This window comes from Nilaparvata lugens, chromosome 3, assembly GCF_014356525.2.
Source record: "Nilaparvata lugens isolate BPH chromosome 3, ASM1435652v1, whole genome shotgun sequence".
NCBI classification, from domain to species: domain Eukaryota; kingdom Metazoa; phylum Arthropoda; class Insecta; order Hemiptera; family Delphacidae; genus Nilaparvata; species Nilaparvata lugens.
In genome coordinates, this window is record NC_052506.1 from 55695938 (window position 1) to 55768026 (window position 72089).

Consider the following 72089-nt stretch of genomic DNA (forward strand, 5'->3'; position numbering starts at 1 on the left):
GATAACCAACCAGAAAATGAAATTTACGCTCTTCAAGGCGTCTATCGTTGAGAGTTGAATAAAAAATAATCAACCTATCAAGAGTTAACCTATGAGACAGTAGCGATTTCGTCATCATGATATCAGCCAATGGACTGTTTAAGAAGAGAGATAATTCGACCAATCACAAACTGAACACTAGCAGCAATATTTATGCCATAGCTACTCGCCATAGCACCATCAACAATGACAGTTTAGTAACAGACAATTCGAAAAATTCAATCACGAACAAACCAATAGAAGAGTAGTAACAGAACATCCAACCTATCGCAAACCTACCAATGAGCGTTAATTTCGGTGTCATTTCGACAGTCAACGGGATTAGAGAAACAGAAAATTCAACCACAAATTAAAGCAAGGAGAGAGTATAGATTTTTTTGTAATGACAACAGCTGTTTAGAGTTAGTAGGATAAATTTCAATTAATCTCAAGTTAACAAATGAGAGAGTAGTAGTATTATACCTCGCATTATAAAATCAATATGCTTTTTCCCTGAGCTACCAGAATTTAAAAAATCCCGAAAATAGTAAAATAAGCCATCTCAAGCAAATAGTCAACAAATGGATACTTAGTGTGAATTGTGAGGAAATGGAGAATTATATAGTATCAATTTATTCTGATCGATAGAGCTCGAGTGGTATGATAAGAACGCAAGTATACAATAATATCAAAAATTAATAGAATATGAATAGAAATGAAAATCAAACATAGAAATAGGGAAGTTCAAATGGATTTATACGGAATTTAATGTGCCTCCTTTCTGCTCTTCTTGATACTTACTCCATCATCTCATCATATCACCTCATATCACCATCATATCTCATCATATCACCATCATATCTCATCATATCACCATATCACTTTTCTTATTTCTTTCCATTTTTTCTTTTCCTCCTCTTCTGCTCTTCTTGATACTTACTCCATCATCTCATCATATCACCTCCTCACTTACTCCATCATCTCATCATATCACCTCCTCACTTACTCCATCATCTCATCATATCACCTCCTCATCATATCATAACTTCCTCGTATATTCTCCTCTCTGATTTTTCTTCGCCTTTCGATCCATCCCTTACCAGGCGAGACCTAACTAAATAGTATTACAGAAGTGCAGACCGAAGAAAACAATACGATACTGCTTCTCCAAACGGAATCAAATTACCTCTGCCACAAATCACAGCTCGTATGATCTCTACTCTTCTTCACCGCCTCCTTCTCCTCTTGACTATCACCAGCTCCTTTTCCTACTCCTCCTCATCATCATCATCATCATCATAATTCTTCAACCCCTTCACTTTCTTCTCCTTTCGTTTATTTATTCACTCGAGACACTGAGTACCACTCAATCTCATTTTGTTGTATTAATCCACCAAGTTGGAACCAATTCTGGAGCAGAGCTGCAGAGCTAATGAATGTTTCTCATTTAGGTTTTCAGTGGCGCAACACCATTCAGTCACAATAAGAAGTATTTCCTAGGAACATTATATTCAGTTTGAATATATTCAACGTAAACGTTATGAGTTTCAATTATTCTGGAATCGGCGGATTACCTAGGTCTGAGTAGTTTCATGGATGTTACAGCCTCCATTATAATGAAGAGTGAAGTCATCGGTAAACATAGTCAAAATGGGTATTTTCAAGTGAACTAGGATCATATACATTTACAACTAGAAAGTTAAAGTAAACTTATAAAGTTTATAGAAACAGCACAGTACCATGGAGTATATGAAGTATATGAAAAAAGTACGTTCAAATCAAGAACTCTATACTCTATGATTCAACTACATACTACAAGCGTAAGAATACTGAAACGAGTATTCAATCACTCATGATAACCAACCAGAAAATGAAATTTACGCTCTTCAAGGCGTCTATCGTTGAGAGTTGAATAAAAAATAATCAACCTATCAAGAGTTAACCTATGAGACAGTAGCGATTTCGTCATCATGATATCAGCCAATGGACTGTTTAAGAAGAGAGATAATTCGACCAATCACAAACTGAACACTAGCAGCAATATTTATGCCATAGCTACTCGCCATAGCACCATCAACAATGACAGTTTAGTAACAGACAATTCGAAAAATTCAATCACGAACAAACCAATAGAAGAGTAGTAACAGAACATCCAACCTATCGCAAACCTACCAATGAGCGTTAATTTCGGTGTCATTTCGACAGTCAACGGGATTAGAGAAACAGAAAATTCAACCACAAATTAAAGCAAGGAGAGAGTATAGATTTTTTTGTAATGACAACAGCTGTTTAGAGTTAGTAGGATAAATTTCAATTAATCTCAAGTTAACAAATGAGAGAGTAGTAGTATTATACCTCGCATTATAAAATCAATATGCTTTTCCCTGAGCTACCAGAATTTATAAAAAATCCCGAAAATAGTAAAATAAGCCATCTCAAGCAAATAGTCAACAAATGGATACTTAGTGTGAATTGTGAGGAAATGGAGAATTATATAGTATCAATTTATTCTGATCGATAGAGCTCGAGTGGTATGATAAGAACGCAAGTATACAATAATATCAAAAATTAATATAGAATATGAATAGAAATGAAAATCAAACATAGAAATAGGGAAGTTCAAATGGATTTATACGGAATTTAATGTGTACGGTGTGTTGAGGGATTTTGAGCGTGTCTGGGATGTCTCTTTTAGGATTAATTTCTTGTAGTATCCTAATACCATTAATTATCATTTCACGTCTTTAAGTAATATATCTTGTAATTAATAATTATTATTGCTCTGTTTCTTTTGTTTTGATAATATGTTATTGTTTAATGCTTATTATTGTTTGAAATTGTTTTGTTTTTAAATTGTATTGTATCATTGCTATCTATCATTGTATATTTAAGTATATGTAAATGTAGAGAACTCGTTCCTCGCACACAGGCTTTGCCCATGTGAGGAAACTTCTTCAAGTTTTGTATATGTATATTCTGTATTGTTAGTATTTCCTACGAAGAAGAATAAAGATAATTTAAATTTCAATTTCAATTATGTTATTATGGCAACAGTCACAGAACTAAACCATTCACAAGATAATCATTGAGACAGTAGCAATTTCTTCGTTATAGTGGTAGCCAACTTTCATGTGGGAGAGAACTCGCTCAACAACAATCTAACCAATAGAGTAAACTACCTAAAAGACTAGCAATACCATCATCATCATCATGGCAGCAGCAAAGGAGAGTTGAGAAGAGAGCATTCAACCAATCTCTAACCACAAACTAACCAATAAGATTCAGTAGGAGTTGAGTGGAAGAAACAATTTTATTTAACCAATCACAAACCAGCCAATGAGAGAGTAGCAATTTCATCGAAATAAAAAAAGTAAATTCGTATGGCTTTTGTTGGTGGGGAGTCCCTTGCAGGTAGGTCCCACCGCCTGAATATATAATTTAAGCCGTCAATGGGCCCTACGACTGTCATAATTCAGCCGGGACCTACAGTTTAACGTGCCCATCCGATAACACGGGAGTGATCTGGTTAAAAAACTTGTGGTTGTGAGAGGGTTCTAACCCGGGATCTCTATGCTGCTACGCAAGCTCTCTATCCACTAGACCACGGATCGAAATGGTAACAGCCAACGGAGATGAGTGAGAGAACGTTACTATTGATCCCATCACAATCTAGCGAATGAGAGAGATAAGAATCAATTTAGTTGCCATTGTGGCAGCCAGTGAGAAAACAGACATTTAACCAATCACAAGCTAACCAAGAGGAGATATAATAACAGTCAAGTAAGAGCTCATCTACTGATGAGATTGGGCAGATATCCATCAGATGCTGGCAAGATTAATACGCGAAATTTTCATTCTTGAATAAGAGATTCGTGGAGAGCTCTCGGTTTATTCCAATGATCCTAACCTATATTATAAATTCATGAGTCCATTGTTTATTATGAAGAGGAAGGGAAGTGATTTAGTTTCTTGGTCGCGCTTATGAGTTATCGATACGATATGTTAAAAGCTCCATGCGCGGGCTACTCCCTTTTCTAAGAGCCAAACTCCCGAACTCCTTCAAATAACATTTATGATTTTAAAAGTGGCTTCCCGGTGGTTCAGAACCCACCTAAAGCTGTAGGTCCACTCATCTCTCATCATCATCCGCCCCATTAACCACGCACAAGCCTAGAGCTCATGTGAACATCATCCTCAGAAAAAATATTATGATGATGAGATTGAGAAAATATAAATTCAATTATAAAAACTTACTTGTTTTTATGCGGTTGAGATTGATGCAGGTAGCGTAGGGGCTAATTGCGAACTACTAGTGACTAGTCAATAACCTTTGAACCGAACACATACGACTGATACGGATTTCATCAAATATGAGCCGATTAGAGAATGAACGCCATTGCTCTTGCCGATGATCTTCTATCAATCCGATTAATTACTGCGCGGATGACGCATAGACATTGGATCTCCCTTGTACTTCAATCTACGCCAGATTACACGAGCTCAGAATACACGTCGTATTCATAGTTCGGCGGAAGATACACAAATCATGCTCCTCGTCATATCAAGCTGAATAATGGACACATTGCCAACATTCTGGAATAGTCGGAATGAAGGATGGTGGAAGTTCATTACTGAAATAGTCTTGTTACAGTTACAGATCCCCTATTTCTCTCATGATATGAATAGCACATGAAATATATTGCACTTGACCTCAATTTAAAAAATAAATTGGAGGTGTAAAAATCAAGATTAAACTAAAAACGTTCACTCCTCGTTTAGAATAATATTCATCAGTAAATAAATAATTTGATGTGTTAGTGAGTGTTTATTAAGTATAGTGGGATAGAAAGTTAACAACTGTTAGTAATAGATAATATTAATATTAACAGTGATTAAGAACATTATTTACATTTGTTGCAGATCGATTCCACAATATGAATTCTTGATCAACAATAATTATTAGTGATGAAGAACATTAAAAACAAAATACCAGAATAATTTGATTATGACTGTAAATGAAGAGCTACTATCTTGTTATGATGAAATTGTCGAATTGTATTATGAAATAGCCTACAGATTTCATAAACATGAACTGGTTATTGTATAGAAATATGTGCAGAATTGTATTGAAGATTACCTAATAGTTTCTGAACAGTTCAGGCGTAAACTTTTACAATGCGCTAAACTAACTCGTCCCATATAGGTCAACTCTTCTCAAATTGAGTTTTCCAACTCTAATTAGAATCGATTGATACCTAGTAAATATTATTATTATCATCATCATACTATAGAATGCAAGGAACAGATATAGATTTCATTGTTATCTACTTATGCAATATCAAATCAACTTGAAGTTTGTATGGAGATGTTTTGTTGCCAGAACTCCTGAACTTCGAACACACAATAGGCAGACACACAACAGTCGCAGAACGCAAACAAACAGATCCCAAGTCATCGAGTAGCTATACTGAGAGTCAATTCGAACTGTCAGCATTGGATGACTATGAATCATTGATTTTATTTATCAGGGATGCTGACAGTTCATTGTGAATCCCACTGTAGCTATTTGTAAGTTAATTATTGAGAACGTTTGCTTATATGAACAATGCCAACTTGTTAGTGTAGTATATTGCTAGTTATGGGGAGTTCCATGAAGGGAAGGCTGCTCCACCAAAAGCAACAACTTCAACGGGAACTGAATGACGTGAGTTCGATGTCATTACACTGAAACATACATTGAAGGAGGGCGTTCTATTCAAATCAATTCCAACCGTGAAATTCAACAGTATGAAGTTTCAGAAGTTACACATCAGCAAATTGAAAGCAACATAGAATAGCAAATAAATGTTTTTTGACTGGAATACCTCTTGAATAACTCACCAGAGATAGAACTATCAGGTAGTCTAATTAGATCAGGTAGTCTAGGTAGTATAATAGTGGTAGGCTATCACTCACCATTCACTCAAGTAAATGGAAATATTGCAACCTCGGAATGAAGGTAGGCCTACTGTGGAAGGAAGAGAATACATTTATATCTTACGAGGAGTTCAATAAGGAATTCAAGCGCTATTCTATTATTTCATCTCTTTTGTAATCGATAAAGATTCATCAAATGAAATACTTATCGAGAATATACTTGAAAGCCTTTTTAAATTTCTTTGAATAGTTTCAAATAATATTCAATATCTGGAGAAACTTTAATATTCGAAATATAAAAATTCAGGGCTACTATCTTGTATTTATAAAATAGAATTATAGTACCATTTAAAATTAATAAAATAATAAAACAATAATACAAATTGTAACGTAACTACTAGTGTTGGTGATCACACCATCGTCAGGTTATGAATGTTTACTAATTATAAATGTTTTTTATAACCTGACGATGGTGTGATCACCAAAACTAGTAGTTACATTACAATTTGTATTATTGTTTTATTATTTTATTAATTTTAAATGGTACTATAATTCTATTTTATAAATACAAGATTTTATAGAAATAATTTGATGGAAATTAATTTTGAGAATTCATGATCTCAAGCATTAAATCGGGCTAAAAAATAAGAGGTGTATTTTGCATCATTCCTAGGGTACATAATGGTACATCGGTAAATGGTACATTTGTTTGCATGACTTGTGTTCTTTCAGGCTTAAATAAATATTACTTTAATAGCTTGCAAAACATTATACTTCCTCTACTTTGGCCCATTGAAGACTCAACAAACTAATAAAAACTTCCCTCATTTTCACTTTTCTCGCTCATCTCCATGGCAACCAAATCTCGCTTGCTACCCTCACTGATTAAAAAAAATATCAGATGCACGTCGCAGGCATTAAATTTCTTCTATCTCAGGAAAGATAATAATTTTTTGTCATGCTAGTGACACCTCAATATTGATAAAAGCCGGGTCAGTCAAAGTAGACTGCTATGAATGATTCCATTGTCACCTGCAGACAATTCGAATGTAATTTCGAAGAAGAATATGAGTACCATTCCAATCCATAATTCACCACATTATCATTTTCTCTCATCATCAAATCCACGATAGAATCTTCTCAATTCAATTCTTATTAATACCTTGTTCTATATAGGCTACTGTGGACAAACCCATGAGCTCAATACACTCTTGGGCTTAGGCCTATTAGTGCCAATAAGGATTATAACTGTCTTCATAATAATATCATTTGCAGCTTATAACAGAGCAGTACCATAACGTTTTAAATTCATGGAGAGGAATCTTCGGACTGAACGTGATCTATGGGTAGGTAATTCAAGATCAAATTAGATCGTTGAGTTTATCAATGAAATTTTTAAAAAAATAATCATAATAATGTGCGGCACGCACTGTCATTTCAATCAAGAATTTGAAAAAAACAAGAATTTTTCAAATTGCGATTGGCTTTAGTCAAAGCTATTCGAAAAAATGATTACGTGGTGATTGAGGTTTCCAACATAAAATATTTGACTAATCAAAATGACAAGATAAGCTGGTGTTATTATACTCATGTAAAAATACTTATAGAAATAGAATTCTTTCGATAACGTTTTGCATAGATTTCTTAGAAATGTCTCTGTTTTTCATAGACAAATAATGAAGATATCTTGCCATGCCTTGCTGCTTCTATTTTCCATAGACAAATAATGAAGATATCTCTTGCCATGCCTTGCTTCTTTCCATCTTTTCTCTATGCTTGTACTGAGCTCGTGGGCTGCCATGCAGTTGAAACAAGACTAACAATAGATAGATAATCATTAGGTCTGATGATGATGTATGTTATAATAGGTGGAATTCGACGGCAGACGGTCATGATTATGAAGTTATAATATTCATTATGGAAAAAAAGAGGACGATTGTTTTGAAGGATGGTTAGCTACTAAAAGCTGGATGTTGGCGCACTGATAGCGAGTGAATTGTGAGTGTCCTTCGGGCCAATTGTGTTCCAACAGTACTATAGAGCTATATTGCAACGCTGATATATTTATATAGCTGCTTTACTTGAACGCCAATCGACCCAGGCGCGCTTCGTTTCACGCTCTTCCAAGTCGTGCCAAACTACTTTGAAAGATTCAAGTATCATCGTTACTTGAAGCGCCACAACACGTTTTCTCTGCTCGAAAATAAAGGAGAAATAGCATTGGTCATAGGATTGCTTCCTGAAAGAAGTTGGACAATATTATGGCATGCCTTAAATGTTTTTGATCATTGGTGATGCATAGAGAATCAAGTCACAAGAGTCTATGTTTATTGTCTCTCTGACAAACTCTTGAACGTTGGATATTCACAAAAAGAATATTATGTACCTTTCCAGTATAGCAAGGAAGTAAAATCCATATCAATCTGTTTCTCTGAAATAAAAAGCTGTCAAATGGAATAATGAAAAGAGATGTAGAGCAAGACTTCGAGAGAAAAGCATAAAAAAATGAAAAGTAAGTTAGAAGTGTTGACAGAATAAAATATGGTGGAAAAAGTGAATTGCAAATTGGTGACATTATTGTTTGAGTGCCCGAACCTCCAAGATATTTCAGAATTCCATTTCATATCGGAAAGGTAACACATTTCAAATGTACCTAAATGTGCCTATGGAAATCGGTTTCACCCCAGCAGATTAAGTTCATATGGGAACAATAAATTTGATTAATGAATTATATCCGCTTGATTCTTGGACGATACAACTTAAACTTGTCCCCCGAAGGAGAAACAGAACTAGGTAATTTCTGCTCATTTTCTAGGTTAAAAAATGGCAGATAGGTTGCTGCTGAGATTATGATAAATAACGGATAGACCGAATAGTTGTCAGAATTAGAGCTGAAATATCACACAGTAGTAGAAAAAACGTATAAAACTAAGCACGAAGTAATCATTTTCTACAGAGCGAGAGGGTTACTTTTTCTTCACTAGTCAACATTTAGCAGCCATAAAATAGTATCATCTATAAATAAGTGATTTCTATAAAAGTAATGAATATTTGGCGGAAAAGGTTTCAATGTCACCACGAATTGTCAAGGATCCTTCGATTTTCCTCGCTTAGATGAAGAAAAATAATGATAAGTGAAATGTGTGTAAAATTATATGTAAGGGAGAGACAGATATTGAAGCTGTTGTTCCATCTCAAACAACTAAGTTGGGCTTGTTCATCCTTCATACAGTATTAATTTAAAGCGGAAAAAAGCTTGATGCAAGATACACATCATCATGGATTAAGCTATTCACGCCTGTCACTAAAACCATATAACTGAATAACTCAAAATCTGTTCCAGCAAAATGATAGAGCGTAAACTTGTATAACTAGTGGCTTATATAGAAGACAAATAATACTATAAACGATTATCGGAAATATCTGAAGTTTGAAGGAGAAGCAAAGTGAATGAGAAGCAAGTAGTAGCTGTGCTTAAAAACAAAGCCTAGAATAGTTTGTTGAGGCTGCAATTGAATAAGTTGAGGTTGAGACTGATTTATTCAGCCCGACTCGGAGGTGAAGCATGGAGATGATAATTAATTCATTATTTGCGAGGATCACGCTCACACCATAAACGAGAAGTCTATTTATTTTTCCTGGTAGGAGAGAAATTTTCATGGCGTTTTATCAGCGAAATCGCAAGGGATCAGTAAAATGGAAACGTGCAGGATAACGTTAACATTTTAGTGGTGCCGGTGTATATAACGAAAGCTATTGATTATTCATAACAGGATCCGAGCCGTTTTAGCAAGGCCGTCGACCACAATGATAAATTGAACCGGCACAATTCATCTGCAAATCGCATTGTAAGCGTTTGTCTAGCGCTGATGGCTGACACGATGATCCCACCTCAAACAATAAACTCAAACAATCAATCATTCATATCAAAGCGTGGACTGAGTAAATAACGCAGTGAATCTATTTCTATGTGATCAAAATAGTTGTTTATTATGTGTAGCCGATCAATTTTACCTGATCATCTCTAAACTTCTAATTCAACTAATGATGAATAAATAGGTTTGCATACCTACATATTCCTTTTTTTTTAATTTCAACAGTAGTGATAATAAATTAACGTTTACTAATTGGAATAGATAAATAATAAAAAATAGCTGATTCTTTGATAATTTAAGCAATGCTTTTCATTATCTCTTCATTTTTAAAGAATATTCGACCTAATCATTAGTGATGATTGAGCTTTTACAGAATGCATAATAGTGAGTACGTATGTGGATCGAATCCTTCTCTTCTCGTATTTATTCATTAATTTGAATTCCAGCAATATCTACTGATGTAGAAGATAAATGGAAATTTGAATTTACGTTCGGATGTCGAGAAAAACCACTTGTGCCTGTACACTGACGAACAAAAAAACTGGAAAGTCATTTTCTCAAAGCCATAAGTCACAAACCACTCCAATGCTGGAGGAAGTCACACAGATAATTTCAATTTTAAAGCACAATGATAATTGTCCATTCTTCCTTCACTCTTCCAACAAGAAACTTCTTGAAGCGCGTGTTCCCAAAGGTCATAAACTATATTGCTTTTTCAAATAGGGAAGTTAGAAAATGTTTCAGGATTTTATACAAAATGACCTTTCAACAAGTTGATAGCGATATCTATGAAAAATTGTGACAGTGGATCAAGAATAATTAAGTACGAGAGATTCAAGTCCAGTTATTATATAGGTGTTTTCAGTAATTAACTCAATAGATTCATTCTTTTGATTGCAGAGTATTCCATTAATTTCCAATTTGGAGATTATTTAAAATCAGCAAAGGTTATTGAATAGAATATCTGAAGTAAGAAAACCTAATTTGCTTTACACAATTGCTGATCACACTTGGCACTTAGCATGTGTCTAGTATTGAAATTCCATAAAATCAACAAGAAATTATTTTTTCCATTAAAAATTTCATTACGAATTGTATTAAATTATTTCACAACCGTAACGAATAGCTTCTTCTGTAGCCACCCTGATATCTATATCTCTTATACTTGTCTTGTCAGACAGTCAATAGCAATTTTCATTCACGAGCTAGGTACTCAATATAGAGGGTGGGTGAATAGTCCGAGAACGGCTTAATATCTCATACACAAAGGTAATTTGACGGTGGGTGTGATTGGGGATCCTCCTCAAATTGAAAATACTATAGTATGACTTTAAAAATCTGGTCCGCCATCTTTGATCCGCCATATTGAATGCAACTTTATTTTTTAAAATAGGAAGGTGGTCATGCGATACGTGATTTCGATACGGAATTTCAAGAATTTCACATCGGTATCTCAAACCGTTTAGAAGTTATTCACATTATTAATCATTACCACTTATGTATTTCATTTCTGTCTTGCATGGTATTGATTAATAATATGAATATCTTCTGAACGGTTTGAGATATCAATGTGCGGTTTTCGCCATTCATTTATTTTTTTTGAAATTCTGTTTCGAAATCATGTATCGCATGAGCACCTTCCTATTTAAAAAAAAAAGTTGCATTCAAAATGGCGGATCCAAGATGGGAGACCAGATTTTCCAAGTCATAGTAAAATAGCATTTTCAATTTGAGTAGGATCCCCAATCACACCCACCTTGGAATCACATCTTATAATGAGATACTAAGCCGTTCTCATACTTTTTTCTCTCCTTTCTGCTTTTGAACAGTATTGATCGACCGAGCGAAGTGAGGTCTAAAATTCAAGTCGACGGTTTGGCATTTCTCTTAATGTTTAATGTTTGAATGTTTATATGTTGCGCATTTACGGCGAAACGCGGTAATAGATTTTCATGAAATTTGACATGTATGTTCCTTTTTTAATTGCGTGTCGACGTATATACAAGGTTTTTGTAAATTTTGCATTTCAAGGATAATATAAAAGGAAAAAGAAGCCTCCTTCATACGCCAACATTAGAGTAAAAATCTGGTGTGGCGCACTCACACAACTTTCCTTGCCGTTATGAAAATTGATCACCTGACGCTAGTGTTCCCGCGCATCTCCAGTCTACTATTCAAAGATTTGAGCAGCTGGTGACAGGGCAATAACACTGAAAACACACGAGGTGTGCTATCTCTTCATAGTGAATCATTTAATAGAATCAACAGTTGCCAACATCTTGCAATTGGATAATCACATTTTCTCGAATTTCGAGCTTATTTTCAATTTTGGTGGAAATGTTACAGAATTGTAGAGATTTTCATGCTCAATCTTTTCCACTCGAAATTTTTTGTTCAAATTGTATCTGAAGCCTGATAATTGAGAATCTAAAATCAAACTTTGCATAGATGGAGCGGAGCTCCTGAAATTTTTACAGATATGGGACTTGTGGCAGTTGATAGAGCTTATCGATGACTATTGCAGGTATATATAACTTTAATCGAAATCGTTGGAGCCGTTTTTGAGAAAATCGCAAAATAACCTGTTTTTGACAACATTTTCGCCATTTTAGCCGCCATCTTGAAGCGCATTTGATCGAAATTGTTCGTGTCGGATCCTTATATTGTAAGGACCTTACGTTTCAAATTTCAAGTCATTCCGTTAATTGGGAGATGAGATATCTTGTACACAGACACACATACACTCATACACACACACACACACACACACACACACACACACACACACACACACACACACACACACACATACAGACCAATACCCAAAAACCACTTTTTGGACTCAGGGGACCTTGAAACGTATAGAAATTTAGAAATTGGGGTACCTTAATTTTTTTCGGAAAGCAATACTTTCCTCACCTATGGTAATAGGGCAAGGAAAGTAAAAATCAGACTATAGAATTAATTATTCATCATAAATCAGCTGACAAGTGATTACACAGATGTGTGGAGAAGCCAGTCTATTGCTGTATTTCCATAAAGTCCAGTCAATATAGACATAAAAAAGTGGGTGTGCTTGCAATTTATATTGTAGTTCTGATTTTTTAATATATTATTTGGGTACATGAGAGAAGTCCAGAACCAATTTCTTCATGCAAAATTTCCTTGTGCTAGATACAGAGTGGCCCAAAAACCTCGTATTTTCGGCTCATTTTCCAGTTTTCAGCTATTTCTGCCAAATCTCGTGATTTGGGACAGAAAAATCTGCTCTCGCCTTTTTTTTAGATTATAAAATTTTGAATAAAATGAGATCATTCGGATCTATCTCGCATAAGTACTGAGTTATGATTTTTCAAAAATGAGTGAAATTTGAAGAAAAAAATCAATTTTGATGAATTTTAGTTTTTGATCAACAATATCGATTGTTACCATTTAGATGTATAATTCAAAATCTCTCTGGGCGTATTTGTGTGCTCTACAATTTGAGATCAGGTAGAACGCTCTATCTCATATAGATTTCCAGGTACACCTGACAACAATGCTCCTTGTATTGTGAAAAACACCTCATTTTCAGCTTCAACCATCATCACCAACTACGTTGTCCTCACATTGATATTTCGCACAATAAAATAAGTTCATGAGAAAACAAGCACATTTTCTATGAGAATCGCCCGTTAGATGCACTTCATTTCAGTATTTCCTAGTGGAGAGGCGCGCTTAAGGACACCTCAAGGATCAAAATTTCAAACAGTTATAACTTTTGACACAATGCTCAGATCTCATCGTATCATAAGATTTCTTCTTGGCTCGTCAAGGCAGTATAAAATCATGCATCATAAGTCAAATTCGGTCAAAAAATGGAAAATTTGAGTGTACTTAAGCCCATATTCCAATACACAAAAAATGACCAATTTCAATTGCATGAAGAAATTGGTTCTGGACTTCTCTTATGTACCTAATAATATATTAAAAAATCAGAACTACAATATAAATTGCATGCACTAATATATATAGTGACTGGACTACTATAGTTTCAATCAGGTACTTGTGGATGAGAATACTGCGTGAGGTCTACTGTTCACAGAACTACTAGTTAATAATGTGAATAACTTCTAAACGGTTTGAGATATCGATGTGCGGTTTCCGCCATTCATTTTATCTTGAAATTCCGTATTGAAATCATGTGTCGCATGACCACCTTCCTATTTGAAAAAATGAAGTTGCATTCAAAATGGTGGATCCAAGATTGCGGATCAGATTTTTAAAGTCATAGTAAAGTAGTATTTCAAATTCAAGTGGGATCCCCAATCACACCCACCGTCAAATTACTTTTGTGTATGAGATATTAAGCCGTTCTCGGACTTTTCACCCACTCTGTATACATCCCGGGTAGTAACAGTCTGAGTTTTCTCAAAATTAATGTGCCATGGTCACTAATTTTTTTTTCATTTAAACTCAATAACTTTCTAATTAATTGAATATTCTTATAAAGCTTTGCGGCTGTAAAAGAGATTTATAATAATTATTGATGACAATAGACAAAAAATGAGGACACCTCCAAACCACTTTCAAAGTTCATTTTTTATTAACCCTGAAATGAATGAAATAGTTCCATTGGATAATCATTGATAATTCTATTTCAATTCAATGGATTAGCTTAATTATTTATTGTACTAATAATATCTCATTTATACTTAATTCTAGCTGCGATCAGTGAATTTAAAATGAATTAGTTTCAAGGTTGACTAATGATAGCTTGGAGCGAGTGAATCTGTTTCAAGAGAATGGCAATAAAACGAGTGTTTGCGAACAGAGCAGAACACAGACTCAGCACTCAGATCAACGTTCCAACTCCAACTCCATTCTCAAACCTCCCCTCCCTGACCTTGATACTCGCCGCCGCCTGCATCTCTACTTGCTACAAAAAATAAACAATTGCTTCTTAGATGCTTCAAACAATAACACACACACACAAACCACACCACAGTAGGCTAGTGTTGCACTGCTGAGTTCAAGCAATTAAAACAAGTGATTAAATCTCAATATACAAGTTGAGATTTGTAATTTGAAATTTGAGATAGTGAAGATTGCAGAATTTTGGGTCTACAGCACTACAGCATTGATGATGAATCATTTTTCCAGGCTTTAACAGTAATCGTTTCTAGAATTATGTAAAAATCAAATGTTTAGATTAGACTTCTTGACATTATTTTGCCTCCCTTTTTTGTTCTCAGTCTGTCATCATATTATATACAATATATTGTTGAAAAATCGTTTCAACCCTCAAGGGAGTTGCATAGTGTAACTAATAGTGATAAACCTTCTGAACGAATCTATTTCAATGTCTTTAAGAATGAAAATTCTATTGGTAAATTTCCAGATTTTCCATTAGTAAATTCCTATAGTTCCAACGCACATTAGCTGGCTTTCAATTGGCTGAAGCTCTATGCCTCCTATTGGCTTGAAGTTCAAGCCCCATTTGGCTGGTTTCTGTCAGATGAAGATGATCCATAAAGCCTCCTCAACACCTAATCATTTGCTATTATTAGCATAAGCTCCTATTGGTTAGTTTTGATTGGCTGAAACACCAGCCAATAGGATGGCTGTATTCTTTCGGAAGACCTATAAGCCTCCTATTGGCTGAAAACTCAAGCCTTCTATTGATTGGATTCTTAGGGCTGATATTATAGATATTTTATTGGCTTTCCACTTTTTGAATACGGTATGAAAATACAATATCAATATTCTTCTTGTTCTTTAGGAAAATGGAAGATGATCGATACGATACAATCTACGACAATACTAACCATTTAAACACTTTACAATCAATAATGCTACTGAAAGACAGAGCTAAAGAGATGAATAAAATCAACGTAAAATTACAAACACATTAGTTTGAAATATAAACTGTAAGTATACAGTAGGCCAAACTAAGGAAATGACTACCATATGAGAGAGCCATTATTATCAAAGGTGGACAACTTCTGTCTGTTCAACAATGAAGATGAGGTTTTATGGAGAGAGAATTCAATATAAATGAATTAAAAAATAAAAGGACATAAGAAAAGAAGTAAGGGGACCTGAGAGAAATGAAAAGAAAAAATGATTGAAAGTTACGTGGGCGGCAGAATAATTTAGATATCCAGAGTGTTTCAGAGTAACGAATAACCTATAAGCAACAAATTATACAGGTTTTTGGTTTTATTTCAAAGATACAAGGACAGACGTAATGATTTTCAAGCTACCAATGGGACACAAAACTGCTCCACCCACTATATTGTTGACGAGAAAAATATAACTAAACTACTAGCAATATAGTAATTAATTCACTAGAACAATTCAATTGAACAATGTCCAGCTGATGGTCAACAATGAACATATTTTTATTCCACTTGTTGAATACGGTACCTATTATTGAAGAAAAATGATAATAATTATTGTTCATTTCTGATATTCTAAACACCAAAATTGTCTAGTGCTGTACTCGTTTTATATTCTGGGACAATACTCACTATTATAATCTAGCTTCAACATACAAAAGATACCTGTTGAATAGGCTACCTGTGTCTGATGTGTTGTTCATCATGATAAACTTTCTACTCAAACACATCATAACTCACGAGGAACTTAACTTCATCAGTTCATAGACAACGAGCATAATACACGAGATAAAAATGGAAACGTGACAGCTCAATGATATTTATGTATCAATTACGAAACGGTACGATTAGGAAATGATCTAACCCCACTGTTTAAGTACAGTGTCACTGTCACGGTCGATTGTATAACAACACTGTCACTGTCATTTTGAATAAATGTTAACATGTCTAAACACAATTTGTGAGCTAATATGAATAATAATCATATAATGTAAGGCCCATTGACGGCTTAAATTATATATTCAGGCGGTGGGACCTTCCCGCAAGGTACTCCCCACCAACAAAAGCCATACGAATTTACTTTTACTTAATAATCATATAAATACTAATATGTGAATATATAATACTAATTACTAAAATGTGAATAATAATTATATAAATACTAAAAATTATGTGAATAAAGATAGTTTTAAACAAAACTCACCATAAGTTAGGACGTGTGTCACAGTTTCCATCGCTACAATGACAGGAGTTTGATGAGATAGAACAACGACAGGCTCGGCTAGCACGACGTGTTGTCTTGAAGTTCCTGGCTGAGCCGGTGTATCCATTTTAAATCACTCACACACTCACAGCAATCAAATTCCGTTCACAATCACATTTTGCCGGCTAGATAGGATAGCATGCGGAAACAGATTACAGCTGACACACGCACTGCGGTGAACTTGTACAGAGCAGAGACCGTGATGCAAGCTCCTATACACCGCCTGCGCCTACCGCCTCATGTGGATGTGATAGTGTAGTAGAGATGATAGAAATACTTTGAAAGCCGCGAGGCCAAGGCTGCGCTAGCGACACCTAGCGGTATCTCTCACAACTAGCGGTTTGAGATGCGCACTAGGCCAAATTCACAGGCACAACTCCAATAAATTTGTACATCACAGTTTGTAAACAAACAATCGACTTGTGCTTGGTTCTGAGACCGTGCTCGACTGCTCGTGCTGGTGAGTGAGCACGGATGTTGACAGAGATAATAGAGCTTGAAATAAAGAGACGTTACCGCAAATTGTGTTGACCGGCTCGTTTGGCTTTTAGCTGATTTGACAGGCACATTGCATCGTCTGGCAGTAGAGATGTACAGTGTACTGAGACCCACAAAGGAACTACCTAAGGGAAGAAATTATTAATAATTATGACCCCATGAAAATCACAGCCCAATATAAAAAAAGTATGGCAAACAAATTATCGTCTGCGTCTGGACATGCTCTTCTCCATCTGTCTGTATTAAAACTCAAAAAGGAATCAAGGGAGGGATTTATGGAGAGGTTTATCATGAAATCATGATACCCTAATATAACAGGAAAATAGTGTAACAACATGCATGTTGAAGGAAAATCATTGGAAGGCTTCTGAAGTGTCTGACATAACTTTTGAAATGACACAGATTTAGCTTTTTGTCAATTTTCTTTTTAGAGGCAAGGGAATTGAAACCCTATAAACTAAACTGTCAATTTATAAAATGATCACTTTTCCTTATGATCCTAAAATCTATAATATGATAGCCACAGCATGAGTTTTACATTTTTCAAGTTACATTTTTCAAAGAGCTTCAGTAATAATAGTATGTATAGAATCTCCAAAGACAGACATCAGAAATCCTCAAATATGCAACATAGTAGGAAAAAATCAATCTTTTAAGAGGCAACTATAAAACAACATTTTCAACGAGAACTTTAGTCTGTTATAAGAATAAAACACTCTACTATTATAATTATACATTGAGATGAAATTTAATGGTTTTAGTCAGCCAGGAGAGGAGACAATCTCCGTTCTCCACTTCACACACATCAAAGCAATAAGCAAAACTTGGATGTAAGTTTCAACTTCTCATTTTTTACTCAATTTTCCCACTTTTTTCAAATACTTCGTACAACTTTAACAGCTGTTACAAGGAGGAAAACGACAGGCAATTCTCTACAAGGAAAACAGTGGGCGAGAATGGCCTATCACTATTCTGAAAATCGTGGGGGCAGAACTTGTCTTGTCTTTTTTGCTCAGACCACTCAGTCTGTTCAACGTTACTTGTTCCAGATAACTTTCGCTGAATAAGTCTCAGCTTGCAGGAAAGAGACAGAGGATGTCCTTGCACATCACCCTATCACTCTCTCTCTCATCTCTCCTACCAACTTCAGCCGATCCTCTCAAGTTCACTCAGTTCCCTTACATTTATCTCCCAAAAGCTCTTGAATAACAAAATACATGAAATATGCCGTATGCAATTTCATATCAGAACTCATAACATCCGTCATTGTGGGACGGAAAATATTGGAAAAATGGTAAACTCATTTTGTTTGAAAGCAGGTAAGATGGGGAATCCCGGAGAAAATGCCAGAAACTCAATTTCTCCTTCAGTCGGTACACGTGTTTCGTATAGAATCAACAATTTTCATCGTGGAGGTTGAATTAAATTTTATAAATTAAGTGTTTGAGAGTATTTCCTCCAACAGTCTTCACATTCATTCTGTATAGATTAAAAGGAAGAATTATGAAGAAGAGGTAGGATACAGGCTGCTAAAATGTTATTTTTCTAATCAACGCTGTGTTTTTGAGCTCTATCACAACTCTTTCTTTATACAAGAATCCAGAATCACGGTTTGTCCTCGATTAATCAAATAAAAAAGATTGTATAGCTTTCAATTGTTTCGACTGAATAATCAAAAAGATTTTTTTATAATTTTAGTGGAATTTTTCTGGAAAATTTATCTAATTTTAGTGAAAAATGTTTGCGAAAAAAATGTTCCAAGGGAAGAAAGATTTTTCAACGATAATTTCACCAATCATGCCAATCATCATGTGCGGCAGTAACGCAATCTTCATAAGGAGCTTTAAAAAACAATTTTTTGTATATTCTGAGTACTATATGAAAAAGCACCCAGAATTTTTCTACTCTTCGGGCAATTAAAGAGGAAATGTCGATATGCCAAAATGTAATGATAGAAGTGGTGGAACAAACCAATTGCCTCGATTACAGAGAAAGGCATGTAACCGAAAATAGAAGGAAAGGGCGATGTCACTAGGAAATGGTAGTTTGCGCATGTTGTTGCATCAATTATTCAACGACTAAAAATCCACTCAATATCAGTTCGGTTGCACTGAACTCAGTTTGAGTGAGGAGAAAGTTGAGAACAGTCGTCGGCAAGTTGGATCAAGGCTGCTCAGTCCCCATCACCACACAAAGTGCGAGCCGCTGACTCCTGTTTAGGGTCAAAGTGTTCCCCCCCCCCCCCACAACAACTTAGGCTAAACTTTTTCGCCAGCTCTACCTCAACAGCAAATCAGTACGGCACATTGCGATTCGCAGCCGTCTCAGGCAAACAACATGCTTCTTCTACAAGGTGTGGCTCTATTCTAAATTTTTATATCAGTTATTTCAAAGATCATTTGAATATTTCATAAAAACCAAAATACCACTTTCAAAGCACTCAATAAGGTAAGAATAATTAATGATACAGAATGCAGCTTCACCTCATAACTTGCAACCTAATTGTATTTGCTGTCTGGGAATTTGGCTCGTTTCTAATATACTACTAAATTTAAAAGAATATTCGGAATACGATACAAAATAATTAAGATTTTCCTCTTATAAAAAGTCCTTAAATAACTGGTCAATGATTGTTCAATTAACTATTGTAGTTGGTTGTTAAATAAGCATTATAAAAACACTAATGGCAATTCAATAATTATAATATTTGATCATTTCTTTATTATTTACTGCAATGTTGACTGAATGGTTCATTGTTAAAGAAATTATTGTTTAGTTAAATGAGAGTTTCAATACGTTATCCTAGTAATATCTCGCATAACAGTATTCATAGTTTCGTTAGACAACCGTTCAAGATGTTCAGTGTACTTCTATTAAAATTTACTCTGAAAGTACCTGCTACTTTACTTTTTTTCAAGGAACTTGGAATTTAAAAAAAAATATTTCTCTTAGACTTGTTCCTGTAAAAATTTTTCATAGTTTCACATGAACTTTCCAAGACAACATATTGAGTCTATTGATTTGCATGCAATTTAAAATACTCGACGTCGAAATTCCAAATTTTTCAATTTCACTGGATGCAAACATATCTATCTATCTACCTCTACAACATTCAAAGTTTGGATAAGTGTTTGTTCTCTAATCCATTCCAGTGTATTAAGCTAATCTTTCTAAATAGAAAATTTTGTTTTCTGAAAACTAAAAGAATTAAACATTCTGAGCTTTGGAGCTTTAAACAAGCCTTTCTCCTCGATTTCTAGAATCGATAATGATCTCTAGAGACCAAAATACTAAATTAAACATAAAAATTGATTAATAAAAAATTCAACTCATAACTTTAGTTTGTATAAAATGAGTTGAGACTTGGCCCTCCATTCGAAGAAATTACAGCGTTGTCAAATTGTGTAGAATTGCAATTTTCTCAAATTTTCAATTTAACCACAGAGTTGTATGTAGAATATCATCTCCGATATTGTAGTAGTGCTAAAAAGTTTCAAAAATAGCATACTGATTGTTAGTCAAAATATAACTATAGATCGAATTAAAATAATCCAGACCCCGATATAAAGGGCATATTCTTCCCGTTATGTTGATATAAAATTCTCACTTATTACGCCCTCATAGTTCTAAGATAAGTGATATTCAAAAGGTAAGCAAATTTTGACGATGTGTCCAATTTCATTAAAAAAATTATTTAATCTTTCAACCCTGAAGGTTTTTCAGCACTACCGTACTGGAATTTCGGAGATATTCTATTCAGGTACAATTCAGTGGTTGAATTCGAAATGTGAGAAAGTTGCAATTTTACACAATTGGCAACGCTGTAATTTTTCCGATGGATGGCCAACTCTAAACTCATTTTATACAAGCTATAACATTGCAGTCAACTTAGAAGAGTAAAAATGAAACAATTTTCCCTATAAGTCCAATGGAGTCTTTCAATTTTCCTATTTATCCTTTTACCTATGAATACTACTGTTGATATCTGAATTCTATAATCTATTGTTAAATATTAATTATCTGATTTTCAAGTAAGGAAACGTTCAAATACAGCACGAAACTCTTCTATCATAACTTTATCGGTACAGAATGGCCAAAGCCTCCACAGAAAAATATTATCCTATGGATATGATGCTTAGTGGTGAACAGACAGCCAATTAATTTTCTTTATGGATAAATAAACAACAAATCTTGTTTGTGGTTGTACAACATATTAACAACAGTTCTAAAACACTTCACTTCATCATCGCAATGATGTTGAATCGTGGAAGTGGGCTCAGCTAGAAAACGATGTTGTGATATTACGGAAGACAAATGGGAGAATGGAAAGAAATTGGCTTGGATTCAAATTTCCTGCTGCCGAAAGCATTCCAATCGTTGTAACGTTGTAGAAGCGCACGAAGGCTAATTCCAATTTCAAAATTCCACACCGAATTCACTTCCAAACGCATTTTGTTGTAATTATTTCACTTCAAGATGAGCCCATTAGCTCAATAATCTCCTTACAAATGGATTCAGATATCATTCAATTGAATGATAAGATAAACCTATGATAAACAATAATGATAAACCTATCAGATTCCTAAAAGTATATTTTGAAAATAAAATATTATTGTTGAAGAATTGAAATAATAATGTATTTTCAATTCAATAATATTTCAAGATTAATAATTGAAATTGATAATTTTAATTCAAATCGGGATGGGGTATGGCTTACGACGCTTATTATTTATTACATCAATATTTTTCAATCAATTATTGAAAGTACTTCTACGTGGTTCTGGACCTACCTAATACTAAATGTGTAATTTTCATAGCTCATTTAAACTCCACAGATTGGGCACATTCATCATGGCTTATTGAAACAACAAAACTGTTTTTGATTTTATAATACATCAAATTAACATCCCAGACACATTCATTCAGACACATATTTATTCTGTTCATATTTCTCACGAATAAAAAAACTCGGGCCTAAAAAACTAACAATAATGTAACAATAACAAAGAGTCTGATGTTATATAGTAATCCTTATACTTTGTGTAATAAAGCAGGCTTTTGTAGATAGCATGAGTCAAGAATTATATCGTAGGGTAGCACGGTACCGTAGCTAGTATTAAAGAGTGATTCTCTCCTTCGTAAAGTGGGGTCTCAGCTGTAGCCTACTACCCCTGAACTTTCATCATGGAAACAACAAATAACATCTCCTACGTATTTTTCATTGTCTTCATTTATTGGTGTAATACTGTAATTGGACTGCGGCGGTGGTATAATTGGGTTTGGGTCTCTCTAGCACTCAGTCAGTACAAATGCTGAAAGAAAAGTGTGCTGCAATATTCTTGACAGGGGAAAAGAGTAAAACTGTTTACCTCCTGAGCTTGGAGAGCATGAGTCTATCTTGATAAAATAATGAAGCCGAATTTATCGAGAAGGTTGCAGCTGGATCTAAAGTGCAGCGAAAGGAAATTTTCACAACTCTAATGAACTAATGAAAAACTGGTAGGACTGCGATACTCAGTTATTCAATGTTATGAGTATTTACACGAATCATGATCCAATATTAGATTTCTACTTGCTTATTATTATCGATTGAGTGATAAATGTCATTAATAGTATATTATTGATTAAGCATCATCAATTTATCAATCAATATTACAATTTCATGAACTTCTAAAATAACAGTTATAATCTTTGAACAATTTCGAATGAAGAGCATGTTACGCTATATTGTTAGAGTACCAGTAGTGGTAATATTGAACCGGTATTTGATTTTATTTTTACAACACTGCTGTCCAATATTATGTTTTCTTTCGTTGTAACTTTTATCCATATTATGGGTTATGACTTTATCAATATACCTAATTCGAACCGATAGAAACAAAACATTATGTACAGGAAAAATTCAATTTGCAAAATAGAAAAAGACGACACCATAACAGTAAAAGTAGAGAAATCAAATAATAGAAGTAGAGGTTCCACAATATTTGAACATGTTTCATTTATATGAAAGATAAGGATAAAATTCATTAAAAACAACGAACAAAAATTATCATATTCCTGTACTACATTGTACACTGAAATTCGGATTAGTGTTGAGCCAGTTGTTTTTATCTCGAACATAAATACAATAGATGACTTGTAGCCTACTTGTATAGATAACATACATAATCACTGTTACATTACGAGTGCTTGCTCAAGGGAAACAAAGATTTGATAACTAGTAAAGCATCTAGCATTCATTAGCAGTACCTATTCAAGACAATTTTTGGAAGCATCAAGTACCGTACAATTCTACAAGCAAGCTTGAACTGATATCGGTACGGTTATTCATTCAACACTCTTAAGCACAAAGTGGTCAATGCTGTTATAAGATAAAATTTCTTTGCTGATAAATTTCTGAATTATTTTGATGGGCAGGTGTTTTCCGAGAGGAGCTAGAGGAGGAGTTCAGACACACGATGCAGGAATACATTCCGTTCATCAGCAAGTACTGGCCATTCATCATCACGGGGCTGGTCTGCTACCTGGCAACCCGGTTCTGTTTCTATGCATTGGGTGATAAGGACAAACGAATTTCAATGTACAACCGAGATGGAGAGCATGAGGGTACGTAAAATCATGATATATAAATAAATTATGATAGTTATAAATTATTATAAATAGGTAGAATGAAAACTAAACTATCATTTCCTTGCTGATGAGGATGCCCAAATGAGTTTGCAATTTGTATAGAGGAATTTTTGTTTATATTAGGCCTAGTGAACAAAATAAAAAGTTGTAACTAAGTCGAGTTATTAAGACATATCATGTCTTAATTAGAATATTATTATATCCATTGTTGTAATCTGCGATGTGGAATAAGGTGGATAAAATAGTCATTAACATCCACTGTTATGGTGGATAGTCCTATAATATCCATTTATATACATTGAGATAAATTTATTTTATGGATGTACATTTTGATGGCCTTTTGATAGTGCTACTCAAATCATATGAATAAATTACAATGACCTAAACTTTCAAAATAGCATTAAGGAGGTTACATCCTTCACTTAAATCACACAATCTAACATTTTCGGAAATATGAGATGATATCAACAAGCAACTAGAACAGGTGTTATCTACACAGAGCAGAGCGGAGCAGAGGGGGCAGAGGGGACAGATAGAGGAAGCACCGCTGCGACTCAATCTAGGACATTGATTGGCTGAGCGCCTATGGCTATGGCAACTACTGTCACAACAAGCGCGTCGCATCACATCGCAATAGCTCAGACTCAAATAGCCGCAAATTATTACCGCCAATTGCCAGTCGATACAACTTCGTTCTAACTACCATCGTAATGGAATGTGCCAACTAATTAACCGTTTCATATTAGAGATGACATTTTCAGATTCTAATTTTGCCTGTATTACAAATCTAGTAAAAACAAAAATAAATTTATAAAATTTATTTGAATTGTTTAAGGTATAAACATATAAACATATTATATGAACAATATAGTTATTCATAATAATAATATTATATTTCACTGATCATTGAAAAACTAAACTATCAATAAATTAAGAGCCATACCATGAATGAATTCTTTTTCGTAACGGCTCCGTTCAACTCATCAACTTTTAGGAATCCACTCACAACTTTGAACTACTGAACATTCTTTCTTCAAATCTGAAATATTGTCACTATTGAAAATAGCGATTTTTATTTAAAATAATCTACTCCCCTTCATTTTTTGAAAAGTTTGCCCCTAGGTTTAAAAAAAACCCAGTGCAGATGCAAATTTATTATAAGTTCCATTGAATTTATTCATTTTTTTATAAATATTATATTTTAAGAGGTTCATTTTTTCAACTTCCAATTGGTCATAAATAAAAGACGAATGTAAATAAAATAATATTTTTCTCACTAAAAGACATACACTTATGATTATCCTTCAACATAATTGCCGTGAAGGTTGAGCATTTTTCATACCAGTGGACCAGCCTACCAAAACCCTACTCATAAAATGATGCCGCCTAATGAGCCTCAAGTGGGCTATGACGTTGTTTTGGAGCTACTCGTTAGTATGGAAGCTCTGCCCTCAAAGTCATGTTTTGAGTTTGGGAAGAAGTCACTAGTGGCCAAGTCAGGTTTGTATAGTGGGTGAGAAGATTTCAAATTAGATTCTCAAAGATTATTCAAGATAGATTATTATATCTATTCTATCTATCTATCCTATTAGATTATTCAAATTAGATTCCCATCTAATTTGCTGGAGAAGCCGTTTGGTTGCACCAGCACTGACTCTTGAGTTGTCATGCATCACGACGATTTCAGAAGTCATTTGTACTGATGTCTTTCATTTTCCGAGACCATCCACGCACATCATCACTCATGACGTTTTCTGCGTGAATTTGAATAATTTTTTGTTCGTTTTATGCTGAGCTATTGCATTTTGCTTGCAAAAACTAATAACGCTACGTAACTAGAACTTGGCGGCAGACTAAGTGAGGTGGCCATGTTTGTGGGTCGACAACTCGACAATTAACGATGTGTCCGCACCGATCACAGGGCATTTAGTGAGGATGATAAGCTGTTCATCAGCTCTGTGTAAGTTGTCCCCCTAATGCTTGTCTGTGTCTTATGATATGAGATTGAAGGTTAAGGTTGAAAAAATTACCCTCGTACAAAAACATTTTAGTAATAAAAGCCAAACATTTTACAAGTTTAAATCTCAATTCATTTATCATCATGAAATATACTGGTATGATGACTGTTTGAAGAACAAAATGAGTATTAAACGTAAGTACGCTGTAATTGGCACTTTTTCTTAGGGTATTTTCCGTTTGTTTCGACTTGGAGTTTACGGTCTTTAGTATCAAAATGTATAATATTGTTGTATACTTCTTTTTCTTAGGACATTTCCCGTTTTTCGACTTGAAGTTTAGTATCAAAATCTATTATTGTTGTACAGTTCTTAGATCGAAGTTTTGTATGACATCTAAGTTATCCAGTCAAAAAGTTAAACCTAGATTTTCAATTATTTCTACAGAAGCAGATCTCGATTCAGATGAAGAAGTGAACGACGATTCGGAAATTGTCCCCGCCTTGCCAGCCGATCTGAAGCACGTTCCTTTCGAGTTCGAAAGGTATTCAGAAGAGGAGTCTGTCAGACGAGCCAAAGAATTCTACGAGTTGGTGAAAACTCGACGCACGGTACGTTTCTTCAGTAAGGACCCGGTTCCATTTGAAGTTATTCAGAATATCGTCAAATCAGCAGGTAATTTTAATTATTGTTGTTGCAATTTGACATTTATATTGAACTTGTAATATTGGAAACTGATGTTTTGGGGAAGATGCTCATGATCTCACTAAGAATTTTCGCTTGAAATTTTAAAATTCACGTTGAGCAAATAATTGATGAAAATTTGACACCTGATAAGGCGTGATTGGCCGAGACTAGTTGTGTCTAAAAGAAAACTAAAATGAGGATATTAGTGATTATAAAATGTAACCTACCTAAAATCTATATGAGAGATTTATTTCTGGATGATGCCCAAAAAAGTATTGACTTTGGCGTGGGTTGAGGGTATATGAGATTAAATTATGAACCATGACCATGATAAGAATGCATGCGCTTGGCGAGGCTCAAATTTTCAATGACTATTCTCTGGAACTTTAACAGAAAATGCCATAATATTTTCTTACGAAAAATGAACTACGGTATTTGTTTAAGGAACGGCACCCAGCGGTGCTCACACCGAGCCGTGGACGTATGTTGTGGTATCCGACCTCGACATGAAAGTGAAAATCCGAGACATCGTCGAAGAGGAGGAAAAGGTCAACTACTTGCGTCGTTTTGGTAATACCCTCAGCAGTGCCGGTACATTTCTATTCTTATAACTAATATTGGTGTTGTAGCAGTTGACATCACGGATTTAGTGTGCTCTTCACGTAGAACGTTAGTTGTAGAGCAGTAGAGAATAAGTTGAATATAGCATTGGAAAAACTTATGATTTTGTGCTTTGTGAATACTTGTGACGGAACTGTACCTCGTTGACAGACTATTTGTAAGTTAATGACTAGATAACAAGGGTGACTGAAATAATTAACTAAGTTACGTGAAAGAAATTGAATAGGCTGCATGTAAGTAAATCGAATTGATCGAGTTAATAATTAGGACTACCAAAGTTATTATTCCAAGTGACATTTTTACCGAACGTAACTACAAAACTTTGAAATTGAAATAATAATTATTAAACGAATAAGCTGTCCAAAATATTTCAACTGGCAAGAGTTCCGTTTTCAACAATAAGGCTGCTAATACTATATTTACAGTTGTATAAAAATTGTTTCATAGAACGATGAGCGAATTGTTTCTTTTTTTCATTTATTTTTCACCAGTTATGTGACTCACTATTATGAGTTATAAGTAAGGTGATATTTGATATCCATGATGTAAGCGACTTGATATTTATATTCTTAAAGCAACTTTTTTCATTAATGATATTATGAAACGCTCAAATAAATGGTTTCCTTAATTTCAAATCGATAATATATGTATATCAGTTGAAGTGTGTAAACTATTTGAGCACTGCAAATTACAAACAGAATATTAGTTTTCAAATTTAAATTATTCTTGAAACAGATACTCTGTTTTGATTATTCAGTTGGTTCGATTATAATAGCTCTATTCAATAAAACAGTAAACTCTACAACAGTATTAGTTGGTTTTCAATCTTTTAAACAGTGAAGATATATGCTAATAGTGCAGTTGATGAGAATCAAAGTATTACAAGGTGCCCCAGAGAAAATTACTTATTTGAAAGGTCAGTAAAAACAAAAGTACTTCAGATATTGTTTTAATTTTTTTATATGAAAATACAATATTTCAATTTTTTCCATGCAGTCCTGAGAATGAGATAAAACCAATGGCGTCCCCCATTGCGCATACACTAATGAAGTCGATTTTTGAAATATCATTGCAGTATATATCGATCGGTATGTTGGCAATGGCGTCGCGAATGTTGTTCTTGAGGAGTGCTATGGTCCGTGGTCGATCGACATAAACCAGAGATTTCAAATACCACCATACAAAATCGCATTGACGAATCGCATGTGGAAATGAGCCTTGTCACTAAAAAAAATGACCGCGTCTTCAGGCAGGTTGTCAATCAGCATATCACATGCATTTTAACGGGCAACAAAATCGCGTTCAGTCAATTATTCTCGAACAATTTATAGGGATGAAGTTGAAGGTCTTCATGGAAAATTCGTCGAACAGTGGATTCAGAAATTCCATAGCAGCTGCGTATTTGCGAGCCGAACGCCTGGGAGAACGCACAACTGACTGCCTCACTCTTTCGATATTTTCTGGAGTTCTGATGGTTCGTTGAAGTCTTTATCTGGGTTTAGCGACACTTCCACACTCCTGCAATGAGTTAACCAACGACAGAATCGAATTATGGCCAGGAACGAGTCTGTGGGGAGGAATTACTCAAATCAAGCGCGGAAGGTGATCGACCATTAGAAAAGAAGCTCTCAACTGCGAAGGCCCGCTGCTCTCTAGACCAGAGCATGATGGCTAATTCACTTGAGGGAGGATAAACTTGAGAACTTCCCCCTCCAGATGCGCCCCCTCCTGCCCCCCTACACGACTAATTCAACGTATGGGATTTTTTTCAAATAAGTAAGTTTCTCTGGCGTACTTGTACTTTATAATATATTTAGTATTTGTTGAGCAAGTTTAATAGAAACAAGGCTGGAGACAGTCCACCAGCAGTCAGCATTTTTAGTTTTGGTCTACAATGAAATATATTGAAGTAAATCAGAGTCCGAGACTTACATTTACTATAAGGATGATAGATGTACGTGAAGTATATACACACTATACTAAATGTACCATAATCGTATACTACAAACACGTGTTTGTAGATTGAACGATCGAAGATGTCTCAATCCAGAGCTAATCTGCCGTTGAAGCAATACTGCCGTACCGGTACTTAAATACTACATACATTATACAATACTGCAAGTTAGTCTACATACATTGGTAGGATGAACGTTTACATATTCATACTCAAAAATGCCTTTTGTAAATGGAAGATGCTTTCATGCTTACCCAGTTCTGTATCATAAAAAACGAAGCGTTGTGGAAAAATGGGTTCAAGTTAAATCATCATGATTTTATGAAAAAATTGCAGGAGAAAAATGGACAGCTGACCTGAAGCCTTTGAGGACAAACTGGATCAAAGAGTACCTGACCACAGCGCCCTACTTGATTCTAGTTTTCAAACAAGTATTCAGCTACAAGGAGGACGGATCAAAGAAGGTTCACTATTACAACGACATGAGTGTCTCAATTGCATCGGGTATTCTTCTGACCGCTATTCATGTGAGTAAACAAATTATGTACATTCAAACATGTGGAGATTTCAATTTATCAATAAATAATATGATTTTGTCATATTGTTGCATTACATGCAACATGCCATTTATATGCAATTGATTCGTGAAATAATTTTTATTTCGACAGTAAGCTATTAGAGGTAAGGGGACTATTAACACTCCCTCAAATGGCAGCACGGTAAGGGAGAAATTTAGTGCGCATACGCTCTTTATTTTGCAATAGCCGACAAGCACCGTCCTCTTCACCAGCCAAACCTACTTTCATGATACATCTTTATAGTCTATACTGTATAATAAATTATTTGTCTAACTGTATTATAATGATAACTTTGTGAGTATTTGTGAAGGTTATCTTGAGGTTGTTTCCATACGGTCTAGTCTTTTTATCGCTAGTCTTTATTTAATCTAGTCTTCTTATAAAGTAATAATGATAATATTGTTTGTTAGTATGCAGGATTGGTGACACTGACCAGCACTCCTTTGAACTGCGGCGGTAGACTGCGCACTCTGCTGGAGAGACCTTCCTACGAGAAGTTGATGCTTCTTCTGCCAGTCGGCTATCCAGCAAACAATGCAACTGTGCCCGACTTGTATCGCAAGGAGCTCGATGAGATTATGGTGCAAATATAAGACCCGGCTTCAAAAATCCCCAAAAATTAAAAATAATGTTTCCAATATCAACAGGGTCTCATGATTATGTAACCAATGGATTCAAGTTGAACACAATCAATCCAAGAGAGCTGGATTGAATTATGCGTAAGGATTACAGAAATTGATTAATAATCACTAGGGAAATTTATGAAGCATCACAAAGAAAGCTGTCTGTGTAAGTTGCCTTTTTCTACGAGAATATAATTTGGCTAATCATTTCTCTCTCTAAATAAAGGGATGGATCAATAATTGAATGCAAAAGAGGTACAGTAATTAGTTGCATAACTTGAACCATGCGTAATACTGGCGATCGAGTAGAATTGGTAAGGAAAAATGAGCCCTTTTACAATAACAGATTATAAATTTGTTCAATTATTCGCAAATACTGCCGAACTCATTAATTTAGATCTTCGATGATATTAATAATGTAATGTTAAGGCAAGTATATTTGCCTTTTAAAAGCTGATTTAATTAAATGAAACATTGGTTTGGATGGATACATTTAATCTTAGGGCAAGTTAGTGTAACTAGGCGTCAAGCTTGTTAGAAAGGTTTAATGTATAAGATGCTAGTTTGGACATTCATCTCAATGTGCTTTATACGTAGAAAAATAAAATTTATATAATTATAGGCCTACTATAATCATAATGCTGCTTCATTAAATATATCATTCAATATACTTTTCTAAATGAACTATATCTGGAAATTAACAATACAAACTCTTTTTTTGAAAATTATTTTGAATTTTCATCATGCTTTGATAATTCGCTTGAAAATAAAATGCACATAGGCATAGAAATTTCAGCACAAATGTTGTTTGCTTGCGAAGTGTTTCTTCTAGAAAATAAGTTTCAAAGTATCTAATGTAACAATAAGTAAATAAGGGATTTTTTGAAATAATTTTCAATGTGTTCATTCTTTCAACTAAATGAACATTATCTGAAAAGTGATGGAAATGAAAAGGAGGTGGGAGATTCAACGTGAGAAACGCAATTCTTCATAGAATTGGGAAGAAAAACTATCTAGTGCTAGTGTTTAGGTCTTAAAAATAAACTAAAAATACTATTCCTCTGATCTTGGTTTGAAAAAGATTGTTTAAATTGGATAGGACAGGTATTTTCGAATAAGTTAAGTAGGTTTTCTTATAATTAAATTCAATTCATGACACTTGTGAGGGTTTGGATATAACATAAATCACATCTATAAAATTTCTATTGTTATTGTAATTACTGTTTTTACTGTAATTTGTAATTATTGTATTTTATATTTTGCTTGAATAATTCTGAAGTATTTGTAATATAGAAATTGAAATATTTTATGAATAGGTGTTGTTTTCTAAAATCAAAAGCTTCATTTAGTACCAACACCATTCTCAATTTACAGGAATGATTTAAGAATTACGTTTCATCATTGTCGACTGTCAAATATCTATGAAGGAAATAAGTTAGGAAAGTAAGAGAAAAAAGGAATAGAATAGGCACATACTTATCAACAAATTTGTACTTTCATTATTTACACGAATTAAATAAATACACGAGGGACCAAACACAATTTCAATGCATAAAACAACATACACAAAAGATTTAAAAAACATAAATTATTTAAATTTGCAAATACTGAAAATTTACGAAATTTCATATTACTAATGTCGAAAACTTCTTGAACACAGCCACATTATATTCGACTAAAAGTCTTGACCTCTTAAGAAAAATAGGATAAGAGTGTTTCTTAGTATTTTTAGGATAAATTGTCAATCGATATGAAAATAGAGACACACCGTTTTTAATTTTGGTACTCACTGTTTTTCAAATCTGGTACTGTATTATTTTTTCTAATATTGCTTAAAATTCGTTCAATTTCCATATTTTAATATATTTGCATATTTTTTAAATATGCATCTTACAATAGGAAATAGCCAAGAAGCTTCATACTTCATGGCCAGTCATGCAATTGGGAGTTACAGGTCTCAGGAGGCTTGATTAGCCTCGGAGTAAATTATTTTTGAACAGTGACTGACTTCTCTTGATTGGAGACCGAATATGGTTGGCAGTTCCAATTGGTACATCATGCTACACTACTTGCGCTGATGATTGAAGACCCAAACATGCTTGACAATGCTGTTATCAAACAATGATAATGTTGTTCATCAACCACTGAAATTTCCCGATGTCCTTCAACTTTTCTCAGGGTAGTCCCGGATCACAAACTACTCCTAGAAATCAGAAAAAGTTATTTTCAGAAACAGATTTTGAGGGTGTATATGGTTCATCATCAGTTTACTGGAAAACAATGAATGAGTTGATTTGCAAACATAGTGGAGCTGTGAATGTTCGCCATTAATTCACTTGGCCAATGGGCCATTTGATAAGTCGAGTCGTTTTCCGTTTGTGGGTGTCGAATACGGTACCTACGAGAACGAAGGTAACAATGTATGGTCTACGTGCTCAGTATCACTATATACAGAGTTGGGGTAGGAACACACGAAGCGTTTTCTGGTCTGGCGGCGGATGAGTCGGCGGCCCGGGCAATGTAATTTAATGGAGCCGTGCACACACTATAGAGAGGTCCCCGTAATAATGGCAGTGGAGAAAGATAAGAGAACAACGTTGCCGATCCTCTGTCATGTCAATTCCTTTTATAGACGGTAGCTGATACAGGTTTATTGATGTAATATCAACTGTTCATTTTCGTTTAAAATAATCAATTATATTTTATTAAGCAAGAAATTATATTTTTCAATAATTTCATAACTAGGACCAAATATTAAATATTTTTTTAAGCATCAATTTTACATTATTAAAAGATGATCTGGCAACAGAGCAAAGCGAGAAAAAGATAGAGCTGTCCGCTTTGTTGAATGATAGACAAGTATAGCAATACCATTGCTAATCAAACACTGCTATTCTCACTTTATAGCGAGGAGCGAGGTCCGATATAATGTGGACCTCACAATGGCAGTGGAGAAAGATAGGAGAAAAACGTTGCCGAACCTCTGTCTTGTCAATGCCTTCTATAGACGGCAGCAGATACAGGTTTAATGATGTAATATTAACTGTTCATTCTCGTTTAAAATAATCAATTATACTCTATTAAGCAATAAATAATATTTTTTATAATTCCATAATGAATACAGAATTAAGATGAAGTATTTTTTAATTTATCTTTGATTCTATATTGTTAAAAGACGATCTGGCAACAGAGCAAAGCGAGAAACAGATAGCACTATCCGCTTTGTTGAATGATAGACAAGGATAGCAATACCATTCAAACACTGCCATTATAACGTGGACCTCACTATAGTAGTACCGGCAGCAGACGACTCGGCACAACAATGAACGATTCAGCAGACGCTCAATAAGACCTTAAAAGCGTCTAAAGACGCCTCGTTTGTTTCTAGCCTTGGGATATGAAATATGGACAATTATTTCAAATAGCTGTTACACATTCATTGATCAACAAAACTCAATTATTTTTCGTCTAATAACATATAAAAGTAACTGAAAAATTGAAACATATAATAATTATGTTGAAATACTTACGTACATTATGTTGTACAGAATATGTTGGAAAACGTAGGCTACAGTATAAAATAAACGTTTTTCTGCCGAATAAAATAATTTTTGCCCCACTTACAATATCTTTATGTATTGAATTGTTGAATAAATTCTGTGACCAATTTTATTATTATCATAATGTGAATAGGCCGGTTGCAGACGAACCACTATCGCATGTGGGATGTGTGACCGACATACCACAGAACAATACGACTAATAAGGTGCATTTTCGTTTGTGCGTAAATTTCCGCAGTCGACGACGGCAAGCATTGTTGACATTCTTATTGCTAATAACTTAGGCTCATTCAAAACTAATTCTGATATGCATGGCTATAATACACGAGGTAGTGGCAATCCATGTATTGTTCAGCATAGATTGAAGTTTTCCGACAAAGACCCTCGAACCTATGGTCTGAGACTATTAAATAAGCTACCTAGATCTCTGTCCATGTCATCTGCAACTTTTAAAAAAGATCTGTATACTTTTCTTGCGGAGAAAGCGTATTATAGTGTGGAAGAGTTCCTCACTGATAGATAAATATTGTTTATTTCATAATGTCTGTAGTATTTAATACACGTGGCTGGATTGCTGGCTGTGACATGCTTATTCATATGACATTCTTTAGGCTATTTTGAATTATTCTGACGATATATGTTAAGTTTTTGTGATATCTTTTTATAGATTTTGTGTATTGTTTTACAATTTATTGTAAATATTGTCTTTTGACTTTTTTAAATTATTGTAAATATTGACTTGGCCTGTACTTTCTTGTATTGTTTATGGCTTAATAAATATCTTTATCTTGAAACCAGTGGTAGGAAAATCGCAAGAAAAATAATCGCTGCCACAGCGCGCAACGTCATGTGTAAGTATCAGAGCAACTGCCATACAAGCCAATGCATTCCGTATGCGCTGCGTTTATGGTACCACAGTAGGAAAATAATCGCTCCCACATCCCACATGCGATAGTCGTTCGTCTGCAACCGGCGTTAGACTAAAACCTTTGGTCGCATAATCATAAATCCACATCCTTATTACAATAGCTTTTGATCATTTTTAATGACCCCTTGTAGCTGGAGGTTTGCGCACATAACACTAAAAAAGATAAAATAAAATCATAATATTCTTCGATGTTTCAATTATTCATAGCTTTTAATTCAATGATGAATCTAAAACTAACGGCTGTTTCAAAAAGGACGCACATCGAAGTTTGAGGGAATATATTTTCTGTATAGGGAATATTTTGTTCCCCCAAATAACAGTTGGCACTACCGTACTCATTGTTGAACTGGCATGCACCATTTTACATTTACTAGTGCTTGTTAGTATTCATTTGTAATCTGTAGTGTCATTGTATGTTCAACGGATGAACGTGTGTTTATTATTGAAAGTTATTTCGCATATAAATCTAACGAACGAGTGAAAGACGAATTCAGGTTGAAATTTCCCAATTCTGCAGTACCTAATAACGCGTCTGATCGATAAATTTCGTGAGACTGGAGGTGTACAGGATCGGAAAAGCACAGGTCGTTCGTCAGTGTTAACAGAACAAGTTCTGGACAATGTGAAACAACGTTTGACTACCTCACCCAGGAAATCACTTAGAAAGTTATCTGTACAGGCTGGATTGTCACTATCTTCCACTTTCAGGTCTATTAAAAAATTGAATCTGCGTCCTTACCGCATCGGAGTCGTTCATGAACTGAAGGATGTTGACCATGGGAAACGTATACAGTATTGTCGTTGGATACGTTCTCTTTTTGATGACAACGGTATTGAAATATTGGATCGTGTTTATTTCAGTGACGAAGCGTGGTTCCACTTAGATGGTTACGTCAACAGCCAAAACTGCCGAATATGGAGCACTGAATATCCTCACGCATTTCAAGAACCATTACATGCACGTAGAATTGGTGTTTGGTGTGCGATCTCCCGGCGTCGTATTGTAGGGCCTTTTATTTTTTACAAATCTGTAGATGGTGTTTTGTATCGCAACATTATTGAAAAATTTATAGCGTTGTTAGAATTAGACGATCGAGATTGTTGGTTTCAGCAGAATAATGCAACATGCCATACTTCTGCTGAAAAGATGAATATGTTACGAGAATTTTTTGACCATCGTATGATATCAAAAGGATTGTGGCCGCCAAGATCCCCAGATCTTACTCCAGCTGACTTTTTTCTTTGGGGGAATTTAAAAAGTAAGGTTTTTAATAACAATCCTCATACACTTGACGAATTGAAGGCTAATATTGAAAGTAAGATTAAAATAATTTCGGAAGCCATTTTGAACATTTATTGTGAAGTTTTAAAGGTAATTTGAATATAATAAAGGTAATAATTTCATACAGCATAACTTATAATTACTTTAATAACTTAATGTAATAAATTGACATTCTCAAACTTCCATGTGCGTCCTTCTTGAAACAGCCGTTATCTTAATTTGTAACACAAGTTAAACGTAAATTAATTTTAAATTTGCGATGGAATAATTAAGCAACAATTTTTCAATAATCAACTATACTAAACAGTATACTTTTTAAACCGTAAACTTATTCATTAACGGTCAAATCTAGTAAACTTTCAAAATTATTTTTGTTATAGATCCAAAAAATGATGAATCCAGGATGAACTATGGAATAAAATAAAGAAAATTATTAGCTGATTAAAATATTTACTTCAACTCACCAGTTTCTTGTTGATCGGATATATATGTTATTGATTCTGCGAGATTATCACATTCCATACTAATCTGTAGGACAAAAAAGATCAAGGTTCAACTTCATTGGCCATTAAGTAAACAGTTTACAACAGGCTTTGTCATTTCTATTATATGTTACTCAATACCTAAGTTCAAAAGATATTCTATAATACCGTAATGAATTATACGTAAAATCATATATGATCAGTTACCAAACAACATTACCTACTAGTACTAGTACTGCTATCTCAAATTTGAGAGATTAATCAAGAGATTGAGCAACTTGCCATGAAAAATATAAATCTATAGTCTGGGTGTCTGGGCTCATATTTGTTCAATACAGTACAAGAAAAATATCAGGAACTTTCAGAAACTTGAATTTTAAAAATTTAATTAGAAATATAAAATTTACTTTTTAGTAAATAATAGCAGGAAAGTTTACTTGATAATATTATTTGTAAAGTTAAGTAAATTTTAAAACAATAGATAATTTGTATTGACTGTTCTTTGTATCTTTAATCTACTTGGAGCGGCACATTTGCCATGTTTCTCAACCCTGTAATTGTTAGTCTCTTCACTAATAAAATAATGCACATTTATTGAAAACTTCAAGTAGGAAGGGTAATGACGTGCTTGATGTTATGTGAAATAGTGATTCTTACCAATATATTCCCTGAGCTTTCATTGTCAACAGAACAATTCAAATCCGAAATATCACAGTAGTTGTTTTGCCTAGAATCCAATGAATTACACATTATTGTGTTTTCGTTTGTCTCTTGCGTTGGAATTGAATCGTTACCTATTTTACATAATTTCACATTTACATCATCATCTGCAAAAAAATTAATTAATTACTTTAAATAGTAAATCAACCTTAAAACAAAAGTATTATTGGGATTTGAAAGCTACATATACAAATACAATTATTTCGATTAAGAAAAAACTTCAAAGCTTGACTAGAAATGATGGTAATTGGAGAATACAGTGAAAAATAGATATAGAAATGCTAGAATAATATAATAACAATATTTGGAGAAATAAAAACTATATGAATTACCATATTTACATTGACTATTTTAACTGATACGACATCTCACTCATTATTGTTTAAAGATTCCGCAGTCAATCGACTATGGTGAAGACAGAAAAACTAAATATTATTAGTGTGGTGAACAAATCTTACCCTATGTCATATTATTATGTTAATGGAACAATATATTACGAATAGAAAGAAGCAGTTGAATTAAAAATATCAAATCTTTGGACTACGACTGCGTCATAAATTTCTCAAAACATCGGACTATACTTTCGGTAACCAACAAATGGATCCATGATGATTGAAATTCCAGTAATTTCAATTCAATTTACCACAGGAATATCAATCACTAGTTAGCACCCATGAGTGCATAACATTTCAAAAATCAGCCATCCTGGGAACACTTTGGAACAATTTGAACACTGTTACTATGAATGTTGTAGAATTATTGCATAATAGAATAAAAACAGATCATGACTCAAGATTTGATTGAACATATATTGTAACTCATTATTATTATTCATTACTGAATAATTCTTTGCAAAATTCTGTTGTCATAATTATTATAGTGTTTTTAATAAAGAAATGAACTTACTTTCATTATGCTTCCTCTCATCGGAGGAACTGGAATTATTAAAATCTAGTGAACTATTTTCTTCAAAATTGATATTTACAGCAATAGTATCGTTACTATTTGCGTTTTCATACGGAATTGTTTTTTCAGTCTCAATCGTATTGTCATGTACCGGTACTAGCTCTTCTAAAACTTGCTCTTCTAAAACTTCCTCTTCCTCAACACCTGCAATGGAAAACAAATTCGATTAAAGTTAATAGACACGACTTTAAACCGAAAATTAAGTATTAAAATAAATATTAACTGATTGGCCTGTTATCTTAATAAGGTTATCTTAAGATTTAATGAATTGAGAAATCAGGAGTTAGATCAGGATCTATAAGAACATATTGAAATAAATGTGTGCTTTATTCATGTACGAATGTGTAATTTGAAGAGTGATCCCGATTTCAAGTTGTTGATGTGGTAGGTGAGGAAGGAGATGACTTCATAGATCATTATTGAGAAGAATCAAGGATTACACAGCCTTTTAACGATACGATGAATCTCACTAGGATTCACTTTCTCACAAGTAAAAAATTTGATAACAGCGCGTTGTTTAATTCGTACATGACGCCATTCTTTCACTAACCAAACCAAACTGGATGAAAACAACTCCTTCAAACTACGCAGCCGTGTATTTTTTGGTTTGTGCTCGACAAGCATGTGTGCACTACTTATCAGCCTACCCTCGTAGAATCAGTGTAGCCTACGTTTTCGGTGCAGTGAAAATATAATTGCCATGAGTTCTAATGGGACTATTTCCACTCAGCTAACTGATATGTGTTCAGTATTCTAGGTTCAGCTATTCTAAGTTCTTCACACAATATATTAATAAACCAGTATAATATGCTGAAAATTACATGCGAATAGACAATTGATTTCTCTACGACTTTTTGTAACTGATGGAATGAGGACACACTGTCAAATCATTGAATAAATTAATTGACTCGTTCAACTTAAAATCATTGCTGATAGCAGGTGAAAGTTGTTTGATAAACTAGTAGACTATATTATTTATATATCTTGTAGGATCATTAAAATATGAAAGGAGATAAATGGTTTTGCACTTACATGTTACTCTTTCTAATGACGAAACATCCTCTACACTTTCTAATGATGAAGCATCCTCTATTGAAATGACGTTTTCACTATTTACACTGTTATCCTGTTGGAACAACAAAAATGCACCATAATTTTGGCAATCATGCCATAACAGGGCAGACGAAAGAATGAAAGTATGTTTTACATGGCACAATTGATCTACTAAGCATGTGAACAACAATTACCGGTATATGTGCTAATTAACTTTTATTACATCATTAGATTGGTTCTAAATGAAATTTTAAATTTTCAAGAGCAATAATAAAGTGGATTAGAAAAATTGAATTAAAAAAAAATCCAAGTGAAGCAAGAAAAGAGTATGCTCGAAAAGACAAATGACTACCTCATCATCAATATCCAGCAAGCTGGGTAATATAGGAATTAAAATAGGACCAAGGTAAGTTGATACATTGGTAGTTATCTAAGTTAAGGTAACTTGGTACCTTGGATTTCTAATGAGATGAATACAATTAGTTACTTGATTAGCTGTTTGTAACAGCTGTGCCTAGTTGAAAGTTGTGTGTATATTTTTGGCTTAAAAATTTTCTGAAATAACTTAATTTATTCAAAGAGCGATTCTTATTTAAAGAATTTTAATCATTCTAAATTCAAAATTTCTAGCTAATATATATTCTTGGACAGAACTTTAAACTTTAAATAAATTTCCTCAGAAAGAACATACGGTAACCTATTTTTTTGGACATTTTATTATTTATCAAAATTTGGGAACAGAATAGTTTTGGGCTATGCCTGTTGTTCTATCCCGATCATATTCATATGATTTGTAATATTATATCAAAGAATAAATAAATAAATGAATAAAAAATAAAAGTTGTGAAAAATGTAGATTTAATCAGTAATTCCAAGTTCAATAGTCAGTTTTACGAAAGTCTAATCAAATACAAGCACCTTTAAATAATGTCATCCAACTAAACCAATTCTTGGAGAAACAATGAACGAGTCTGAAAATGCGATGACATCAGTTTACGGTGATTAAATTCCATTCAAAAGGGTTAAATATATCACAAAAGCTGGAAAATTTCAGATAAGAATGTGAACAAACTTATTCTATGATTGACTTTGTATGGATTGAAATGTAAAGTTTTCTGAAAAACAAAATAGTTTTTTTTAATCAGTTGAATAATGTATAGCTTTGTCACGTCACCAAATAAAAAAGTGATTCTATTCGCATTACAGTTGTGGCTGGCTGGCGAAGCCACGAAACCAGGTTCTGCTTATATAGTGTTATGTAATAATAAAAGTGGTTGACAATTTCGATTTGTGTTTTCATCATTCTATCCTATATAGTACTCACACAGATAATTTCGGAATTTATTTCTACTTGTTGATAGGATTCCATTGCTTCGACTGGTGAATAGGACAGCAGCTCTCTCTCAGGAACACTTTCAGTCTCACTTGCACTCTCACTCACATCACTGATCACGTCGTCATCGTCATCGTCATTGTCATGCAGGTCTCCATCCACCGGAGGTAGGCCTACACGATCAACTTCAATCGTTTCACAGTTTTGCTGCACTTCACTTCTACTTTCTGTCCAGCTAGTACTTGCATTATCTAAACTGTTTATATGAGTATACGTTGAACCTGTAAAAAGAAAATATTAATTTCAATTTTAAGAAATAAAATTTCACATAGTTCATATCATCTTCATTACATATGAGAAGAAAAAATATTAGTTTTAACAATGTTTCAAGTTATTTCAAGAAATGACAAAATTCACGAATTCAATATATATGAAATCTGCCAAGTTGAATAATCTGAACGGGGTCGATGAAAAAAGTTGATAGAATGGAGAAATTGAAGATGAATCGAAGGGATTCAGATTGGATTATTGCTTGGATTTTTGCCACAAATATCTACACTACAGTATTAGTGCTCATAGATTATTGGATTGAGTGTAGCTATTATTTCATCTGTTTAACTTCTTTTCCAATCGACTTACTTTGCTTCATGATTTTGAAAATAATAAAAAATTGATAGAAATAGATCATAGAAGATGAATGAATATTTAGATCACTGTACTCAAAGGCTGGTCACTGACGGTTGAATGATGGTTGATACACACACAGTCAACTTACATTATAGCTGTAATGTCATTACCGCTTTGATCACAGCAAAACGCATCGAACAGCATTTTTTGTATTTCCAATTTATGTTGTTCATTTTTCTTCGCTGCTATATTTAAGATTGAATTAATTTTTTATCATTATAAATTGTAATTAGTGGTTTATTTATTGTTATTGGTTGTTTATTTTAAGTTAGAATCCTGTTGCTGATTTAGTGTATGTGTATGCACGTTCAACTGTTAGTGGCCAGTCTAAGTGACTGATTGACAGGGAATGTGTAGAGCTGGCACGTTGCATGCGGCACGTACACATTGAGCTTAATAAGAAATGTAGGTAATAGTGATTGATAAGCTGTGTTTTGTCTAGTTTGGCACGGTTTTAATTGAAGCAAAAAAGCCTTCAAAAATTTTGAATGTCATCACAATTCCACTTCAAGCTTTTTCTTATTCTGTGCAGTGCATATTCCTGCCATTTTCAGAACGCACCAGAAGAAATGTCAATACGTCACAATAATGAAAGTACGACCACGTGGCCCGCTTCAGAAGAATTGCGATCAGTTAAAATAGGGAAAGCTTGCATTTCCCAATTATTTTTCAATGATCAACTGGTTGAAATTCATCAAAACACGTCGGCTCGTGAAAACAAACAACAAAACACGTCTCAAAACTGTAGAACTACTGGATAATATCTCCATTTTTGTCAACTAGCCTACTGATAAATTTGAATCGAAGAAGCAGCAAAAAATACTGTTTTCTTTTTTCTTTCAAGTAAAACTGAACAAGACACTGCTGCCTTAATCATTGTTAAGTCCAGTTTTTATTGAGCTCAGAGTGTAGGTACTTGCCACATGTAAAGGTGCGTACAGACTTATGCGCCACGAACATGCGCAATTCACTTTTAAATAGCTGATGTTATTCTTATTATATCTGCATTTGTACAGAACCACTAAGATACAGATATAATAAGCTGATGAAAAGTGATATGCAAGTGTTCGTGGTACGCACCTTGATGTGCCAGCTCTACATTACCTGTCAATAAGCCCCTATACGCGTATTAATTGTGTTAGAGGGCCTACATATTTGCTAACTGGTTGAATCTTGCATTGCTGGTCACAGTCGTCACAGGAAGCCTATATTTAGCAATTTATTTCTTATATACTATCAACTTTTTGAAAATTGATCTATTCTTGGTTAATTCGATTATAAGTCTTAGTGCCGGTTGCACAACAGCCGGGTAAATTTAACCGTCATTAATTCCACGAGAACCAATCAGAGAAGCCGTCTTTTCAAAAACGCCTTCTCCAATTGGTTCTCGTGAAATTAATCACGGTTAAAATTCAACAGGCTGTTGTGCAACCGGGCCTTATACAATTAATTCATTCTGTGGCTTCATTCCAAACATGTATAGAGTTCCTGCACTCATTAAACCAAATTCTGATTACTAATGTAAATGCTCAGGTTTAGGTACTACCTAGTATTATCTGATACACAATTAAGGAGATAAAACTACGGAACAAAATACAATATTTGAAGAACACTAATAAATATAGATACTGTAATAATTAACATCTCATGCAGACAAAGCAAGGAATCAAAGCTCTTCAAATCTATCCAAACTGTTGATTATAATAAATAATAGTATATTTCGCACCTAGGGCCGAAAATGAGACTTTTCCGGCTCGAAATCGGTTTTCAAGTCCGAGGCCGTAGGCCGAGGACTAGAAAAGATTGAGAGCCGGAAAAACATTTTTGCCCGTGGTGCGAACGCTATTTTTCGCCACACAGAGAAATAAACAATATATATGAGAATAATTGTTTATTAAGCAGTTCCGAAAACAAAAGTGGAAGGTCATAGCTCTAGCTATTAGTATAGTTATTAGTATCTAGTTATTAAAGTATAGAAAACTGAAGAATACATAATACTTGGAAACCTCACAGAATCATATTGATTTTTCCAATACATCAATAAATTTTAGTTCTATTAGGATCCTCCTCAATTTGAATCAGGCAGCCTTTTGTTTTCCCAATTCCAAAAAAAATACCTAAAATACTCGTTTCACTGGGAATTCGTGTCTGATAGTAGCCTACATTATAACTGAAGAATATAAATTATTACTCATTTTATTGTGATCTATTCATGTTTTTCTTATGAAATTCAATAAATTATAGGCCTACAGCATGAAGACTATGTCCAATTCATTTGTACTGGTGGCAAAATTTTACATTGAAAATAATTATTTGATAAAATCCAAGTTCAATAGTAATGAAAACAAATTCCTTCAAAAAATAATTGATAATAATACGTTTCGAGGGAAAAAATTAAGAACAAAAAAATGGGAAGCATCGGGGGATTTGAACCCAGGTACCATCGCTCCGTAAGCAAGCTTCTTACCGCTGCGCTACATAGACGTTCGTAAATGGTAGTCTTATAACCTGCTGATAAAAATACACACTTTGGGCTATGGAACTTCAATTAGCCTACGGTAGCATAGATGAATTTGAACATTAATATTCTGAAAAATCTAGAAGGAAAATAGAAATTGGGCTTCCAGGTGCACGAGATTGATATTTTTAGAATCTATGTTCAAAATTTGGAGATCTAAATCATTCCCGTTTTTCCGGTATGCAATCCACAAGTTGACATGTTTTGATGCGAACAAACACAACCCCACTCTCTCTTATTATATAGAAGAAGAAGATATCTTACCTCTATTTCATTCATCCAAATAAAATGATAGTATATTACTGCAGAATACTTTATTCAATTCTAGAAGCATAAACTGATTCTGTTTCATAAACTATTTGTTAAAACGTTCAGCACCATGGATATTGCCCAAGTAGTTCCAAAACTATCCAATTTGGTAGGTATGTTCAGTTGGCCCTTTAGAGGCGCACTAAGAAATCTTTTGGCGATATTCTAACTCTAAGGGTGGTTTTTAAGGGTTTAAAGTTCTTTTAGCATGTATCTTCTTCTTATTCCAATATCTTAAAATTATAATTGAAATGTCCATACCATATGTTAATATAGAACTATAATCTAGAGAGAGTACCTCTTCGAAACAGTTGTTCTGGTAACTAAATTAAAAATTTTGTTAGGTTGGCATTAAGTTGAGTTGACTTTGTTAGGTTGGCACCAAGTTGAAGATTGAAATGCATTTATCCAGGACCTCTTAAATACCAATTTATCCAGTTAGCCAAAATTAGCGTTTTCTCAGCTTTTCTGCGTTTCCTCACCTTTTTCAATAATTGATGGAAATATATTTAAAAAAAAATTCAGTACACAGGTTTAGCTGAGGTAGAAGAATTTTGTTCGCCAAAGATATAGTAAGAGGTGTTTTTCGAGATCAAATTGACATAATACGTTCAAATTCGGTACAGAGGTTCCGCTGAGGTCTACATGTAGGCGAGCGAAGCGAGCCCGCTGATCTCATTTTTGGACGATCCAGTCGGGGGTCCAGGGGGGAGCCCCCTGGCTAGACGGATATGGCGAGCGAAGCGAGCCTGACGGCTAGTTTTTTATAGATAGGAGTACAGAGTTTGACTCGAACAATTATAATTCTTCCTTCTTTAATCCTATTGTCCTGTAATGTAGCCTACCTACTGTACTCTCATTGTACTTACAGTTAAGACGAGAGTCAGCCGCGGAAGGTTTTACTACGCTGATAATATTATCTTTGGATTTATTTTCTTTAGCAGATGGACACGCAAGCATAACTGTTGTGGCACTTGACAACTGCGTCATCTTAGTGTCGCCCTCCACCGCACTGGCAGCACCATCGCTGCCGATTTTCGTTATTGTACTCTCTCCAAGAAGACCAGTAGCCTTCAGAATCTCTTTGATTGACATTCTATTTGCCTGCTCTTTGCTTATGTCCAGCACAATTACATTTCCCTAAAAAAAATCGTTATTGAAATACTTCAATACTATGAAATATCATTAAATAGAGTGAATTATAAATAATACAAATTGTATCAATAATATTATAATATAATAGTTTCCAATAATATTATTTATTTTTGCTTTGTACAAGAATATAAAAATCGGTCAACATAATGACGTACAACGTACATTATTATTAGAGAAGCGTTTGGCTCTGCGGTTGCGTTGATAAGCTATCGATATGTTAAGATTAATGCGCCTGCTACTCCAGTTGTAAGGGTGACCACTTGAAGAGCCGATACCTTCAAGTATCATTTATGATTTATAAAGCTGTAGGTCTTCTCATTTCTCATCATCATGATCATCCAGCTCATTAAGGCTGTGCAAAGGCTAAAAATAAACTTTCTACTGGTGATATTTTTCAAAGTTTCTCGATTTGTATATAATCAAGCTATCGAAATAAAATAGTTTTCTCAGGAAAACATTTTTTTCCGATCATAACTTTTCGAGATATGAGCGCCTAAGTTTAAATTTTTGGGACAGAACAATTCAAATTCGGTAAGAGATAAATCCATGAGATTTAGAGGATAAATTCATCATGGTAATTTTGATCAAGTAAAACAAAAATGTTCTTAAAATATCAATTTTCGAGAAAGTTATTCAATATACTAAAAATAACTTTTAGTTGAGTCATTTTTGGTAAATTGAATAACTTTCTCAAAAAATGAAATTTTCAAAAGATTTTTGTTTTATTCAATCAACAATACCGTGGAGAATTTATCCTATAAATCTCATGGATTTACCTCTTACCGAATTTGAAATGTTCTGTCCCAAAAATTTAAACTTTAGGCGCTTATATCTCAAAAAGTAATGATCAGAAAAAAATGTTTTCCTGAGAAAACTTTTTCATTTTGATAGCTTGATGATACACAAATCGAAAAACTTTGAAAAATATCACGAGTAGAAAGTTTCTTTTTAGCCTTTGCACAGCCTTAACCACGCACATTATCTGGAGCTCATGTAGCAGCACCCCCAGTGAAAAAAGAGAAATTTAACAGCCTATGACACTTTCCAAGAAAGGTAAATTCCTTCCATTCCATTGTTTATTAAAATTCATGAATGAGAAGTATTGGCTCAAGTCTCCATTTCAGTTTAAATTCACTCATATATTTATACTAGACAATGATAACGTTATTGAATAAGAAAAGAAAATCCTAAAAAAATCGGGCAATCTTAGTGTAATTGAAAATGGCTCACCTGATTTCCACGAGGAAAATTACTACAAGATTTTAATATAGACGAAGCTGTTTGAGCGCTCATATTTGTCTGTGAATTATTTCTTCCAGTTGCAATTTTGTTCAGTAACTCCTGTAGGAAAATGAATAAGAAAATTTATCTCCCATCATATATATATACAATAAGAAAAAGAAAATATATGTAAAAATACAATGAACAAGCACGACTTCTATAACGCAAAAGTTTAAGCAATAAGCGTCTAGTAAAACGAGAGCAACTGGTTGACAGAAACGCAATCAAAGCTTGAGTTGCTTCCACAACTTACTCAGTTGAATGTGTTGTTGATAGTGTAGTGACTAGCAAGTAACGTGCAAACTAGATTTGCTCCAGTTTCCGTTGCGTTAATATTGCCAGTTGCTTTTTGCATGTTAGCAGCCTTATACAAGTCACCCAAGTAATGCATATAAAATACAGAAAAATAATTAGCGTACTACCGTATTTAATTTCGTAATAGCCACAGTCCTCCTTGACGGTTCCTCCCCGGTGATTTGCTCCGCTCTAGGATTAACATCAAGTTTCACATTTCTAATTGTTTCTGGAATCGCGTTTAGCAGGGTAGTTGAGGTCGACACGTTGCGTATTCTTGAATATACTACATGATTCAAAACCGGGGACCCTGAAAGAATCAACAATTGAAATATTCACTGTATCCAAATAACAACAGCATTGAGTGAGCCATATAATATTTCGATAAACTGAAAAGTAGCTACCATCAATGAATCATCCATTAAGGAAGACAAATCGTTTCACTTTACTTACTCTCTAATAAGAATATAATAACTTAATGTGAAATAGATCAAGTATTTATGGAATAAATAGCATTGTTGGAAACCTACTACTGAGCTGCAATCAAAAACCTATTATAAAAATATCATGTGACCTGGTTTACTGAGTTCTAGTTTCAGAGTGTAGGACCTCTGACATGACTTAACGACTCTCTTAGGCAGCACGGACCGACAACTCAACGTGTGCATCCGAAATAATAGGATATAGAGATAGACAATCTTCTAGTCACTAGAACCTTCAGGAGCAGCCCGTCAGCAACTCATGAAGTTGCTCTTGGCTTACTGTCGTTGTGTATTTTTATCATGGCAGAAGTACGAAAATCAACCTATCGACTAAAGGTCGCAGACCAATGGAGGGAAGGCCTGGCTGGAACAGGCCATTGCACAATCACCAAAGCTGTTGATCATAGCCCTGTGCTTGAAATGACTTTAGATGTCATGAGTAAGGAGATGGTTCTCACTAAACCTTTTTCTGTTGAATTCTGCTCCAGAGAGGAGTGGAAGTATAGAATAGGATAGAATGACTTCTTTATTTGTTGAAGTGGCGAAGTTTGGACAGTAATGTCCACTCTACCACTTAACCACGTCGTTAGCAGAAAATACAAATACAATACAAAATATGCAGAGATAATAAAAAATAGAAGCAATAAATGACAATAAAATGTCATAAATATGAGAGTTCAATATTAAATAATATAAGTCTTATAAAATAAGTGTTTTTCAATAAACTTAATTAAGTAAAATCAAAAAGCAAAATCAACTTCACTGCTGAGAGAAAAAGCAAAAAGTAAAAATAAAACAAATGAAAAGACAGGCTACTGAAGAAAATTAATGGTTCAGATCAGTAAGAATTGGAATCAAAGATGAATTTGTTGATTTCATGTTTAGAGTGAATATGGGTATGAGGAGAAAAACCCTGTGTAGGCCCCTAACAGTATTCAATACATGGGAAAGAGAATAAATAAAAGTGGGGTAAGACAGATAGCAAATAAGATTTTAAATAGGAAATGTTTTGAAAAGAAAGAGGATAAGATAATTGATTACATAGTAATTACACATTTTTGAGAATTGAAATGGATACAGAATTGCAATGCAATACGTTTGGCAGAATAAAATGTTTTATAGACAAGGAAAGAAAAACTGCAAAGCGAAAAAAATAGAAATTTAAAGGACAAGCACACACGCAGACATTCAACATTCACACTCGTAAGCATCCTATGAGGATACTGATAACTTTAATGATAGCAAGATGAAGCCCCGTCTACCGACTCAAAGAAGCCCACCGCCACCCAACAACTGCACGCGCGAACCGAGCCCCACCACACAACAACTTAATATTGTCTGGCAATGCATTCCACAATCCAACTGCCTTCACCAAAATGATCTATTGTAAATCACTGTCCTGTGTTGTGGTGTAACCAGAGAAGTGGCATGATTCCGAGTTCTCATATAGTCCAGGCGCTGGCTTACATTGAGCATACATGAGAGAGGCAGAGAATTTGACTTCGGATTATTGTTAGGGGGTCTTTAGTGTATATGAAACTCGATGTCGTCACGTCCCAGGGTGGTCGACAGATTGGGAATAAAATATCTCGAAAAATGTATTTTTTTATTATGGACTTTTTATTATTTCTCGAATATTTAAGTCGTTGGCCGACTTAGAGGAAAAGGTTCTCAATAAACGTTGTAGGCCGTTTCTTCCTGAATCCAATGATATATATAGTTTGGGGGTTACGATCATAGATGCGGCGGTGGGAGGGGGATAAGTAGCACTGTTACGCTGCGGCGCGGTCCTCCCCCATGATTAATGCGCGTAGTGGCCTGTCTATCGCATCGCTCCTACTAGTCTATGCATTCAAATTATGTATTTCAGGAACGCTATCTTATGTATTTTCGGTCGCTGAACACGATTTTTCAACTCTCAAGCCTCAATAATTAATAATTCTCATCATAATATACAAATTATGGTCAAAATTACAAACTTCATCTCATTCTGCAAGGAAACTAAGAAATGACTGTTTGAAATAAACGAAACTTGGGTTTCAAGGAATATATTAAGATAGAATAATGAAAATATTAATATGTGTTTGTGTTTTATTGTTTTTATTTCAAATTCATTTATTGTGATGCGCTGCAGGCTAAATTATTAATTACACACTGGCCACGCTTACTTGATATAGTGTGGTCAGTTAATTTCCAAGAAGTGTTTGTGGAATTTCTTAGTTCTTGAAGGTGGATATGGAATTCATCATTCATTTTTTATCATAATAATAATTATGTTTAGTATGAAAGTTATTATCTTTCATGAATCTTCAGTTTGTCGTGAACTTTCGAGAAATTATATCCAATATAATAATATATATGTGTCAAATCAAAATGAAATGAAAATTTTAATATTCATTCAAATTATTTCTAACAGTATTATTATAATGGTATTTCACTAACTTTTGATTGATTCATCCATTATGGTATTCCCGTTCAGACTGTTTTGAAATGGTAACAAGTTATTCAGTATCAAAAGTTGGGAATAGAATAGTTTTGGGCCATGCCTGTGATTCTTTCTCAAACATAATATTTATATGATTTGTAATTCAATCCACAAATGAATGAATGAATGTATTCCTGCACGTAGCTAACGTATGTTAAACGTATGTTAACGTGCAAATCTTTGCCACAGATTTAGAAATCAAGTCTCGATGGTTTGGAGAGCCTATTATTGGAGTGATTCTTTTACTTTGCTGCTTCTAGTATGTTCACTACTTTTGTTTGAATTTAGACCATAGACATGAAAAACAATGTCCACCTGTATCACTCCATCTTCATTGAGAATTTTCATGATTCTTCTCATCACAAAGTTTCTATAATCTTGCAGCGTATTGAAAGTTTTGAAAAGTGAAGTTGGAGTTGAATTCAGGAGAGCCATGTTATCATTACGAGAATTTGTCAACGATATTTAGGGATTTAGTCAAATCCACAACTAGTTCCACTTACAATTTCATGGGCCAAGTGAGATTAATAGTTTTTTTTTCAAATATCCATCAGATGTTGACAGAGATTGCGGTTATTGTAAAAATGCATGCTGCACTAAAACTTCAATGTTGAATTATCTTTAAACAGCTACCTAGTAAAAATACAGAGATCAGATCTTTTTGTTCTAGAATGAACTAAAACTAGGATTTTTTGTTTAAGTGCATCGTGGAGAATGACAGAGCTCTGTTTTTTTATAGGTGAGAATACACTTTTACAATTTGCCACAACTATGTTAAGATAAAAATCGTTGGAGACCGAATAACTATTTCTTTTTACATTCAAAAGAGAATCACACATTTCTTCACTTGCTTCCAGACCATTGATAACATTATGCAGATTCTGTTTTCCATCAGAGTCTTGAAGAAAAATGTAATGTTCTCGTGAGAAGGTTATGCTTCTGGAAATCATTCTCATCTCTCATTATTATTGTTTTACTTCCTTCGATGACTTTCTTCACACCCTCCAGTGATATCCATAATGATGTCAACATACTTGAACAGAATATCTTTGATGGAAGATTTATTTATATAGTAGCAGCCATTTTAGGAAAGCCTTTGAAGACTAGGTATTCCAATCACTCACCTATGAGTTTTAGATGATCGAATGAGGGTTTGTTCCAAAGCATGAACGGTTGTCACATTATTACATCTTCAAGGTTTCCTTTTGACAGAGAGTCAATGTATTGACTGTATAGAGTTAATGTTTCCTTATTGGAAATGATTTTCTACTTCTATGGGTATTTTTTCATATTTTCTAGATATAACACAGACTCCATTGCATAGTTTGTGTGATTGAATGAAAAAAGTATGGGATCTTTTCTCGACCAGTTTCTATGTGCAATACCAGAGTCCTTCCTTAAGAGCACGAATACAATTAAAGATAATTCAAACTATGTTACAATAATCAGTCATAAATTTCAAGTAGTCATTTATTTTGCATTGTGATTCTAAAAAAACTCCACAAATAGCTTCAGACTTCTTTCAAATATACGTTGACAATCTCTCATATTTGAACCGTTCATGAGTCCTTCTTGTAGTTGTTTCATTGAATTGATTGCTTGCTCTCACACCTTGATCATACTGATCTCCCCTCAATAGATTTCTAACAGTATTCTCTCCAAAAATATTCCAGATTCAACAAAGATATCTTCAATTCAACTTTCATTCAAGTACCATCCCAAGACAATCAGTCAAACTCAGCCAGATGAAAAGTATCTATTCGTAGATATAAGTTAGAGCAAAGACCTTAAAGATGCATAGACTCACATGCAGCGCTAGTGTCGTACTTGGAATTGAAATCCGCCATTGAGGGGGCAACCCATAAGATTATTACATACCAATGCCACCAATGCCTTTGTGATCTATAGTATTACAAATAAATAATATATAATATCTCGTGCTGAAATGGCAGCCTTCAATTTCAAGTAAGAGCTATCATTGGGAAGGCATAGGCATTGTGGGTCTATATCTCTTTAAGGTCTTTGAGTTAGAGAAATCAGTTGATAGAGAGTTGTATCTTCTTTGAAATCAAATATTTAGTCATATCACATGGGAATAATTAGCATTATTTGTGATTCAACTATAAATTTATATGAAGAAAATATTTTACTGCTGTTACACGGTGCTCTATATGGGGTAGCCTATATAATTTGTTTAACTTACTCCATTAATTGACTTTCGCAATTCCAAAGTGATAATTGAACTAAATCGAATAATTATTGTCTCTTCATGAAATATTAGTTTTTTATCGACTGAGAAACACATATAGGATTCCTAAAAAGATGGTTCTTCATTACAATGTAATTATAAATAATAAAGTATGTAATTTTGACCATAATTTGTATATTATGATGAGAATTATTAATTATTGAGGCTTGAGAGTTGAAAAATCGTGTTCAGCGACCGAAAATACATAAGATAGCGTTCCTGAAATACATAATTTGAATGCATAGACTAGTAGGAGCGATGCGATAGACAGGCCACTACGCGCATTAATCATGGGGGAGGACCGCGCCGCAGCGTAACAGTGCTACTTATCCCCCTCCCACCGCCGCATCTATGATCGTAACCCCCAAACTATATATATCATTGGATTCAGGAAGAAACGGCCTACAACGTTTATTGAGAACCTTTTCCTCTAAGTCGGCCAACGACTTAAATATTCGAGAAATAATAAAAAGTCCATAATAAAAAAATACATTTTTCGAGATATTTTATTTTTTTACGGAAAAACTATGCGGTTTATCGCAAAAATGTAGAGAACCACATTGAAAGCCAGTTATGTGTACATAATATTGAGAAAAAATTCAAAGCTGTACTATGAATAGTAACTGCAGGACAGGTGATTTTATAAGCGCGCGTTTTTTACAACTTTCCCCCCTCCCCCCCAATCTGTCGACCACCCTGGGACGTGACGACATCGAGTTTCATATACACTAAAGACCCCCTAACAATAATCCGAAGTCAAATTCTCTGCCTCTCTCATGTATGCTCAATGTAAGCCAGCGCCTGGACTAATAGTGCTACTTTGTGCTAGGTGAACAAATTTACAAAAAATATAAGATGGCAGCTTGTTTTTTAGAGTCTTATTTGTCAACATTATCACATGGAAATCTCTTGAAACACTCAACCTCAAGACTGAAGCTTGATCATAAAAAGAAGAAACATGGTCGTATCGCCACAGGCCATGGGCTACACAAATCTGACAATAGTTTTGAGCTCTTTGCAGCTTAGTGGCAAGATCCACACGCAAAAGAAAAGTTAGGGAAAATCAATGTTTTTACCATATTTAGTGGGATACCGTCGCCAACCCTCTTCAGAGTATGATCGCGAGCAAAAACCTTCCTACAAACTGACTGCACCTGCTCATTCCACTTTCCAAGACCTATCAATGATGAGACCCAAATTACGCAGAAGTACTGTACGGAAGCTGGTGATGATCCACAATGACTTTAGGGATAGCAGAAACATCAAATTGACGCCAAATCTGTGGATGACAAATCAATATTGATTTTGTCTTAGCCACATTCAGACACAATCCATGCTTCCTGATATTATCACCGACCGCAGCCACATCCCTGTTGATATTCTCCACAGCCATATCAATATTATTTGGCTTGAAGCTGTAATATACCTGACGATCATCGGCAAACAGGAGGATCTGCTAGCAGATGCAAGCTCTTACTTCACCAGCTGGCTGGTAAGGTTGGGTAGAGGTCAGGTCAAGTAGTTGATTGCTCTGATAACTGGACATGGCCAACCACTTCAGGAAACATCTCCACACAATTGTCTCAGAGAAGAAAGTCAGATGTGTAGGATTTGTAATCAGTCTGAAGAGACTGCCAAGCATATCATACTGGATTGCGAAAGACTAGGGCAAGGAGAAGGGCTCTGTTTGGCTGCAAGCAACCAGGTGAGGAATAAGATGATAGTATAGGGAAAAAATCCTGGATCTTGTAGGCTAAAGGACACAGGTATTGGTTTGCCCAACCAACGTACTTGGGCCACACAATAAGCTTCGGTTGACGTGTGAGGTTCTTTGATCCTTTGGATCCTTGAATCCGTCCCTTCAAACATAACATAACACATATAGAGAAAATATGTTGTTACTTACATCGAAAGTAAAATTGCTGACGATCAACGCAACTGAAGAAATTGTCGTTTGAAATTACACTATGAGGATAAGGTGAAGTCAGAAAAAATAAGTGGAATGTGAATACAAAAAAATGGTGTATAAATTATTAATAGATTACTTGCCATACTACGCAAAATATATTCACTCATCACTCATATACCACATCACTCATTTTGATGATAGGTCTAATAACCTATTATGACCCTAATAACATATTATTAATTTGATGACTTTCAAACTATTCAACATCCATTAAACTGAAGAAATTACAGTTAAATCTACAAACCATGGATTAGAAAAAAATTACTCAAATAAAATACTCGATAAGCTGATTCTTAAACAATACCTTGAGTAGAACTTGTTCCAGGCGTCGAGTTGTCACTACTCGCTGATTTGTGCCTACTTGGACAACTGGTTGATTCATTCTGAATATTTGAGTGTGCAGGAATTGACTCTTCCAAAACTTCTGAAAATAAATTATTCATTGACGAAACTTACAAATACTATCAATACTACAGGGTTAGCATAAAGTCTGATTTTTAAAATTTATTACAGAATAACCGTTTGACATAATAATTTAAATCTGGCGCTGTTACATAGGTTAGTGTCAGTAGTTTTTTTGACCAATAGATGGCGCTAGTGGTCCTATAGTGAGGTCCACATTATAATGGCAGTGTACGATTGACAATACTGTTGCTGTCCTTTTCTGTTATACAACAAAACAGATAGCACTATCTCTCTCTCGCTTTGCAATGTTGTCTATTTGCCAGAATATTTTATATTCACTTTTGACAGTGACTGTATAAAACTGACCAAACAATTTTCAGCCGCCATTTTTTTCTTCATTCTATCAAAATACTTGAGTACACAAGTCGTATAATTGATTTAAAATGCATTTTTGAAATAATGAAATAATTTTTAAACATTACCGTATGAGAAACACAAATTAAAATACCTGAAATGACATTTTAAAAGTTGATAACTAACCATCCTAGACTTCATCCATGCTTCAGTTAGCCTACCCGTATAGGTTAGACGTACTCGTACCGGTATAAATAAAATTGAAAAGTTATTTAAGAATTAATCCATTGAAATTACTTATTTTTTAATAGGATTACTATTTTTCTATTATTTTTAAAAGAAATTGGAGTAGAATATCAACTAAATAACTTAATTTCTGTTGTTTTGAAATTCAGATTATTGTACCACAGCTTTTTAAATTAGCCGCCATTTCAGGTTTGTATAAAAATAAAAATCTAATCTCAGTTATGAAAGCAAATTTTTGAATCAAATTATGAAAAAATATATTTCCTTGATTAATTTGACATTAAATTAATTATTTTATCAAGGAAATGATAATTATTATTAGATTAAATTTGATGGGATGAATTGAGTAACAGCTGTGTACAGTCAGTGGCAAAATGGAGAGACTTGGCAACGTTTTTCTCCTATCTTTCTTCACTGCCATTATAACGTGAACCTCACTATAAACAATGACGCTGTCTGTTAGTTCATGTTAGTTGCGGTCAAAATGGCGTCAAAGCAGGAAAAAGCACAATGTGTGCTTTGGTTTCACAAAACGAAATCGCCCATCAGTGTTCAGCGTAATTTTCGGGCTTCTTATGGACACAGCCCTCCTGATGTTAAATCAATAAAGCGATGGTATGACAGGTTCAAAGAAACAGGCAGCGTTGAAGATCTTCCTAGAAGTGGCAGGCCTAGTGTGAGTGAAGCAACTGTTGATCGTGTTCGGCAATCATTTCAACGGAGTCCGTCTAAATCAACTCGTCAAGCATCACGTGAACTTCAAATACCGCAAGCAAGTGTTGTGAAAATTCTTCATAAAAGGCTTAGGTTGCATGCTTATAAAGTGCAAATCGTGCAGGCCTTGCAACCGAATGATTTGCTGAAACGTGCAGAATTCGCAACTGAGATTCTCAACAGGATTGATGGCGCTAACGATTACTTAAATCGCATTTGTTTTACAGATGAATCCACCTTTCATGTCAGTGGAGTGGTAAATAGGCATAATGTCTGTATATGGGGATCAGAGAATCCACACGCTACTGTACAGTTACAGCGAGACGGTGAAAAAGTTAATGTTTGGTGCAGCCTAATGCACAACAAGGTTTTTGGGCCGTTTTTCTTCACGGAAAAAACCATTAGCGCTAACATTTACTTAGATGTGTTGCAACAGTTCATTGCACCACAGTTAGAAGATTATCAACCATGGATAATTTTCCAGCAAGATGGAGCACCCCCCCCCCACTGGGCTTTGAGAGTGCATAATTTCCTAGATGAAACATTTCCAGATCGGTGGATTGGAAGGGATGGTCCAACACCCTGGCCACCCCGCTCTCCAGACATTACTCCCCTTGACTTTTTTATGGGGATATAATCAAGGACAGAGTCTTCGCCACACCAGTTGCTGACATCGACGAATTGAAGGCTAGGATACAAGCTGCTGTGGGTACTGTGACAGAACACATGTTACAAAACACCTGGCGAGAACTGGAATACCGCTTCGACATTCTCCGGGCCATCAAGGGGGCACACGTTGAAGTTTACTAATGTAAGTGATATTAAAAAAAAACTACTACCACTAACCTATGTAACAGCGCTAGATATAAATTGATATGTCAAACGGTTATTCTGTAATAAATTTCTAAAATAAGGGCAAGACTTTATGCTCACTCTGTATAATAATTCTTCATAGCTAGCTCAAAATAATATTTGTTAATCAATGCAAAACATTTATTTTTTGAATCTATTTATATTGTTATGAATTTCAATAGAAATAAGCACAGTATATAGAAGAAGAGATTTTCATTGAGATTTTTCTCATTTAGATTTTCATCTAAATAGGTACTGTAGAAATAATAATGAATACACTCAATAAATGACTAAAAACTAATCACAGACATGAAAGTTCTTAATCAAGACAGAACATGTTAAAAATACATATGTAGGCCCATTTTTGATTTCATTTTTGAAAACTATTTAATGAAGGCTTTAGTGTAGCTTGAAATGTATATCACATTGACCATGCACAACCACTTGCTTTGTTGAAATTGGCAGATATCTAAAGGCTTAGTACCCACACTTTTTTTGTAAATAATGTTGAAAAATGAAAGTGGGCCATACTTGAACAGTCAAGACCCATCTCCAGTGACAACATTTTTTTCAAGTCTTGGTCCTCATCAAATTGTGTTGCTCGACGGAGCACTGATTCAAAATTGATTCATTAGTTTTTTATTTATCTCCATTCCAAGTTTTTCATGTGGATCACAACCTTGCAGTGTACATGAAACTTTTCTTCAGTGTTGAAACCTCTTCATTCATTCATTCAGTGTTCAATCCAAAATCATCTTATGTTTTGGATCTCGCATCTAGCTTGCAATTTTGGATTTTTTGCAATGCTACTCATTGAAGAATCGATTTCTTCTTTCACATCGTCTTGTATCTGGTAACGCTACTACCGTACATTCAGATTCAATCTCGCTATCCCCTTTGGAGTGTCCTCATCGGAGTTTCATCGGTTTCTTATAACAGTGAGGGGTTCACTGTTGTCAGCCTAGAGTCGTCCTGGATTCCTGCTGGTCTCCAGAGTCTTGGTTTGAGGTTCTCTTCCTGATCTGCACCACCTGCGTGGACACGCTGGTGCTCGTCTCCACCTGCTGTTGCTTCAAATTTTCTGAGCTAAGTCCTATATTTAACATTATTGATATTCTCACATCACGTCAACTATAGCAAAATATCCACTTTGGTTATAGATCTTGTGCTATCTCTTCTAAATTGGATATTTTGAGTTTAAAGTACACTTGCTCTATCTTCCCAGACTTGTCTTAATTTATCAGTGAATCTTATATTCAATATTATCTCAATATTCAGTGAATCTTTTTAATTAAGTGTTTTCCACTAATTTTAAAGCTTTCATCTTCCATTGGTGATTGTATCCTTTTGGTTTCAAAATTGACAATAATTAGTAACCTTCATTTTGAATAATTGTTATTTGTTTTTTCAATTATTAATTCCCATATTAATGTATTTTCATTTTGATTTCTAAAAGTTTAAATAGTCTCAAACTCATTCAATTATTTTGGTTATCTATAAAGTATTTTAATCTCATGATTTCAAATTCATATTGTTTTATTGTAAATCAATCTTTAAATATTCCAAAGTATTGAAAGTGTTTAAACATCACTCCTTTATCTTGTCATTATTTAAATTCAAGCAAGCAATTAGAACCATTCTTTTACTTGTAGGCCTATTCCACTAATATTGTATTTTTATTTAGTTTCCTTTGTGTCAGTTCAGTCTCTTGATTCTTGCACCTTTGCAGATCTTGTCCTTTGTATCGATTATTAGCTTAACTTTGTGACTACTGTTTGTTCAGCTTATCCATTCTAAATTGTAGAACTTTGGTAATCGTTCATCATTTGTTTGATTTTGAACTTTCTTTTTTTCTTATAAAACTTTTCATTACAAATTTTGCAAATTCAATTTTTGATTACTCTTGTATTTGTTACTTGAGCACCTTTCCAATTTGAGCATTTTAATTGTGATTTTTCAATATTCAGTAACTTTTCTCATTGGATCCTGATATAGTCAATCAGGACTTACTGTACATAACAATTTCACAGACAGGTTCACTGAATTATTAGCTAAGCTCACTATTAATTGTGAGTCATTTGAGAATCAGCAACAGATGTTGCATTCACAAAATTTTAGCAACTCTGACATGCCTCATGAGTCACATCATGACATCCCAACTCATGCTCAGGAATTGGTATCCTCTCCAGCTCCTCAGCTGCCTGTAGGAATTGAATCTGCTGTACAGCCTCCTATTGCTAATCCAGTGTCACCCTCTGTGGCATCAAGCAGTATTCCTCAACTGATGCATCAGGTCATGCCTCAGGTGCCCATGCATTGGTCTCAATCACCCATGTTTCAATTTCAAGGGTATAAATTACCAGACATTCCATTACCTACATTTGATGGTAATTTTGATCAATGGATTGAATTCCGCTCCTTGTTTTCTGCTATTGTTGTAGATAATCACACAGTTGCTCCAAGTACTAAAATTTCAGTATTTGAAGCAAGCGCTAAGTGGAGAGGCACTTTATCGCATTGCTAATGTTCCTTTTGGGCAGTTTGACTTAGCATGGTCACTGCTGACACACCGGTATGATGATAACCCGCGCCTGATTGCAGACACACATGTTACTGCAATCTTCGATCCACCTCCACTCAATTCAAATTTGGCTCCATCATGGAGAAATTTTATTGATCATTGTAAAACTCATATTCATGCTTTAGAATCGATTGATTTAAAGGTAGACATCAAGGATTTATTGTATTTGTATATTGTCATTTCATGTTTTGACTCTCGTACCCTGCATGATTGGGAGCAGTACAATATGTCTGCCACTATGCCATCAATGGAACAATTATGGAACTTCATGGAGGCACGGCATAAGGTTGCACAAGCCATATCTGTCAGCTCGTCTAATCATGTGCAGGAGGCACATAAATTGGCTAGCAACACAAATGCTAAGCCACCACAAGCTACTAGACCAACTAGTCATCCTCAAAATGCAAACATTAACAAAAATAAAGTTCATAATTCTCATTCTAACAATAGCAAATCTTATGTTTGTCTCTATTGCAAAGATGCTAGTCACAATGTTTTCAAGTGTCCAATTTTACAGAATATCGACACTGCCGGTAAGAAGGATGCTGTCAGAAGAAAAAATCTCTGTTTTAACTGATTCATTTTCGGACATTTTTGTCTTGGATCCTGCCATCACTGTGGAAAGCGACATCACACAGTATTGCATGAGTTTTTTCCAGCTCCAATGGTAAGAATTTCTCATCCAACAGTATTCAATCATGTTCCACTCCATCTGAGGGTGTTTCCTCTATGAATTCGAGAGTTCAGATGCAGTCACCCTGTTTGTTGTCTCCGCTTCAGCAATCTGCTGTCAGTTTGCCTACTGCTAGCAGTTCCAACTCTGTAGTGAATTTGCATTCTGGTTCATCCCCTCACTCAGTGCCTGTCAATCAAATTGCAGAAAATCAAGTTTCTGTCAATTGTGCTTCTCACACCAACAATGATCACAGATCATCATCTATTGCCATCATGCCTACGGCTGAGATCATCATAGTTCATTCAAAAGGTCAGCACATTAACTTGTCATGCTCTGTTAGACACTGGCAGTGACACTTGTCTAATGTCGGAGAATTTGGCTACTCGATTGGCTCTTCCAATCATTCACAGAAACACTTCAATTCAAACTGTTGCTGGTAATTCTGCAAAGTCTACAGTCGTTCACACTGTTCAAATCAAAGAATCAGTCATGGTCTACTGTTGAAGAGTGTTTAGTTGTTAATACAATTTCACTTAATGTTCCCCACTTCGATTTGGATCTCACCAATTTTCAAGTACCTGATGGCATTGAGCTAGCAGATCCCTGTTTCTTCAAAGCTCAAACTATTGACTTATTGTTAGGTGCTGCTGTGTTCGCATCTGTCATAACCGCTGGGCAAATATTCATGGCTCCTGGACAGGCCAATTCAAACTTTCTCTCCAATCATGATATTTCAGAACAGCTAGAAAAATTCTGGACTATTGAAGAGCTATCTAAAGAAATTCCTCTCCATCCTGAAGATGTTCATGTCGAAGAACACTATGACAAAACCACAGCCCGACTCAATGATGGTAGATTTGTAGTGTCTTTGCCAGGCAAATACAATTTTTTCACACTTGGCCAATCTGAATTTCAGGCACATAAACGTTTCACTTCATTGGAAAAAAGGTTTTCTAAATCTCCTGATTTAAAAGCCCAATACGTTGAGTTCATGCGCGAGTATGAAGAATTAAACCTACAAATTCACCCCTTTATACAGTCCACTCTTTTGCTTAGACAAATTTCGCAGTCCCCAACAATGCCTATCCAAACATTAAGAGAAAATCGCCCTCTTTGAGACATCTCGTGAGGGTTTTCATCGGCCCAGAGGTGATTGATATGAAAATTGAAAATACTTTCTTTAGAAAACCCAGCCTAATCAGTAAACAAAATGTTGGAGAGGAACAGATGAACTAATGCGATTTGTTGCAATAGCCATTGACATAAGTTAAGACGCACTGGAAAGTCCTCATCACTAAGGAATTGCACCCTTTGGATTTGGTAAGGGTACAGCTGCTGATCACATAGAATGCGTCTCATTGAACTTTTTGAAATACCGTTTTCACTTGATATTTTTCCAACACTGATACTTGGATCCTCTTCCACAGCGATCAAAACTCTTTCTTGATTATCCAATTGCAGAATGAGCCTGTCCGGTCTTTTGAGTGAATTCTAATGTTCCTTCTTCCCTCAAATTCCTGTGAACATTCACAAACACTTTCCTACTCGGAATTCGTCGATTGGGAAACCTTTCTGCGTAGAGGCGACATGCCTCATGTGAATTCCCGTCAGCTAAGCCATTTGATAAAATGAATATCAGATAGTTCTTGATTGGAATAACTGTAATTATTAAGCATTTTAAAAAATAAGGTAATTTGAACCTAGCCTCACACATTAATGGTGTTTCCACTAAATAAAAAAATAGTATTTTATTGTGTTTAAATAACAAAATAATAATTTGATTTTAATCGATTATAATCAAATTATACTTTTTTATCCAAACACAAAAAAATCATAATTTGATGTTAATTCAGACTGGTAGGCTACCTTGCTATTTACAATGAATTGATGTTTTGCGGCCTTGTAACACACAATTCATTGTATCTCTGTTATGCTTTGTCTGATTCTAATTTTTGTATATAAATATTCTTCGGTGTAAGTGATTGTAAATAAAATTTTCTGAAAAAATTTGTTCTTGGTAAATTTCTCTATCCATCACCGTTCTCCCGCAATTCTGGATTAAACGTTTAAAATGGCCACAATTTTGAATTGGACAAAGTTGAATATTTTTTCAGTTCATCTTTCTTATTTGAACATACCTATCGATTTTTATAGCAATCGGTTGGAAAACTTCCAAGATAAAAATATTTTGTAAAAAATACAAAATGGCGAATTTCTTTTAGCCTATTATTTTCCAATCACTTTCTAACCCAGCCTAACCTTTCCTATTCCAAGATAATCTAACCAATTCTCCTTAACCGAGATTTACTTCACTAACATAACCTAACCTTAACATACCTTACCTAACAAAGCCAAAAGCAAACTAACAAATGCAGTCCAGCACAACTTAATAAAGCCAAACATAACTTTCCCCTAACCAAGCATAACCAAACCTAATCTATCAAAGCCTAATCAAGCCTTACCAGATAAAGACTGAGCAAGCCTGAGGCTTGCTCAGTCTTCATAGGAAAAGGATTGGTTAGGTCACTTCAAACCTTGGTTGGTGAGTTTTCATCAATAGCATTGGATACAGGAGAAAATGTGGTCAGCAGTAATGATTAGCACCATACAAAAATATTCTCAATTTTTCTTAAGCAAAACATCACACTTTTTTGATATTTTTCAGATTTCCTATTAACTTCAATAATTATTATCAATACCTAAATGAAACTTCACAATTTTAGTTCCACTGGAGTTACTATTTTTTTCAAAAAAATAATTCCTATTGTGGAAAAAATGTAGATTGAATTAGAATTGAAATATATCAAATAGAAGTTTGAAAAAAACTGAATATTGAAATCTTGAATCAGTAATCAAACAATTGTAGAAATGTAATCTTTCTCATTGAGCAATTACACAAACCGATGACAAGTGTACAGCAATTTGTGAGCCTTAGCATAGATCAACAACTCTATAACTCTCTATAACTCTACAACTCTATGGTGCTAGTAAAAAGATAATAGTTTAGGCAAAATCCAATATTTGTTAGTAAAATTTCATCGATTAAAATTGTTATTTAGCTACAGACACCTATTTTCTATTCCTCTTTTATTAAAAAAATTGAGTCGATATCTTCTAAAATAGTTAAGATACAAATATAATTTAGAATCGTAATTTCTTCAAAATAAGGTTGGTTTTGAAACAGCTATTTCTAATATTAAAATTGAATTAAATTGTATCAAAATAAGCCAGTGTGCTTTATTTTTTCCTCCTCTTTCATTTGAAAAAAATGAGTCAATATCTTCAATAATAGCTGAGATAACAGGAGGGGGGCGCACCGGCTGGAGTTCAGCTAACCACCCATCCATACATTGTTGCTGGTCGACGATGGCCTTTGTCGGGCTCATATCCACATGTAGTTGCAACATAATGGTGTTAGGGTTTCTACACTAATTAAAAACTTGAAGCAATTTATACTGATGAGCTTTATCACTTAAATCAGTGATTATAATTTCCTCCATGAACACATCATGATTATCATCCGCTGATACTGCTCAAACGCGTGCATGGCCCCTCACCAATTGTGTCATAGCTTCATATTCCAAAGCCCGAGAGAGTGCCTCACTGAGGGTCTGAGGACGAGCAAGTTCAAGATCTTGTTGAGTTTCCAGCTCAGAAACACCATCCAGGAATCTTTCAACTGCCAAGCTCCCATAAACTTCATCATCCACAGATGGGTAAGCATTCCTCACGAGGCGAGCTATATCGGTTTCAAATTCTTGGAGTGATTCATTTGGCTTCATGTGGCTGAATCTCATTTGTTGGACTTACTGGGAGAGAAAAACTAAGGATACTCCTTGTACTATTTCTCTCCCAAATTTAGATTACATTTTGAAAGTTCGAATTAGAATTATGATCCCATTCTTCTGAAATTTGGTCCATTTTCACTTAAAAACAAAAACTAGGAATTTTAAATTTTGATGGTTGAAAAACTAGATAAAACACAAAAATATTTCACTCTAACCATTAGTTGAAAAATGTATGCATAATCTTACAAAATTTAGAGCCAAAAGAACACAACTCACTTATTCAGCATAGCTGTTATTAAGAAAAAAATGTGCCTTAACAATAATTATTCATCAATTTCTTGTCTGTCAGCCATTGGAATCGTCTGAAGTACTGCCAGTGCATCTCCACGAAGCGACAGGCTCAACATTGCAGCCTTCACTACCGGCGTCCATCCATGTATATCAAACCAGGCGTAGTAATCCTCCCATGGCATATTTCCATCAAAAGTTGGTATCCAATGTGCTGAGTTGGCATAACAATAGGCCAATTGTAGTTATTGACTGGGGTATCCTTCTCAAGGTGGATAACAGAAGTATCATTAAGGTTACTCTTGCCCCACTATTGTCATACATTTGCAGCTCTTTAATCCTCTTATCAAATTTATCTTTTGAGTTTAGTTTCCAAAACCTCATTGATTTTCAGAAGTTTCCCAAATTTACTTTCACATTCATCTTCCAGAATTTTTTATTGTTTTCTTGTAATTTTTCATCAAATTTACTTTCCAGAGATCCAAATTTGCCTTCCAAAGATAATCTATTTTCTTCTAATTTACTCTCCAATGATGTCAATGATGATTTATTTTCTTCTAATTTACTTTCCAATGATCCCAATGATGATTCATTTTCTTCTAATTTACTTACCAATGATGATTTATTTTCTTCTAATTTACTCTCCAATGATTCAAATATGCTCACCATCAGGGCTCCCAAATCTATTTCGAATAAGAAGGTTTCTGGATCCACACCCTAAGTCAGTAATGCTTTGCAAAGGTTTCTGGATCCACACTCTAAGTCAGTAATGCTTTGCAAAGGTTCCTGGATCTACACCCTAAGTCAGTAACGCTTTGCAAAGACGATCTTGTAGAACAAATTTTGGAGCATTTGTATCAAGATCATGCTCTTCAAGTTCGGCTTTTAATTGTCTGTACTTTCTAACTTGTGTCACACCTTTCCTATCCATTTTAGATTAAGTTCCAAAAAAATAATATTGCAATGTTCACAGATAGTTACAGAAGAATATATATTTTAACTTAATGATTTGTTGGAATAACTACAAATATGTTCTGTGAATTTTATCTTACTTGAAATAGTGCAGTTTGACTGCCCCACCTTATAGTTCTACTACCTACATCTACTAGCCAACTACTATTAATACAAAACAGAAATAAGCTTGATTCTATATGGGTTCAAGTGAAAAAGTTAAAAAAAGCCCTATAAAAATATTTAAAAGAATGCTTGTCATGCATATTAGTGTTGACTGTGACTGAAAATACAAAATGATAGCATTTTACAAAATTCAGCTAATCTTATTTTATAATAATGAATTATAGCAATTCATCAACATGTGAGATGGACACCACAGGGGTAAAACAACAAACACAAAAAAAATTCTTTTTATTAATTCAATGGATTTTGTTCATGTTATTTTTATTCAGTGCTCATTTTTGTTTGATTTTTTTTTCTTTTGATATGATCTTTTTTCTGTTGAGATATTCAGTGAATTTATTTTCGCTGGAAAAATTATGTTCTTTATGGATGTCCAGCATCTCATTACAAAATGAATTCTTTTTTTAGAATGACCTAAAAGAAAAATTAAAATTGTAATAATATTAATTAATTGAACATAATTCCAAATGAATGTTATAAAATACTCTGTAGACTTCAGCTACTACAAATATTGATAACAGAATAAATAAATAACCAAAATGAAATATGATGAACGCTGATGTACAAAAATATATTTCTCGACAACTGCTTCTACAAAACACTTCTTTACATACTGAAAACTCATCGTTAAATAGCTGATTCCAGGGTAGGTAACTGATAATCTATTTTACGCTCGCTATGCATGTGCAGTATGGTTTCACTTTCCGCTTGGTAGGCATGCACAGTAGGCAGCAGGTACGTTATGACATGCTAGAAACTTTTTTGTTTCAAAAGATAAGTAGGCCTAGGTGGTGAAAGCGAGAAAGTTTCTCAGAAATAATTGAAATTATTTTTCCAATAGTCAAACTTACTCGGAAGAACGTATTTTGGCCTCTCAGGAGTTTCAAAGTCAGGGATAGCGGCTGAATGGTGTGCCGCCATATGCTATCAATAGCTGGGATCAACAAATTCAAAATACAGAACGATTGAAAAATTCAGCTACTGCAAGCCAGATGATCATAATAATAGTGAAAATGACAACCTCGCCTTGAATAATCCAAGCAGTGTTTCATTACAGCCTTTCTAGAGGCAATCAGCTGCTTGCGTTTGAAATAATAATGTCAAATATAATAATCTTGTAAATTGCCAGCCTTTAACATGCATTTTGGTACACAATGCATACCATGCAGCCACTCTTCTAACTTTATAATTCCTTTTGAGACCAAAATACGATCTTCCGACTACTTTTGACAATTGAAAAAACAATTTCAATTATTTCTGAGAAACTTTCTCGCTTTCACCACCCACTTATCTTTCGAAACAAAAAAGTTTCCAGCATGTCGAAAATTTCATGTTTTCTGCTCGAAATGGCTCGACATTGACGAACATAATTATAAATTAAAAAAATATCTATGGGACGGATAAAAGTGATCCATACACAAATAGAAAGGAGACAATCTACCCGTTGATATGATATAAAATTATTACGCATTACGACGCTACATGATTCTGAGAGAAGTGATATTCAAAAGAAAAACAAATCTTGATGTTTCCAATTTCATCATAAAAGTTAAATTTCCTTTTAATCCTTCAACCCTGAAACTTTTTTAGCACTACTAGGATATCGGGGATGATATTATACATCCAATTCTGAGGTTGAATTGGAAATTTGAGAAAGTTGCAATTTTACACGATTTGGCAACCCTGCAATTTCTTCGGATGGTGGGCCAAGTCTCAACTTGTTTTACACAAACTATAACTATGGAGATCCATATAAAAACGCCAATCAAGTTTGTTCAACTTCTTGAAAAATTCCTGCACTGATTACAGAATACAAAGAATCACTTTTCCGCACTAGTGCACAAAGTACTATTTTGTGCACAAAAATATTTAGTAGGTTATATGGAAAATCAGTGCATGAAAACAGAAATTAAGTTGCCAAACACTGACTGTGGTTGGATAAGAATCATTTCAATGCCTACATAAGATAAAACCTCCATCAAGCAATCTATCATCAGAAAGTTGTCAGTGGCTCAGTTGGGAGAGTACTGGATTAGTAAACAAAAAGGTTGATGTGGTTGGTGGTTTGATTCCATCCTTGCTGAGAATTTTCAACTTCAATCAAGATTATTGCATTATGCATGTACTGTTGACAAAATGAATATCTATTCAAAATTAATTGATTTTGTGTGTTGTGAATTTGAATGATTAATATTAAAAATTCAAATTAGTAATTTAGTAATGTAATTTAGTTAAATTATTATAGTTGTTAATACAACCGTTTTATAATAGGGGTCATTAAAGCACGAGTTAGATGTAGAGTCAAGACACAAGTGAGTGAGTGTAGCGAGAGAATGCAAATAGAAAACTGTTGTATACACTATTTTTTCTGTACAGCCATTAAAACAAAGTGCATTAGGATATCAAATTCCTGACTTGGTAGGTTATAAATTAACCGTGTAATTACCAATTACCAAACTGGCCTGTATGGGAAAATGATTGCCAGCTATAAGTAGGCTTGTCGGCTATAAGCAGGAAGCTTGATGTGCTTGTAGCATCCAGCCGGCTAGAGCAAATAACTTATGAATTCATCAGATTCGATCAAAGACATTAAAGATGCATAGACTCACATGCAGCGGTAGTGTCGTACTTGGAATTGAAATCGGCTATTGAGGGGGCAACCTATAAAATTATTACATACCAATGCCTTTGTAATCTATAGTATTACAAATATATAGATATAATATCTCGTGCTAAAATACCCCAATGGCGGCCTTCAATTTGGAGTAAAAGCTATCATTGGGAAGGCATAGGCATTGTGGGTCTATATCTCTTCAAGGTCTTTGGATTCGATGACTCATTGAAATTTTATGCTGTATGACCGTTATGGCGACAGATGAATTAAAAGTGATGGCTGCTATATTGTTTTTACGATTCATATATAATGAATCATCAAATCTATGAATTTAGGTATGGAATTATAGTACTCTAGCTGTCATGGCTGTAAGTTGCATATCGAGCTTCCCGCTAATAGCTGACAAGCCTGCTTATATCCGATCAGCTGATTTCAAGAGACAAGAGTTTTTGACACTGTAGATAATCCTGCATTGTGATTGGTCGATATCCTGTTGCATAATATAAAAGCTATGGCATCATGTTTGTGAAGATTGAAAGTATTGTTTTAAAAATTCATTGCGAAAAGGAAGCCCTTATGGGATTGATAGATAAAAATTATAATGATTATTAAATAACATTGAAAATATATTCAATTATATGTTATAAATATTATAAAAAAATATTTATAAAAATGAGAATTGATTAAATTTGTTATAAATTGCAAAATTACACAAACAAACATTTGATGAATTATATGGCTTTTTTACTCCCAATTCCTCACTTTTCACATTCAATGGTAACTGTAGGAAAATTAATTTGCCTACTGCTCATGCGTTTCTTCTAGTGCAGCAAAGTGTCACTTTGCGCAATTTTCACAAATAACAAATCCGAGGGGGAATCGAACTTGATTGCCGGTCAAGCGCCCTAAACCACTAGACTACCGGACATCTTCTGTTCTTCTGTACATCAGAATTCATTTCGAATAATAATAATAATAATAATAATAAAGTCGACTAGAAATGAAGATTGAAGTAAGTAGGATATTGCAATTATTCACTAGTTATTCATTAATTAGGAATTTCGTCCTAGTAATTATTCTGATTTAACAGCAAGAGAATAATTGCAATTATTGCAATATCCAACTTAACTTACTTCTATTATAATAATATATAAAATCAAATACGAACTGAATAATAGCGGAACATACGAAAGTTAAACTTTGCACAAATATTTATGACCAGCCAGAGCTACAAGAATTATGACAATTTTTCAAATTCATAGAACAGAATGGCGGCTAAAAACAGTTGTTTTTACAAAAAATACAAGAAAAACTTTTTGTAGTAAATTCATGTCATGTTTTATTATTGTATGAAAAATTTCAAATCGGTACGAATAACATGTAAAGCAGATGGAGATTGTTGCATTATCGAGGCAGCATGCCTTGGCGGGCACTGCAACCAACAACCTCCAGTCATAAGATAACCTATCACTATAGTATGTGTAAAATGAGTTGAAACTGGCTCTCAATCCGAACAAATTACAAGGTTGCCAAATCGTGTAAAATTACAACTCTCTCAAATTTCCAATTTAACATCAGAATTGGATGTAGAATATCATCCCCGATATGCTAATAGTGCTAATAAAGTTCCAGGGTTGAAGGATTAAAAGGAAATTTGACATTTTTGATAAAATTGGAAACATTGCGAAAATTAGTTTTTCTTTTGAATACCACTTTTCTCAGGATCATGGGGCGTCGTAATACGTGAGAATTTTTTATCAAATTAACGGGGAGAATGTCTCTCTATATTGTCTTTATATTGGAATTTGAATCATTTTTATCTGACATATAGTTATTTTTTAATAAATGATTATGTTCGTCAATGTCGAGACATTTCGAGCATAAAACATGCAATTGTCAACATGCTAGAACAGTTGTTTTTTCAAAAGATAAGTGGGTAGTGATTGCAAGATCGTTTCTCAGAAATAATTGAAATTATTTTTCCAGTTATCAAAAGTAGTGGGAAGAACACATATTTTCTTCGAATGTAATTAAATTTACTAAAAAATCTTATTCTTGCAATTGTTTTGTACAATCATTGTTTTTTTTTTTGTTATTCAAGAAATAGAATCTTAAACAGCCGCCATTTTGTTTTATGAATTTGAAATGTCATAATTTGTTTTGTAGCTCTGTTCAAGTTGTAAATGTTTGTGCAAAGTTTCACTCCCGTATGTTCAGCCATTAATTGGAAAAAAATAGTAATTGAAAAAACAAAGTGGTGGCTGTATGAGTAACTAAGGACTTTCCAACAGTTTGAAAATTATATTTACATTATATTTCTTACCCAGGAACTATGCCCTAGAATATTTGTAGGGAGTTCGGAAACACTCAATATCAGCGTGTTGACAAAAAATGAAAAAGTGAAAATTTTAAACCACCCTCATCCCTTTAGCACAAGGGGAAGTGATCACACTAATCCCCTATCCCCTAGTAATCTTTACCTCCTATCTACTATCAACAAAGCTGAAAGGCGAAAATTATATTTAAAAAAACGTTCCCTCCAAATTCCCTTGTTAATTGGTCTACTGTATTGTTGTTAAACTGAAGATTTCACACTCAACAATAAAACTGATGCAAAAGTCGAAGGGAAATGCGTGAAATTATACCTCAAATTGAAGAGAATTTAATGCTCTATAAGCTCATAATCAGCATGTATTTTTTCAATCAACTAAAGAAGTTATAATAGTAAAAAATTGGAGGCAAACGTGTTTTTTTTTCAAAAATGTCACACCTCAAGAGCGGATATCTCGAAAGCTATGAACGATATAGAACAATTTAAGTGAATGAATATTGTAGAAAATTATGTAAGCTTCAATATTGTGTACAGAATAGTCATGTCCATAAGACGCATAGTTTTTGAGATATATGCAAGAAACCAATAAATGGTACCTTTGAACCACCCCTACCACATGTGCTAAAGGAGTGGGGCTTTTGATATGTTCACCTCTACTACCCTAAACAGAACTGCGTGGTAAAAATAATTTTTACCACGCAGTTCTGTTTAGGGTAGTAAAGGTGAACATATTTTTGCCTTTCAAAGTTTTCCCTTTTTTTACCAAACTTTGCCATTTTTCAGCATTCATTGGAGCATGGACTAAAAAAAATGAGAAAAGTAAAATTGTAAGCTCTGATTTTTCACAATCCTTAGCAACGTTTAAGATTGATGTTCATCCAAAACATACGAACATCCAAACATACTCGAATGTTCAAAACATACACTTCAATTGAAACATCCAAACATACTCGTATTACAAATAAAAGTTTTAGCCTATTTTAAGGACTTTAAGATCATGTATAATAGCCTAGACTTTGAAAACATCTTATTATCTTATAAAGTCAGTTTATCTATGCATGAACTCTCGACACTTAGCATACGGTACTGAAATAATAATTATTATGTTACCTATTAGTCCAGTCAACGAAAGGTTATACAGTTAAGGGTAACGTTTGAAACTAAATTTTTGACTCTCCAGATCTATTTGGGTTCGTTAGAAGATGAACATATCAAAAATCCCCACCCCTACCCACTGTGCTAAGGGAGTGGTATGGTTTAAAGGTATCAATTCTTTGCTCTTCGCATTATCTATCTCGAAAACTATGCGACTTACCTACATAATCATTCTATACAAAATTAAATCTTACAAATCTTAAACATTTTTGAATCATCTATGGTTTTCGAGATATCCGCTCTTAAAAGTGTGACATTAAAAATATAACAGTTTCACTTTTTGTGGGATTTGTGGAACACAATTTTTGACTTTGAAGCTTTGTTTGGACTAGTTAGAAAGTGAACCCTTGCTCTAAAGGGTTGAGGGTGGTTTAAAAGTTTTGCTTACACACTTACATCTTAGAAACAATGCTTTCAACGACATGATCACTAGAGGTTTTTGATATATCCAATAATTTTCGAGATATCCGCCCTTGAAAGTGTAAAATTTTTGTAATAACAGTTTTTCATGATTTTCTTCTCTTTCAGGGCTCCAACAACGTAACTTATCTAAAAACGAAATGCTCATCATAGGGTTTTACAACATGTAACTCCCTATCATAATATGCATTATTTCACTATTTCATGTTCTCCTGTCATTGTTATAGCAGCTTTATTGTTTTACTGTTGAATGAGAAATCTTCAATTATGCAACAAG

The 72089-nt window shown here is 34.3% G+C and overlaps 2 protein-coding genes across 8 annotated transcripts; one reads left to right on the forward strand and one right to left on the reverse strand.

Annotated features, from left to right (window-relative positions):
• Positions 1 to 19568: 19568 nt before the first annotated feature.
• LOC111064574 (iodotyrosine deiodinase 1) lies at positions 19569 to 31832 on the forward strand. Of its 6 annotated transcripts, none has more exons than XM_022352324.2 (6): positions 19569 to 19803; positions 23868 to 24056; positions 26483 to 26710; positions 27167 to 27313; positions 29634 to 29824; positions 30286 to 31832. In XM_022352324.2, the coding sequence occupies exons 1-6, from the start codon at positions 19788 to 19790 to the stop codon at positions 30466 to 30468; spliced, it is 954 nt and encodes a 317-aa protein (XP_022208016.1). In that variant the 5' UTR covers positions 19569 to 19787; the 3' UTR covers positions 30469 to 31832. The 6 variants fall into 6 exon arrangements, with proteins under 6 accessions (XP_022208016.1, XP_022208017.1, XP_039280022.1 ...); XM_022352325.2 differs by having other exon boundaries at positions 27167 to 27292; XM_039424088.1 differs by having other exon boundaries at positions 19692 to 19898; positions 27167 to 27292.
• Positions 31833 to 31969: 137 nt separating this feature from the next.
• Positions 31970 to 54786, reverse strand: LOC111064575 (TNF receptor-associated factor family protein DDB_G0272098-like). 2 transcript variants are annotated; one of them, XM_022352327.2, is made up of 10 exons: positions 54555 to 54786; positions 47195 to 47376; positions 46722 to 46832; positions 45206 to 45476; positions 40814 to 41103; positions 39469 to 39562; positions 38377 to 38580; positions 37408 to 37577; positions 36733 to 36796; positions 31970 to 32701 (listed from the first exon to the last, which is right to left on the reverse strand). In XM_022352327.2, exons 1-10 carry the CDS (start codon positions 54691 to 54693, stop codon positions 32673 to 32675), a joined length of 1554 nt encoding a protein of 517 aa, XP_022208019.2. In that variant the 5' UTR covers positions 54694 to 54786; the 3' UTR covers positions 31970 to 32672. The 2 variants fall into 2 exon arrangements, with proteins under 2 accessions (XP_022208019.2, XP_039280019.1); XM_039424085.1 differs by having other exon boundaries at positions 47192 to 47376; positions 54555 to 54708.
• Positions 54787 to 72089: the final 17303 nt, after the last annotated feature.

Coding starts and splice junctions, on each gene's coding strand:
- LOC111064575 (XM_039424085.1), bottom strand. CDS start 54,693: ATGAATAATTTATTTTCAGAAGTTTTGGAAGAGTCAATTCCTGCACAC. Junction 38,581..39,468: donor GTCATTAGAAAGAGTAACAT/GTAAGTGCAAAA, acceptor TTTCCATTGCAG/GTGTTGAGGAAGAGGAAGTT. Junction 36,797..37,407: donor AAAGCTCAGGGAATATATTG/GTAAGAATCACT, acceptor TTTGTCCTACAG/ATTAGTATGGAATGTGATAA.
- LOC111064574 (XM_022352324.2), top strand. Junction 24,057..26,482: donor CCGAGATGGAGAGCATGAGG/GTACGTAAAATC, acceptor TTATTTCTACAG/AAGCAGATCTCGATTCAGAT. Junction 26,711..27,166: donor GAATATCGTCAAATCAGCAG/GTAATTTTAATT, acceptor TATTTGTTTAAG/GAACGGCACCCAGCGGTGCT.